The following is a 65,000-nucleotide window of genomic DNA, read 5'->3' on the forward strand; positions in this document are numbered from 1 at the left end:
CAGCCCGGTGCCAGGGCTCTCAGTGCCACCTGCGCCTGGCATTGGGGACTTGAGGAGCGGCTTTCCTGGGTGAGCCGGTCTCGGGACAAAAGCATGCATTGAAACCATCCCATTAAGTCACACACTCCATTCCCCTAACGCACGAGAACAAGAAGACTTAAGGGCAGACTCGGGGACAGGGTGGCTCACCCCGAGCAACTCAGCAACGAGACAGAAATGAAGGAGCTGCCAGGACCGCGGGCTCCGCTGCAGATAAAAGAAGAAGCCTCCCTCCGTACACAGAGAACTATTTGCATTCTTTAAGAATTCTGCACACAAGGCACTGGCTCCAATAAATGTTTTAGAGATTTCATTAGGAATTTAAAATATATATATAAACAAACAGGAAAATCATTCAGTGGCCATTAAACCCAGAGTGAGACGCAAAATGGCTGAAGCCCCGCTTGCACGCACAGGTCGTCAGTCGCCGCCTGTGGACCTGGGCTGCCCGAGCCAGAGGCGCTCTCTGTAGCCACCGAGTCCCCACCAGGGCGGGGCAGCCCCGGAGCCAGGGCTCACCCACCAGGCGTGCGAGACCCCTCAGGCAGAGCTGCTGCTCGGAGAACTCTGAAGAGGGGACGGCCACCATGACAACAAGATAACAACAAACAACTTCCCACCCTCACAGGCAGGCCAGCACAGACACAGGCCGACATGCGCTTAGTCAGCAGCGGGGGGATGGGACGTCGGGGCTCTCACGAGGCAGCCCCAGGGATGGTGGCGACTGGGCCCTTTGGTTCATAACTCGTTCCAAAATGAACGGTGGGTAGAAGTGATCATTTCTCACTGGATCTCCCTAAACTGAAACATAACTGTGGCCGTGTGGCTCAAAAATCATAGCTCAGAGCTGGAAAGGGTCAGTGAGGCCACACCCAGACACATCTTCCCCGGAAGATTCAATACACACGAAAGTTCATGTGACACACACGTTCCATATAACAACAAGACAAACCACAGCCTCGCCCGGGTCCCGCCCCTCAGGCAGGTCCCCTGGGTACAAGAGCAGGGACCCACAGGTTCGCGGGCGCTCCTGAGCTTCGCAGGAACGGCCGCAGCTGCGGACGCCGCCCTGGACTCGCTTCATGGCTCCTGTGTCTCTAAGACCCATCCCTGCCGCTGCATGTGGTCTGGGCTCCTTCCTCTTGGCTACTCTGTGACACTCCCTCACGTGCATGTTACTGTGTGCATGTTACTAACCGTGTGCATGTTACTAACCATGTGCATGTTACTAACCATGTGCATGTTACTAACCGTGTGCATGTTACTAACCGTGTGCATGTTACTAACCGTGTGCATGTTACTAACCATGTGCATGTTACTAACGGTGTGCATGTTACTAACCATGTGCATGTTACTAACGGTGTGCATGTTACTAACCGTAAGGGAAATGAGACGGCCAGGAAAACGCTGTCTTTCTGCGAGCTGGCAGTGGGTGTGACAGACCTGCTCTGTGTTCCCGGCCCCGCCAAGGGCAGTCTCGCAGTTGTGTTTGGGTTGGGGCTACCGAGTCTACCTGTCCTTCTGGGGAGGGCACCTGCCCAGGACGGCCCAAGCGACTGGCTGCCTGGCCTGGCCCTGCAGCGCTGCAGGGAAGCATGGGCAGGGTAGTCCCAGAGCCCGCACCTGAGCGCCTGCTGCAGGGCGGGGCTGGTGCCCCCTGGCTCCTGGTGTTCGGGACCAAGCAGGAATGGGCTCAGCTACAGGCCTGCGAGTTCTTCGGGCAGCGCTTTGATCTCTGGTTGCGGGATTCGACCGCGTCCCAAGCAGAGCTGGACTTGGCCAAGTGAAGGGGAAGGAGGCAGTTGGCTCCCGCAGGGCGGCATGGAGATGAGAGGGTGCGAGCAGCCACGTGCTCCCCCTCCAGGAGGTGAGCGTCCGCCTCAGGATGTCAAAATCATCGCTTAGCGATGTCAATGTACTGTCTTACACTGTTCAAGACACACAGGATGCAACATGGTGCTGGTGTTGAAGGATGGCAGCAAAAACATACAAGCAAAATTGGGTATTTTCTCCTATAGTTGTTCCGCCCCTCCCTGTTCCCCATATTCCAAGGCAATCCCCTGACTTCATTAATCATTCCAACACCTGTGGTGACCTGCAGACGGGCAGAGCTGGACACTGCTCATGGCTCCCGGCCTAGCGCCACCTCCTCCCCTCACAGCACCCCTCACACATGCCCAATGGCACCCCCAAATGGCTCTCCACTGAAACGCCCCTAAGACGCCTCTCTAAGTGAGTGCACGTGTGATTACCTGCACTAAGCTTGATTTGGAGCTCCGGGCTCTGTTAGAGGTGAGTGGAACCTCCCCCCCTCCTGCCCCCGTGCCTGCAGGCTGTGTAAAACACACTCCAACCCCGTAAACTCTGAGTCCTGAACACAGCAGCCAGGTCAGAGCACCCAGTGTGCACGCTGCTCCCTCCCATCACCCCACCATGTGCAACAGCCACCCAGCATGGAAAGTGTTGCTTTCCACAAGGGTGTGTGTGTGAGGGGAGGTGGGGGGGGCGGGCGGGCGAGAGAGAGAGAGAGAGAGAGAGAGAGTTGAGCCAGGAAAAAAGACATGAGAAGTACTCGTGAATGAATGAATGAGTGAGTGAATGAGTGAAACTACTTAGTTACCTGCTGCCCAGCCAGAAGAGCCTCTGATATGTTAACCATCAACACCAGGTACAGGGTTAGTGATCGTGTCTATTGTTGAAATTTGGAAAATGAAGGAATGCGTGTAGAAGAAAGGATAAAGAAGGAGGAAGGGTAGAGAAGAAGGAAGATGATGTGAGACTTGAGGTACAGAATTCCCTTTTCCTATCACAACAGGCGCGTGTGTGAGTGGGTTTGTGTTGTGTCTGTGACCTGCTTGTTTCACACAACTTGGGGCTGAGAGCACCCTCCCATGGGAACAGTTTAAACACTCCTTTTGCTGGCAAATGTTGAGGGAGCCCCAGAGGGGTGCCTGTCCACCATCCCAGATGCCAAGGCCGCTGCCCTCCTCCTCAGGGAGCGTGCTGCCCACCTCAGCCCATCGCTGCCCAGACCCACCCGTCACTGAAGCCAAGCTCCGAGGAGTGAAGCCTCCGCGGCAGGCATCTGCCATCTTTACTAGTCAACAACTGGAATGTTTTGCAAATTAGAAAAAACTACTATAGTTGGATGATGAGCTCCTGTAAATAACTTTGATTAAAAAAAATTTGAATTTATTTCAGACACCAAGACCTGAGCTTGGCACTGAAGTGAAAGAGAAAGCATTCTGTCGATGCGCAGTCTTCTTTTGTGCACCTTTTTCTGACGGTCATTGTGGTTTTGGTTTTCACCTCTATGAGGACTGAATGTCAGAGAACGCTATGAAGTGGGAGCATCAGATTAATGTCGGGTCTCAGCACATGCAGCCGGCTCCCGAATACCCAGGTGACCTCCCAGCAGACGCACGTTGAGCCCTGAGAAAGGCCCACGTGCAGACCGCCAGAAGGGCCCGGCCTCTGCCCGTCACACATGGGACAGCGCACGTGGTTCCTCCCTAGAATGGTAGGCATCTTCCCGTGCTGTCACTCATCTTGGATAGCTCTTTCTCCCAAACAATGAAGGCAGCCACTGGGGTCTGCCTGAGCCACCCCCCCACCCCCCGCCGCCCCCATACACACACAGGCCGGAGGTGCTGCGGCCTCTGGGTGAGGTCTCCATGAGTGGCTGCCCTCATGGGGGGCCAGAAGCCACAGGGACTTCACAGCAGGAGGGGCGTGCCACTGAGGCCCAGAGCTTGAGGCTGGCTGTCCGGCCCGCCCCCGGGGTGTGCACATACCACATGCCACCGGCCCATGTGACAGCACACAGGATCCAAGCCACCAGGATGGCAGCCAGCGGCACTCTTAAAGCGTTACTGTCACTTTGTAATTTAGTAGACTTGTGAGTTTTCCACAATTAGAGAGCAATTCCTTGAATTTTTTTTATCCTCACCCAAGGATATGTTTTATTGATTTTAGAGAGAGGGAGGAAGGGAGACAGAGAGAGAAGAGAGAGGACATCGATGTGAGAGAGAAACATGGATCCGTTGCCTCCCATACTCGCCCTGACCGGGGTGGAACCCACAGCCTTTCGATGTATGGGACAACGGTCCAACCAACTTAGCCACCTAGCCGGGCACAGCTGTGTGACCTAATGCTCACAGTCTGACTCTTCAGAATGAAATCTCAAAGCAGCAGGGTGTGGACCACAATTAATTCTTTCTGTCGACTTGAACTGCAGCTCCTCCCCCCCTCCCCCCCCCATACGAACAATGGTTTCTTCAGGGTGACGAACGTGATTGACTTCATTGCCCTGGTCTCTCCGATGCCGATATAAAATCATGGGGCCTCGAGTTCCCATACAACTTCTGGGAATGGAAGCAGTTCCAGTGGAGCCAGCAAGCTCCTCCTTCAAGCACCTTCCAAACCACCGCCGTCAGCGGAGGCAGGCGCCCAGCAGAGGCCGCGCAGGTGCCCGTGGAGCGCTCAGCCTCCTGGGCCCGTCGCGGCCGCCGATGGGGCACAGGACCGCCACAAAAGCTGCCCAGACAGCGCTTTGCACAGCTTCCCGACAAAATCGGCCCGCGCCCCGCCCTGCATCGCTTCCCAAACAAGGGCCAGCCCCACCTCCGAAGGCGAGGTGGCCTTGCGTTATTTAGGCCACGTCCGGAGGGGAAAACACTTTAAAATTAGAGCATCTCTGGGCACAGAGATTCGTGGAAGCACAATGATTGTTTCTTTTCAATTCCATGAGTGGAAAGGGGAGAAACCATTTTCATATGAGTATATTTTTCTCCAAGGAACACTTAGAAAAATGCTGATGTGGTGTCTCAATACATTTTACTACAATGCCATCAATTACATAAAAACACAATTAAGTCACTGTTTCAAAATCCTTAAATATTATTCAGCCAAAACCCAAAAGGACATTTTCGGTGCTCTGTAGTCATTATCTAAGGAGCTGCATGCGCAGCGGCCACCTCTGCTCAGGCCCGCAGGAGCTAAACATAGATTAGCCGGTGGCGCCTCGGTGCCCGGCCACCGGCTCCGTAAGTACCCAGGTCCCGGGGCCCCCGCAGCCTCAGGGCCAGGCTCTGCTAGGAAAGGACCATGGGACGTGGGCTGCTCTTGTCCCAACTCTGGCCTTGGCTTCCTGCCCACCCAAGGAGGCTGTCAGTCCAGTGGACTCTAAAGGTCTCTGTCCTAGGATTGTCACACCTATCTTGTCATCCAGAGACTTAAATAAAAAAGGCAAAGGAGGCTGAGATTAGCGTGAGCATCCCGACACGTTCCCACCATCCCCATGCTCAGCAGGGGGAGGGCTGCTGACTAAGGCCTGTCCCCTGTGCTCTGACCCCATCAACATCACGGCCACAGGCCACGCCGCTGCGGGAGGCACAGGCCCACAGCCTTTATGGAGAGGAGGCTGGTCTTTATCACTGTGTTAACTGAACATACCTCAGCTGGCAATTCCACCTTCAGGACTGTCCCCACAAAGACCTACGCGGAGGGATTGCCATAAGAAGATGCACGTGGAAGAGGCGGCTGCTTAAAAAACAGACACTGGGGGCAACACTAATGTCCACACGAGGGAAACGTGTTCACTTGAGGAACAGGCCACCCGGGAAAAGCACGCGGCGCTTCTCCACACATAACACACATGGCACCTGAGACGATACCAGTAAGTAACTCCACGCAGCGTGACATGTGAGGGTCAGAAAGACATACGTTCTGCCATCACTCTCCTAGGAAACTGGACACAAAGGCAAAGTTTAAAGGATTTTACCTACATCCCACCCCCCGAGATGCTCACTCTAACGTGGTTTGTACTTGCATTATCATGTATGTGTCTATCCATCCAACCAGGTATCTTAATTTTTGGACGCACATCAAAGTAAATGGAAGAAATCCAAGATATATTTTTAATTGAGAACAGGAAGGCAGTGCGTATGTGCATTTAGGACATTGAGTGTGTGGAAAGGTATGTCACAAAACGGTAATGTGCTCACCCGAGGGAGGGGAGCTCTCTTTTCATGGTTAGCCCTTTGGTTCACTTGGGGGTTCTATTATGTACATTGTTGTTTTTTTAACTTAAAAAAATTAAAATGCATTTAGTTTCATGAGGGGAAGCTAGCATCAAACTTTTTAGGGCTCTGTATCTCTAGCTTCTGTTGAGTAGCCCTGTGTGTGCGCGCGTGCTTGTGTGTGTGTGTGTGTGTGCGCATTTCTGTATGCATGTGTGCATGTCTGCATGCATGTGTGTGCATGTCTGTATACATGTGTGTGCATGTGTGTGCGCATGCCCGAATGCTTGGGGCATTCAGAGTGAGGGTTGCGCTTACCTCTCGTGCTATATCCCTCTAAGTGTCACTTTCTCATGGACATGCAATCTCAGGGTGTAGGCAAGTATCTTACGGAGACTCGTTATTTAATTTCCAAGAAAGCAGCTACAGAAGGCAGTGTGTTTGCTGCTGTTGGGGACTAGAGAGCACCTAGGACCCACTAAGGACAGGTGGCCCTCTGCATAAGGTCAGCTGTGCGCTCCGAGTGCCCGTGTCTCAGTCTCCCTGCTGTAAACACCTGTGTAACTTCCAATAAATACCCTCCCAGCATGTCACGCAGCCTTGAGTCTGAAGGAAGCCCCATCAACAGGGACCAGTGTGCACAGGCCAGGGAGGGGGTGACCCCAGGAAGGAAGCGTAGCCCACTTCAGGACTCGGCCTGGGGGAGCGAGCGTCCAGGGGCAGGGACTGGCCCAGCGTGCCCACCCCTCCTCCCAGCACGCAGACTGCCAAAAGGCATTGGTGCTCCGTTTCTGAGAGAAATGGCATGTGTTTTTAAAAACATGATTGTGCCCTATCTGGGTTGGCTCAGTGGATAGAACATTGGCCTGAGGCCTGAAGGGTCCCGGGTTCGATTCCAGTCAAGGGCATGTGCCCGGGTTGCAGGCTTGTTCCCCAGTGGGGGGTGTACAGGAGGCAGCCGATCCATGATTCTCTCTCATCATTGATGTTTCTATCTCTCTCTCCCTCTCCCTCCTCTCTGAAATAAATAAAAATACACAAAAAAAAATAAAAACATGACTGTGAGAAGGCATCATAAAGCTTTACCTGACTGCACAGTGGTCCATGCAAAAGAGATTGGGGACCTTCGCTTTGTTTTTTTGTGTTTTTTTTAAAATATATTTTATTGATTTTTTACAGAGAGGAAGGGAGAGAGAGAGAGTCAGAAACATCGATGTGAGAGAAACATCGATCAGCTGCCTCCTGCACAGATGTGCCCGCAACCAAGGTACATGCCCTTGACCGGAATCGAACCTGGGACCCTTCAGTCCGCAGGCCAACGCTCTATCCAATGAGCCAAACCGGTTTCGGCTAGGGACCTTCACTTTGAATAAGGACCTTGGAGCCTCTCTCTCTATGGAAACGTTGCTGTTTGCAGTACAAATTATTTTTGTTTTTCCGACACAGCGGATCCCACCAGTCCTTTTTTATGCAGGAGAACTTGGCCCTCAGATTACACTGTGAGAAAAAAAAGGAAATGAGCAAAAGGCCATATGAAAAAAAATCTATCATAACCCTGGTGAATAGCACTGTAGGCCAAATATTTTTTTAAAAAAAACAAAAAACAGTTCACCCTTGAAACGGGTTTGAACTGCACGGGTCCACTTATACACGGATTTTTTTCAGTAAATACAGGTAGTACTGTAAATGTATTTTATTTTATGATTTTTTAATAAAGATTTCTTTTCTCTAGCTTACTTTATTATAAGAACACAGTATATAACATGTAACATTCAAAACACATGTTATTCACCTGTTTATGTTATTGTAAGGCTTCTAGTCAACTATTAGGATTAAGTTTTGGGAAGTCAAAGTTATATGCAAATTTCCAACTATACCCCTAGCAAGAGATTTCCATTTATGTTTTAAACCCTGGGAATCATACTCCATGTTTTAGAGACAGTAAAATAAAAAAATTGGGATAATTGAAAATGTGATGAGTCATATCTGCATGTCAAGATAAATAAATACCTGAAGTCCTTACTTTCCTACCCATGGAGAAGGTCTGTTAGCTACTGAGAGGGAGAGAAACGGAATTTGTTAGTTTTCTGCTTATTCTGTTTGAAAACATGCATGAGGCTCATTTTAAAAAATCCCTTTGGTAAGAATAAGGCTGTGGAACCATTGATTCCAACCCAGTTGTACACATATGTACACATGTACTGCACACATATTAGAGAAATGCACACATATTTGTGCACCTAAATACACATATGAACACACACACAATATGTATGTAATTGAGCCAGGGCTTTACTTAAAGACAGCAGTATGCCAGCAATGGATGTATTACCACATAGCTAAAATATATCCTGCATGTTACCTCATCTCCAAATTTAATACACGGGTAAAGCTAATTACGCGGGGGAGAGGGGAAGACGTGGGAAAAGGGGCTACCACAGGCTGCCTGTCTAACGTCTCCCTCCCGGGTCCCGGACGGACGGTGTCTCCAGCTGCCAGACCAGAGGCGCTGACAAGATCGCGGCGGACCTTCGTTGCTGAGCTATCAATAATTAAACGCCCTCCGTTCACACTCTGTTCCTGTGGATACCAGCTATTTATCTCTGTCCTCTGAAGAAGCTAATGGTATAATGGGCAAAACCTCAAGAATAATTAAGAAAACATTGCTATAAACTCTTCCAGAAGAAATATAACTTTTACCCAGGACCCCAGGTAGAATACATTGGTCCAGGCCCCACCTGGTACCAACACGTCTTGTGAAACGTGAAACGATAAACTCAACAAGCAGGTAACGTGCTCAGTCGACACCTCCAGGAAAGGCCCCTGCACCCTGAGCTGATCCTCTTCGGGTGCGTGCAGATGCCATCAGCTGGACACAGGGCAGGCCTGCTGGCCACGCCAGCCTCCTTCAGGTGGGGATCGACCAGCAAAAGCTGGCCCGGCTGACAAACTGTGCAGGACGACTGGCTTCAGGGCCCTCCCCACTCCGGCAGACGCCTCCTGGTCTGGCCGCACTGCTTCCGGCCATGTGAGAAGTTAGCTGACGCTAACACAGGAGTCTGAGCACCTCTTCCTCCAGGAAGGCAGTTAAATCAGGAAGTGCCAGGTCTGGACGCACACGCAAAAAGTGGCTTTCTCCTTTTGTATTCAATCACAAATAAAAAGGGAGAAATAATCGTTTCTTCTTTGAGTCACACCTACGTGCTATCTAAATCTCCAAATAGGAGCTTATCTTTTAGATCAGTAACAATTACGGGCCCTGCGCGTGTGCAGACCTCACGATGGAAGAACGAGGCCTTGTGTGGGCCGCCGTGGAGACAGCCTCTGCCGTAGCACAGCGCGCGTCTGCACAGCCTTCAGAATCCCCACCGTGGTCGCCTCTCAGTGGGAGCGGCTCCCAGTCGCTGCCTCCAGCTTCGCCTGTGTGGGACTCACAGGTCGGGTTCTTCTGGGGCCACAGCAGCTCCCGAGTGTGCACGTGTGTTCAGAGCCTCGTTTCCAGACGGAACACTCCTGTCTCAGCACTTGGGGATGCGACTCCCGGTTTCGTGAGCAGACGCACTGTGCCGAAATGGCTGTCTTGCTTGTGGAAAAGGTGACATGGGAAAGACTACTCAAACTTAGGGGACAGGAATGGTACAGAAACTACTTTGTCAACCCTAATTGTGTAATTACTTCTTGGCTTGGTCACCTAAGCTTGGAGCAAGAAATAAGAGACAATGGTGATTTCTTAGTGCTGAAATGAAGGTGTCAAGCTGTCGGCTGTGCTCGGCGCAGCGCTGGGGTTTACATTTATATCATGTTACCGCAATTACCATCTCCCACAGCACACAAGGAGTGAGGGTGCAGGGCAGCTCTCACACCGCACACTCAAGGTCACTTGCACAAACATTTACTTAATTTAGCGAGAGTTTAGGCGTACCTGCTTTTGGTCAGTCTCAGCCTCATTTCGCACCAGTGAATCTGGGGACTTGGTACCAACAACTCGCATACTATAAGAGCAATAAAATGGTCTTGAAAACCGGTGTAAACCAAGGGCTACCAGTGCCGAGTAACCACTAGATGGCTTTGGATGCCACCTCTGGAGATCTGAAGGTAATGATTCATGGTCCTGGGGTTTGCTTACCTGGGTTAACGGCTAGTGGCAAGGATGCAAGTCCAGGGGAGACCGTGGGGACTGCCCCTGGGGGTGTATTTGGGGAAGAGAGAGGGGCAGGGCCACCCGCCTGTGGAGCCCCCACGCCCCTCTCGTTGGGTCCCACAGCCCCCTTCTAGTTGGGGAATTAATTAAGAGCCGACCACTGCAGCCTTCAGCCCCAGCCTCCAGCCAGTGAGCAAGGCCGGGATGCGGTGTTGTTTTCGCCCCACGGAGAAACCTCTCCCGTTCTAACAGAAAAAGGGGCAGAGGCTCAGCTCGGAAGAGGGAGAAACGAGATTCCATTATAACTGGCTTCCTCCGCTCCAGGAGGACGTGAGTCATCACAAAAACGTACCATCAGCTTTTTTGTTTTCCTCACGCTGGTTCCCCCTCTATTTCCTCTCAAAGAGGCTGAGATTGTTCTAATTCATAACGCTGCTTTGTGATCACAGAAAGGTTACCTTCTCTCTGTAACCGCTCTGCCCCCAAGCCAGTCTTAAACTTGGGGACAAAAATAAAACTCTCACGAAAACCTCTCAGCAGCCGTGGTGAGTGGACTGCAGACCCCCGCCCCACCTCTCCTCTGCAGCGCCCGGAGCCCTCGGAGGAGCGCCACCGGCCCAGGAGCTCCAGGCCGAGGCCTGAGGCTGCGACGCCCAGGCTGCACCAGGAGGAGACCGTGGGTCCCAGCAGCCTGGCCTGCCCCCTTCCCCGTCCAGGCAGCACCCACACTTCTCCAGTTCTGTTTGCTCACCCACCCCTCCCCCACCTCCCCCTGAGCAGCAAGGGCAGCGGAGAGAAAAAACACACGTACCCCTAGCCGGCTTGGCTCGGTGGTGAGAGTGCCAGACCCGCTCACCTGTACGGGAACTTTCGGAAACACGTCTGTAAAAGAACTTCCCCAGTAAGCAATTTATTATCTATTTTTGTTGCACTGACGAAGTAAAAAGGGGCATTAATTTTCTTTCACAGCTTGCAATAGCCGATTTATCATTTTTTGTCTTTGTCGCTGATACTTCACGTCTGTTGTGAATTGTCTATTTAAATTAATCGGCATCCATACAGGCACCGAAACCTCAAGGGGATCACAATTCCCAGGGGATGTGGCTAAAACTGTGCCTCAGAGCATGGCCCCTGCTCTGCTCCGCTGGCTGGGCTGCCGAGTGCGGGGAAGAGGCGTGTTCTGGAAATGTCCGCCCTGCGGGAAGAGGCCACTGCAGTGCTGGGAGGCTGCTGTGCGGGCTGTGTCGCCGCCGCCATGCGCTCTGGGTGCTGTGTCCACCAATTGCCACCTACCGGGGTGTCGAAGCTGTCCGGGCCAGCGTGACAGTCTATTGATTTTAACAGAACGTCCATTTCATATTTCCAGCCAAGCACGCTGCGCCCGCAGGAGGGGCTTTTCTCAGGAGAGAGGCTGAGCCCCCGGCTGTCCCAGGCGCCTCCCCGCACAGTGTGCCCAGGGCGGGGCCCACAAGGTAGGGGCACCAAGCACCTGTGCTCTGTGGAACCAAGGACGTCCCCGCCTCGTACTTCTCCCACTGCAGCCGGGTCTCAAGGCAAAAGCTTCCCTTCGCAAAAACCCCAGCGCCTGCTGGCGGCAAAGTCCTTCTTCCACGGCCAGACCTCCGCCCTGTCCTAACTCCGCGGTCCGAACACCGGCTCGGCCCCTCATTCCTCCCCCTGCCAGTGAGGGGCTGTGCGCCACACCTCCGCAGTATAATCATCACAAACTTCATTGTCACACCCGGGCAGCACCCGGGAGCTGCAGGCAACTCGCACCTACTGATCTCCATCCTCCTGGGACACTAACTGAGGCCACATTTTGGGGGCGCTGATGACAGATTACCCATAATTGGGAGCGAATGGGGGCTGCCACACAGAAGTTAGGGGCTGCAGTGGGGAGCAGAGATCCGTAATGAAGTTTGCACGAAGCCACCACCATCAGTACTCATTCTCAGTTTGGTGGGGACTCCGGTGTAGAGCCTGATTTCTCTGATTGTGAAAAGGTGCAAAGCTCTCCGTTTCTAATCTTATGGAATCGTAAGGTGAATGTAAGGCCAAGCACAGGAAAGGCCCGAGCGGCTAGGATGGCGATCAGAGTGGCTGACACGCCTGTCCGACAGGAGAGAAGATGGGCAGCATAGAGGGGAGTGAGGTCTCACTCAGGAGCCCCCAGGGTGACCCGCAGGTGAGGCTCATGTAGAGCCTGTGCGTTCCCCCCCTCGCCCCCCCGAGAGCCAGGAGCAGGGCAGCTGCCCGAGCACCACGGGAAAGAGGGGCGGCCCCCCATCCTGCACGAGGCTCTCCCCTTATCATCCGCCGCCCAAACACGTTGTTTAACCAGCAAACCCTCAGCCAAATTCCTGGCACAAAGAATGCGCTCTCTCTCCAGAAAAACCCCCATCCAACCACCAAGTGAGAACCACGCCATGCGTGTCGGCAACGACACAAGCAAACAAACAAAACACCTGTGCTGCTCCCCTCCCACCCAGCCCACCGGCCCCGAAGGGGCTCAGCAGACCAGCAGACTGTCCTGGTGAGGGCGACAGGGGGGTGACCTTGGGGGTCTCCGTAACCTTGGTCAGCGCGGTCCTGTTACACATGGCCCCGCTGCCACCTCAGCCGGGTCGCCGCATGCACACTAATAAGCACGTGTTTGTTGAACTGAAAAAAGTCACCACAGAACCCCAGGGAATGAAAGGAGTTTTCCTTAGAGAAATGTTCAATACTTCACTCCTTTCATAGGGAACGCATACATGTGTCATACATGTGTTTCCAAACCTTCTCCCCTTCCCACCCCCCCACCTCCGTCAGGAAGTCTGTGCCCCATGAGCGAGCCGGTGCATGGCTCCCGGAACCAAGAACTTGCTGGTAGTTTATTTTTCCCCTTTGCGCAGCTGACCACACGTTTGTTCTACCGCCCCCCGCCCCCCCCATAGGAACTGCAGTCACGAAGCACAGTGTCCACGTATGACTTTACACAGGAAGAGAAAACAATGCCCGCAGCCTGGGTATCACAGCCGCGGAGGACAGCCATCTGATGTGCATGAGGAGCCATTCTCCCACAGGCCCGGAGCAGAAGCAAAGGTGGCACGTGGACGTCAAAAAGGGGACCGTTCCTCCAGGTGAAAACCACGGGGAACCCCAGCCTGGTCTCTCCCAAATGTGCATCCTTGCCCCCTTCCAAGCTCCCCTCACCAGAGTCGCAACAATTGTATCTCAGGTCTTGCAAGTGTTTCAGCATGTCCTTACCTAGAGTCCAGCTGGCTAATTTGTGTTCTTTATATCTATTGTGGTTAATTTCTGTCCCTTGTATCTATTGTGGTTAATTTGTGCTTTCCTTGTATCTATCTTATCCCAGGCTCTAGGCAAAGGCAAAGCCCACTGGGCAGGTCATACCTGCTTTGAGTCTGTGGTGGCTGAACTAGGAAAAGGCAAAATGACTTCCAGGTAAACGCATCTCATGGAACTACAAGGGGGGGCGGGGGGGTGTCATGTAGAGAAAACACTCCAGCGTCGGCTGACATGGCGCTCCTGTGCTAACATGTGACCTCGAGCGTGCATACCCCTGGAGACGCTGGAGACCCATGTCTGCTCTGCCTCCATTCTCACGGAAACCATTATCCAGGGACAGAGTTGCTAGAATTCTGGCCAAAACATGCACTTGCTGGGCCAAACCCTCCTGTGAAGAATAACCGGCCTGCCCGCCCTCTGCCTGTTCCCCATTCGTTGTGGGAGTCACTGGAACAGATGCCTGGGGGAGCTTTAGGCAAGACCCCAAACACGGCTCCAGAACAATGAACTGGATGAACTTCTCAACACTTAAGACCGCGCCATTCTTCCTTTGCTTTTGTCGTCCTTTTTTAAGAAAAGGGGGACAAAAATAAATCTGATTGCACTAGCACTAATGATGGGTGTTTTTATGGGGATTTATAAATCTACCTTCTCTCAGGGGCTGCCACATGTTGGAATTGCTATGGCTAACCCTGGGCGGAGGGGAGAGGAACTGCCCATATCCACAACCCATTCTCACCGGGGACAGGAAGGCCTCCTGTCCCTCTCCCTGAGCCCTCACGGCCCTGGCAGCACCCATGGCCTCGCTGGGCCTCCAGCAGCAAGCCCTTTGCAGGTCAGAAGCAGGCGCTGCCCAAGAACATGGGGAACCTCAGTAAGAACCATAAGCACCACGATGGAGTCAGGACCCCAGTTGGACCCAAGAGCCCAAAAGGGCATCTCAAGGACCCAAGGCGTAACTTGAAGTCAAACAGGCCAAGTTCTGAACACGGACACCTCCTCCAGCCACCTGACCAGGTGAGACCTCTGCGAGGGCTCCAGCACACCAGGCAGGTGCTTTTCTTATCGGGGTCTCTCTCTCTCTCTCTCCCCCTCTCTCCTCCCCACCCTCTGCAGTGGGCTCCTAGCACAATGTGAAGAAGGTGGGCATCACACCTGAGGTGCCCCCCGCCCCAGGATTCCCCTAGGATGCTCAGCGATGAGGCCCCAGTAATTCTGTGAACGAGGAGCTGAGGGGTGGAGGTCCCGGAGTTCCTACCTGGTGCACCCTGAGAACATTGTCCCAACCCAAAAAAACTGTTGCTGTCTGCCTTCTCCTGGATGCTAATATTCAGGCCTTTTCTCCTCCTGCTAATTTTAGAAGTCCTGCTATTCTTTGGGAAGAGAATGGTGTGAAAATCAAGTATCATATCCAAAAATAAAAGAGTGGATCTGTTCAAGGCTTGTAGCATATTTAACGGAAAAGCAACTCCAGATATGCCACTTTCTATCTAGTCTTTAATACGTTTTCCAGTTTCTCCCGAATATTTTAGCTTCAGAAAAGTCAAGGATGAAGTTTCTAATCTATGAATATTTTTGAGACTGATATGGGCACCCAAAATTACTTCCAGGTTGTACTGGGGGTCTGTTCAGAAAGTGATGTGAGGGTATCCATCGGACTGCGAGTCACTGACGGGCTTCGTGGCCACACTTAGACGCATTACAGGTTGTTCCTTGGGAGCGTGGCCCCAGATGGGTGAAGGGACAGATAGCGAGCTCTCTCCATGGATGCTGAAGGTGGACTTCACGGCCTGCGTTCCAGGCCTCCCACCTTTATTTTTAAAACAAGTTCTTGTAAGCCAAGGCATCCAGTTGTTCCAGACCCACCACCGCTGTGGACAGGCATGGGGTCAGGTAGCAGGGTCCCTCTAGTTCCTGGGGTCTGAGGCTCTCCGGAAAAGCCCGCGTGGCTGCCCGGGAGCCGCGGCACAGTGCAGGGTGGCATGGCCACCTGAAGACTCCAGCCTGTGCCTCCTCCAGCCCGGCAGGCCCCAGATTTGTGACGGAAAGTTAGAACTCTGCGTCAAGCCCTTCATGCAAACAATAAATATTACTTCTGCTCATAATCAGACTTTTCTCCAGCATGGTCTTTGAATGTTGAACCTTTTTCAATTAATTAAAAACTATGTACTGCAGAGTGCATATTTTATCAGCCCTCAGCTGCTTAAGTGTCTAGAAAAGACCAGGCAGTTTTTCTTTCTTCCTTCCTTTCTTTCTTTCTTTTTTTTTTTTTTTCCAGGCAACCCAGAGCAAGTACTTGCAAGGGTCATATCTTTTTAATTATCTTTTCTCCCTCTGATTAATTATTCCGTCTGACAATAGCGTGTTTCTAATGCTATTCACCTGCCTTTGATGATTGACAACTTTTCTGTCTGATTCAGAGCAAACAGCTGCTGCCACAATCTCCTAGCAACCGGGGTGTGATGGATGAGCCCCCGAGATGGATGGCTGCAATAAATCATGTCTCTAGCCACAAAACTGAGGAAAGGGGATAAGAAGAAAAGCGGACAAAAACAAAACAAGGTTTCTTCCCATGAGTGCACTCAGTTCCTTACCAATTATACCTGAGACGGACTTTGCACCTATTAATAGCAAAGTTTTCCTAATCAGTTAAAATGGGATGGCGCCATTTGTATCAAAGGTGTTTACAACTGTTCCCGCAAACGGGCCCTTGTCCTCCAATTACCTCCAACACAGCCACGTGCAAGGGCAGAGGACCAAAGTTCTGCTTCTTCCATGAAGTCTCAGTGAGACGCAGTGTCATCTCTTCACAGTCATATGTGATTCCAGGCACCAGCAAAGAACAGAACCCTGATTCCACCTGATGTTCGGCAGCAGCTGAGCCCCCCTGAGAGTGAACCTAAGTCACCCTGTATGCAGGGTCAGGCTGCTCCCACTCAAAACAGACAGACACCCCCCCCCCCCCCCCGCACCCACACACACACACAAAGGGGCCGGACAGGTGAGTGAAAGCCCCATTTCCATCCTGACAGTCGGGAAAAAGTTTGTTCAGGAAGCAGTGCGATAAGAACACCCAGCCACTCCACAAACTCCAGATTCTCACTTCTTTAGATAAAAAACAACCAGGTCTCACTTTCTGTCCCATCATTTTTAAAATTAATGCCCACACTCTAAGTCACACAAGAAGCCCTCCATGTGACTAGCAGGCCCAGATGAAGCCACCTACTTACCAGGAGGCCTGACAGTCCCATGTGCACTGTGGGGGCGCCTAGTGGACAGGACAAGGCAGGGAGCCCAGCAGGTGGAGAGCCTGCGGCGAGGCCTCTGCAGCAGCCGGGAAAGGCCTGGCCTTGCTGGGTCTCCCTTGGAGAGCCCGCCAGCCTGCCGCCCTGCGTGCTTCCAGTAGGTGGGGTGTCCTGGAGCAGAGCTCAGGGGCCTGGAAACAGCTGTCCACATCAGTCCTGGCGGGGGTCCACTGGGGCCTCGGAGGGGGACAGAGTGCAGACACAGAAGGGGAGGAGGCTGCAGGGAGCGGGGGCCGAAAGCCACAAAAGATCATTTTTATCTGAAATATTCCTGAGACGTGGAGGTCTGTTTCCTCATTCTCACACGCTAACCCAGCCGGCCAGTGTTTTCTGAATCGTTATATTGTGCTGGCTTCTCAGAGACAGAGTTTTAAAGTATGTCACCGAGTTTTAAAATCAGACAAGGGTCCTGGCTTTGGGAGCTGCAGCTCTGTTTACATTTCATTGTTTCCTACGTGACTCCCTGTCATGGAGAGAGGGAGAGGGACAGAGAGAGGGGGAGAGGAGTTAGTTGCCTGTTAGCTTTCATATAAATCACAAATACTTCATTTTTCCCTATGTCCTTGGAAATTAGTCAAACTTAACCCCCCGCCCCCGCTTTTAGGGTGTCTTCTATATGGTCAATGGGAGGGCCCGTGTCTGCTCAGCAGCAATGAGAACCAAGACCGATCGATGGAAACACACACACAGGCCTCTGACCTGGCCGGGCTCATCCAGCTCTCAAGTTCCAGGTTTACACGGCAAGTCTAAATAATATTCAAAATGATGAATGGCACCCTCAGCCCCGCACCCTTCATCCATCTTTTTTTAAGAAACATCCATCTTCAATAACGCATGTTTGAGTCATGTGGAGCCAGGAGCCCTGAGATTCATTTACACCCCTCACCAGCCCGGGGGCTTGAATGATACCTGTCACCCCTGGGTTTCTTTTTGTTGTGTGTGTTTTTTGTGGGCGGGGGAGGGGGGCTGTTTTTTTTTTCATTGACTACTAAAGGGGAAAAATAGGGGGGAGAGGAAAGGAATGGGAGGGGGGGCTCCACAAAAGCATCGAAGGCTGCACAGTGCGGTTGAACAGATAATGTGGAAGAACATAACCTCTTCCTTGCCTCTGCCAATCAAGGCCCCCGGCCACACACCTGACAGCATGGCAGGCTGGCCTGTCCTCGCCCTGCCCGTCCTCGCCCTCTCCCCCTCGCCCTCTCCCAGTCAGCAGTGCTCTTCCTGCAGAACTGTGTGGGGAGGAGACAGCGTGCAGCGGGCTCCCTCCCTCCCCGTTGTCTGGCTGGGGCCCATATGATAAATGACATATGTCATTCTGTCAGGAGGGAAGGGTGGGTCAGTGATGTATGACTCCGCTGAAAAGGAAATCGACTGTTTGGCACGGTGCAGCTCTTCCCCACCAGGATCTGCTCACAACTCTGAAATGAATTCTCCGCCGTTTCCAGTGCATACTTAGGGCAGGCTGATGGGAGGCCTGGGGAAACCACACTTTATCCTCCCTGCCCTTCCCTCGGCAACGGGGAAAAAAGGTTCTGCCACTGGGTACCTGCAAAAGGCCACGCGGTGTCAGAGTCTCCAGCAATCACACACCACGGGTTATTAAAAACGGGACTTGGGAAAAAAATTAAGTGGAGTAAGGTTAGTCCTTTTATTTATTTATTTTTTAATGGCAAAGGGCTGACACAAAAGCAAGATAAAAATTAGCATGTTTGAAGTAATCATCCCGCAGCTTGACATCTGCATAGTAAATTTTAAAGGAAAAAATGTGTCAGACAGCCACGAGCGGCTCCCCTCCCCCTTTCATTAGCTCACTGCCAGGGTGGCACCGCTGAACCTCATTATGGCGGGAGGATTTATGGAGCTGAACCCAATGGCAAAGAAAAGGCATCTGTCAATAATTGTAGGGAGCTGCACTCACAGCTTTGAAATCTCATTAAGTATGCAGTTATCAGGCATAAAGATCAAAAACATTACTCAACTCCGACAGAATCTTATGCAGGAACATTAATTAGCAACAGGCCTACAGTACAAAAAAAAAAAAAAGACTACAGACTTCCTCTCACACCTGCCCAACCCACAAACCTAAAGCAACACTCCCCCTCCCGCCCGAAAAAAAATAATTCCCAGCATCTGAGGCTGATCAAGAACATGAAACAAGAGAGACACACAGAAAGGAGAGGGAGGGAAGGGGTGGGCGGCCGCAGGGAGGGAGGGGAGAGGAGGGCGGGGACCTTCAGCTGAGAAAGGCTTGGCGGTGAGGAGAGAAAAGGAAGAAGCTGTCAAACTTGAGAAGGATGTCAGCGCTGGCCCTGATTACAGGGGCCTATGGAGTTCTCAGACCTTTTATCATCCTCGCCATCAAAACCCGCCAGGGAGACATCCAGGACAGCTGGTGGCTGCCTGCTGCAGCCCAGGCCCAGGGCCCGACAGGAACCCTGGGGTTGGCCTTGCTCACCTGGCAGGCAAGGAGCCCAGACCCAGCATCCAGGAGGCAGGCCTGCCGGGCCCTTGCAGCATGCCCTGTCCTCCGGGCCTGCTCTGCCCCTGGGGGTCTGGTCCACGGAAGCCATGGCCAGAGCCCATTCCAAGGGCCTGGGAGTCGCCACGGTCACTGTCCACTTCATCACCATCTTCAAACACCTTCTCTTCCTCCTAAGAGCCCGTGGCAACCCCTTCTCATGCATCTATTTTCTCCTAATTTATTTCTGTGTGTGACTGATTTATATACTTTGTCATTTAAAATACACTGAAAAATAAAATAAAATTAAAATAAAATAAAATAAAATAAAAATGTGCAGAATTCACATCCAAGCTATCAGGCCAGTTCTGGGTCATGGGACCTCATGACCTTTGTCGCACGAGGGTCAGGGCACAGCTGACACGGGCGTCTCACAGATGCCCATGCTCCCCTGACTCCACGCTATCTGGGGAGAAGCTAAAGGACACATTTCCTCTCCCCCACACCCTCCACGTTCTGTAGGCTGCACTGGCAAAGGACCGTTCACACATGTTTGGAAACATTCCACAAGGACTGTGTGACTGGGGTCTCAGGCCAACTCCTCTCATGGCCCAGGGTGGCCTGGATCGGGCCTGCGGGAGGATCCTGGGAGGGCGGGGGGGGGGGGGGGGGTCTCAAATATCACTCAGGTTTCTAACAAGCAACACCAGCCAACTCCCTGACACCTCGTGCAACAGGCTCCCGCACGGAAGGTGTAGAGTAATGACGGCCACAAAGCTTATACTCCGTGCTCATTTCCCATACTGCACTGCTACAGAAGGGTGGCTTTCTCTGTTTCCCCAGAAGCACATGCTGGTGTGCTCTGTCTCACACACACACACACACACTCACACACCCACACACACACTCTCACACACACACACACACACACACACACACACACACACCTCTTCCATAATCCACACCAGGGTCTGCAACCTCCCCTCCTGTACCACACTCTACCTCATGCCCATTTCTGAAGTGTTTACCTCTCCCCTCTACAGAAGATAATGGGCTACCCTTTTCCTAATGAGCCACGTCCTTAAGGAAAAGGTCATTAAGATTCCTAGGCAGCCAGCTTGGAGATCCCTCTAAGTCAAGGCCCATCCTTCCGAATGAATGACTCTCCTTTGGAATATCAATGAACAGGGCTCCAGTGAATTGTCACCTGTGACCAGAACTAGTGAAGAACACTTGTCTCTGAACCAGGCTTGACGAGAGGATGTAGCAGTAGTGCTACAATAAGGTGTTTATATTTCTTACATGCTTACCATATTACCTTTATTATGTGTAACATCAAAGTGATTATAGCAATTACATCTAACAGAATTAATTACAGAACTTCCCATCATCCCAGGATACATAATGCATCAGAGGTAAGCCAAAGAGAGAAAGCATCCTGATTGCAAGCCATTGTTGGTCTGTGTGTTCCCAGCAGCAATGCCAAGCCAGCAGCAGCTTGCAGGAAGAACAGGGAATGGAACCTGAGGGGTTAGCAGGGAATGAGGTGTATTTTCTTTAAATGAAGTAACACTTTTGCCTAATAATATGTTGGCACTGTTGGACATATAAAATCAATTTAATTTTTAAGTGTACATCTTTAAAAGGGGCTGGATAATCCACACAGCCACTGTTACTACATAAAGGAGAAAGCACATGGGTGAAAGACTTACAAGTCTTTACGTATGCAAAATAAATTCACTCAAGACTTCATTAATATTAATTTAAATTCAAAACCCATTTACATTAAATTGTTCATTAAAAATTGCCTATTTTATGCAACATGCATTTCTCAAAGAACTCAGAGGCAACTGAACACATAGGACTAGATTTAATGATGGGGATGGAAAATCAAAAGTAAATGAATTTGAGTCACTTCACATATATTACCAAACAGCCCTTTGCTCTCCATTAAGGATGTTCCGATTTGGGGAACAAACAAGCATTCAGAGTAGTTTGCTTTCCACTACCAGCAACTGGAGAGCATGGCCTCTGGCCTGCCCCGACGGGGAGAAAACGCGCCGTCTGTGGGACGGAGAGAAGCCCATCCAAGGCCGGGCGTGGAGGAAGCAGGCTCCACCTCAGAGTCCCAGCTGGGCCACAGGGCACGGGAGGGAGGCCTGCCTTTTAATAAGGAACCTTAGGTAGCATTTGCCAGTGCCCATCTCGGTCTAGAATTAACAGTTCCTCTCGCCCCTTCACTCTGCCCCCTGCAGCCCTTTATTCCCAAAGCCCGGGGCCAGGGCTACGATGACAAGAAGCTGGTAAGCGCCTTGCTTTGGTGCCTCCCCCTCGAAGACAGTCTGAACTTACCCTGTTTCCCCAACAGCTGTTCTGGATGAAGAAAACACAGTCATAATTAATAACATGTGTCCTGACAGTATGAATTAATAATTTACCATTAAGCCCAAACAAATTTAAAATATTCTTTAAGAGCATCCCCTTTGCACATCTGAGAAAATCAGGTAAGGACATGGTCGAAGAGCCCAGGTAACGCGGCCTTTAGAGAGATGCTTTTTCTCCCCCTCAATACATCTTGTGGCTGCTCTTGTTGAAATACTAAAATAATCTACAGAATTGAAAGTACTTAAACCAAAGAATCTAAGCGCTGATCAAATCAAGTGTATGTGCTCGAAATGTCTTCTTTTTAAAATGGGGTTTATAAAATATTCAGTATTTGGTCAAGGACACTATGCAATCTTCCTCGTCAAGACTCCTAACCTGGAGCATGACAGGCCACTGGTCACAAGTAGAGATGGTCTATCACGTCTAAGAATGCACAGCAATATTCTAGTCACAAACAGTAACCTGAATGTGTACGTGTTTAACATAAATGTTTACAAATGTTTAAAACAATTAGAGAAAGCTACCAAGTCTATATATCCATTCCTCACAATTCAGGTAAAAATTCAATGAGGGGGAAAGAAAACATTCATAGCCATTGTTTAGTAGGATTTAAAAATTAATTTAATGACTAACTGCAAATACTGGAAACTAGAATTAATCTGTCTGGATTTTTTTAAAGGCTTACAGACATTTAAATGCATGTATCGGGACACTTTATCAACCTAACATAAAATTGTCATCTTATCTTATTATATGACTATTTTATGCATGTGTCAAAGAATTTAAAAATGACTGCCTGTCTATTGAGTCTAATTACAACTGCACATTATCTGTCTGGATGTACTAGTCCACATCATTGTTACCAAATACAATATATTGTATTCACCTTGCGTTTCTAACTTCAGACACAGAAACTACCATTTGGAAGATAAGTAACACACACACACACACACACACACACAGGTGCACACACACACACACACGTGCGCACACACATGCGCACGCACACCTAAGCGAGTGTGGGGAAGTGACACCATGTCCTGTGCCGTGCTGTTTGCCTCCATGGCTGAGGGGTGATGCTACCGAGTGTTACAAAATGGCTTAAGGAAAGCCCGGCTGTTAACTACACTAACACAGATGGGGAGACACACACCCTACTTTCTTTTTAACTGCAAGACCAAAGCTATTTTTACAGTTTGTCCAGTGACAGGCAGGAATAAAAATGGGCTGGCAGGAGAGCCGCCCAGACTGCGCGCAAGGACTTGACCTGCTCCCGGTGCTGGATTAAACATGGCTGTTTGCACCAGGGCAGGGACTCCCGTCCTCCCCCTGCTCCCGCCTGCGTCTGAAGCCCTGGCTTCCCCACGACACAGACACGCGTGGCAGGGAAAGCACGCCACAAGGGGCCGGCACTCTGCCGCAGGGACCGGTCCTTCTCCTCCCGGACCCCGAAGGGAAGGATGGGAGGAAGGGTTTTGTTCTGGGGTCTCACCTGGGTTTCCTGGCCCTGAGCAGTCACCTCTCATTCTCATCACTTTGCAAAACCATCTTTAGTAAAAAGAGGAAAAATGCAGACTTGTGAGGCAATTTCGGGAGTAACTGCTGATACATCAGTTATTGACTGTCTCGCTGCCGTTTATGAGCGCGCTCAAGGCAAAACTGAGAACAAAATGACAACATCAACCGCTCGCAATCAAGTGTGGCCCTGGAGAGCACTGAAGCCCTAACTGACAGTTGTCAGGATAATGGGGGCCCAGCAGCCGATTCTGGAAGATTCTCTCCCTTGTGTGATGTCCAGGGAATATCCTTGCCTCCTGCCCTCTTTGTTTTCTCCTTCATCTTCTTGATTTTCCTTTCTAAAATCTGTGCTGCCCCTCCCACTGCGTAGGAAGGGGATCACAGAGCACCCAGAGCAGTCATTCTGTCGCCTTGCCACAGGGTACAACACCTGTCCACAGAGAAACATGTGGCTGGTTTGCAGGCAGTGCGTTCCCAAGGCCGAACCACAGTGCCCCGATGTTCCGGAGCCGCCAGGAGAGAAGAGAAATGCTGTTCTCAGAGCTGCCCGGCAGGTACGTGGACAAGACTTAGGAAGGCGAGGGTGGTGGCACTGGCACCGCCTGCCCTGTCTGCCGGCGGCGTGAGCCCTGGGCCTGCCCCACAGCCGTCCTGCTGTCCCAGCAGGCTCTGAGGGACCGAACACTGTTCTAAACGTCAAGATGCTTAAGGCTCACCCTGGGAATATGACCACCTGGGAGCCCTGAGGAAGACTCTGCTCTCCCAACAAATAAGACGCCCAAGGTCAGTGGCAAGTTGTTGTTCACTGAGGATTTTTTTGAAAGTTTAAATAATGGCTTTTTATGATTTTACATTTTCTCCAGAAAATGAATATGAACGGATCAAATGTTATCTGCTAATAAAGTGTTGCTCTAAATGTTTTCCTGATATTTAAAAAACAACAACAACATGTTTAAAAGCAAACATCAGGAGAGAGTGAGACTTGAGCAAGGAATAATGTCTGCCCGAAGGACGGGCCTCCCTCGCCCATTCCTCCGAGTCCTCTGTCCAGCACAAGAGCGCGGCTCTTTGCAACTGCACACCCGGAGAAAGGCTGCTCCTGCCGGGTTTCTCTCCAGCAGGTGAAGAAATCTCTCTCTCCCTTTGAGAAGAGACACTGAGCCATGCATAATTTCTATCAAGAAAAAAATTCTAAAGTGCAGAAATCTGTCTTTTCAGGGATTCCTGGAGCCTGCTTCCGCTTTGCAGCGAGGAGGGCTCCATTTGGCCCAGAGAGAAAGCCCCGCACCTGTGCGCCGTGCCTTCACGCTCTGCCCGGCTCTCAGGCCTTTGTGGTTGTTATTCTACCCCAGACCATTAAAAGGGCCCTAATTCCTGTGACATGATTATCCAGGTACCAAAGCCCATTTGTCACCTGCAGCAGAAAATTGAGTTAATGCACAACTAAAGGCAGCCAGGACTGTGTAATATCAACCTGATTACATCAAACTAGCTGCAAACCTAATTCTGCTGGATGACACTGCGTCGGGCCTGTCATCTCCAATCATTAAAGCTGTCAGAAATCCATCAGGTTTACAGCTAATTAGGTGAACACTAATGAAGCTGGCAAAACAACTTTTCTTTTTTTATGGCTGAGCGGACCTTTCACTTTGGAGGGGAAATTCTCGAGGATCCTCAAGGTTGCTGGGGACTGGATTTTCAGTTACCAATCAGCAGACCTCTTCCTTTTTCCTACTCTCTCTCTCTCTCTATCCGTACAAAGCAATCAATGTGTCGTCACTCCCGGGACGCCACAAAAGCAGGCATGAACCTTATAACTTGCAGCTGTGAGAACTAAAACAGGAGGAAAAAATGGGAAGTTTCTTGTCCATTTAAACAAACAAACAAACAAAAACCCCAAAACTCTCACAGCTCACTTATTGGCCTGTGCATACTTATCGCCGGTTTAAATGTGGAGGTTTTTCCCCCTCCTCTCTTCTTAAATAAGTCACCCTTCAGACATCCCCACCCCTCCTCCACACGTCCATTAGGCAGAGGCATTCTGATAACGTAAATCCAAAACCAGGGTATGGGAAAGAAAGAAAGCACTCACGCTGCCAACTTCTGATTGACCATTAAGCTATTGATGAATGTGCCTGTCAGGAGAGAGACAATTAAATCAAATATGAAACAAAGTCGTTTTGACGGGTCATTTTGATAGAGCAAAACCATTCTTCCATCTCCTATTAGTCGTGCAGTCAAGTTTTTACATAATGAGTGTTTCTTAAGTAACCTGAGAGTCCTGCCTGGCTTTTTAAAAGGCGCAAAAAAATTAGTGAACAGGTTGCTTTAAAAATGTACATTTCTTTCTTGTGTAATATTTTTAGCAGAAAGTTATCAGATAAGAGTGTCAGATTGGCAAGGTGGGAGAGAAAGATAAACCAACCAAGAGAGAGTTCTAAACCAAATGTAAGTTGGGATCACATATGGCTCATTTGACTGAGGCACACAGATACCTTAAAATGTGCATCCAAAGAGAAAAGAAAAAATTCCAGAGACTGGAAGAAGCCCAAGACACTCCTCCTGCCGAACTCTGTGAAGGAATCCTCCAAACTTTGAGAGGCTATTTCGGGCAGACAAGCTCTGTCTTGAGCGTGGGATTCCACAGAGAAGGTGGTGTGGTCAAGGAGCATCGCGAGGAGATGACCGGAGAGGCAGCACCCTCCCGACACCGCGACTGGGTGTTCAAACTTTCTAAATTTGGGCAACACTGGGCACAGAGAACAAAACCTGAGTTACCCCCCCGCCCCCGAACCAAACCTATTTTATCCTACGGTTTTCTTAAGACACTAACAGGAAAACACATTTCTGGGAGAAGAAAGACTACCATCCCCACCACCCACCCACCCTGCCGCCCCTCTGTAAGGAGTTCAGAGAGCAGCCAGCTTGTGAGCTCCACGGGCAGCCGGCCGGCAGGAAGGACCGGGCCACGAGCATCACCCACCATTCCTACAGGCACAACACCTTCATCTATGAAGGCACCAGGAAATGTCTCGGCCCTTCTCTCTGCCCTCCCTTCTCTCACCAAAGGAAAAGAAGAGAAAACGAAAGAAAGAAACCTCCACTTAGCCTCCCGTCCGGCAGCCTCTGAACCTCAGCACATCTGAGTGTTACTCATCAAAATGCATCCCATCCATATGTGGTCCTCTCAGCAGTGGGTCCCAAATCCCAAAGTTGCACTGACAGGGCCCCAGTGACGTCACACAGCTTGGCCTCACCATTGCCAGTGATTTATTGATGTTTATTGGGAATGAATAGATCAAAGGCAGCAGCATGACAGGCGATCAATCAGTCATCAAATCAAGGGTGGCAAGGGGCCAGTACCCCTTCTTCCAAGCAACATGCCCCCAACTGACATTATTGCAAAATAATGTTATGTGTGTGGGTTTGGTTTGATTTTCAATGATGCTTTTTCTAGAAAAGATAAAAAGCTTAGTCTTAACAGGAGTTGACACTCCTGGCAAAAAAAAAAAAAGAAAAAAAGAAAAGAAAGGAAGGAAGGAAAGGAAAGGAAAAAAAGTACTCAGACACATCCCAGAACTAAGTGCTAGGAGGCGGTGAGGGTGGGAGAGGAGTGTTAGGAAGCATGGGCTTGAGGGGAAACCGAAGGGGTAAATGCACGCCAGCACCTAACACTGACTTGACAGTCATCTGACAATACCCAGACTCTGTGCGCTCTGGTTTCCACCGCTGTGCCCGTTTGGGCCCAATAATGAAGACTCAATCGGGTTGGCAGTAAGGTGACCTGGCAGTCCCCAGCCCTCCAGCGGCAGGAGGACAGGAGAGGTGTCCCAGGGAACTCAGTGACCCCGCCTGCCCCCCACAGACAGACACAGTAGAGGCTCCTTCCCATCCCCTCTGCAGCCAGAGAGCTGAGGAGTCAGGAGCCACCGGCTCCAGGCGCGGATGACCTAAGTGGGTGCCTGCAGGGCGAGAGCAGAGCGCGGCGGGTGTCCGGAGGGCGCCGGGTCCGGGAGGTGGGCACAGCACACAGAGAGGGAGCAGCGAGGAGCCTGTGCCCCGAGTCACTCTGCGCGGGCAGAGGCAGCGGGCGGGAGCGGGGCCAGCCGAGCAGGGTCGCCACTGGCTGGAGACCCGGGGAGCAGAGGAAGAGGAGGAGGAGAGGAGGAGAGGAAGCGGCTCGTACCTGCTGCGCGCCGGGGCGCCTGCTGCTTCCTCCTCGGCATGATGCTCCTCCGGCGACTGCCACCGCCGCCGCACCGCCGCTGCCGGGCTGAGGAGCAGGAGGGAGGGGCGGCGGGCCCGCGGGGGGGCCAGGCGGGCTGGCTCTCAGCCTCCCCCCCAGAGAGCGGCCGCCCGCAGGATGCTGCTGCGCCCAGGCTCTCAGTGTCCCCCCCTCTCTGCGCTCCACCGCGATCCCGAACGTGCGGAGGGAAGGAGGAGGGCGGGCGCGGGAGGCTCGGGAGGGAGGAGCACAGGGGGGTGGGGAGGGAGGACCGCGCTGCCGGCGGAATGGGAAGTTTGACAAATCGCTCCAGAGGCCAAAGGAGGAGGGGGCGGGGAGGAGCGGCGGCCCTGCCCCCCTTCTTGCCCGGTCCCCAGATGAGGTGCGCGGGTTCGGGACCGGGGGCCGGGAGAGGGGGAAAGCAGGCTCCCGGTAGGCGGAGGAGCGCGGGAGCCCCCCGAGCCAGCCGTGCCCTGGCCCCCGCCCCCGGGCAGGAGGTCAAGGCAAGGGGGGCGCGCCTTCGCCGCCGCCGCGGCCGCGGCCCGGGCTCCGCGGTCCAGTCTTCGGCCCGCGGCGCGGCTGGAGCGGCGGCGTCGGCAACAGGCAAGCTTAAAGGAAAAGGATATGATCGTGTCACTCGCCGCCCGCGGGGGCGCCGCGCCCCCGCACCCAGCCCGGGGCTCTCCAGGACCCCCGCCCAGTCTGAGGAGGGTTTGCCTCCCCTCCGCCTCCGCCCGGAGCGCGCCAGCAGGGGCGCGGTGCCGGCCCACCGAGTCGTCCCAGGGCGCACGCTCCCGCCCGACCCCTCGCCACCCGGCCTTGTCCCATGGCCGCCCCCTCCTCCCCGCCCGGGCCGCACTGCTCTCCACCCGCCGAGCCCAGAACCCCCAGCTCGGTCCGGGTTTGGGCCCGCGCCCCTCTGGGATGCCAAGGCCACGGGCAGGCGGGCCCGGCCCTCGAGGGAGGAGGCAGCCTCGGGCTGGAGCGGGTGGGGGTGGCTCTAAGGGCCCGCGCCACCCGGCTCCTCCCCCGGGACTCACCGCGGCCACTTTCCCCAATTTTTTCCTGGGCAAACTTTCTCGGGCCTGTCCCGGGGGTCGCAGTGAGAGGGGTGCCTATAAGTTTCCTCTCCAGACTGGGAAGATCGAGGTCTCCTCGCCCCCTGAGTAGCTGGAGGCGCTCCCCACCCTGGGGCGCCGGCGATCTCAGGGCAGGACGGGGGCGGGGTAAGGCACTCGGGCTCCCAGCCCCTCCTCCCCTCCCCCAGGGCGCCCAGGAGTGGGGGGCCACCGCACCCAGCCCGGCCTGCCTGCGGTTCTGAACGAAAGAAATTGATTATTGATTGGACGATCGGGGTCGCCTGGGCCCCACGCGAACTGGCCGGGCCCACAGGCCCCCGTAGAAGAGCTGGCAGCGCTGCGGTGGCGGCGGGGAGGCACGGGCTCACTTACGGGCGGCCGCGAAGGTGCAGGTGGGCCACGGCTCCCCGGGACGATGCCCGATGCCCGGGCGGCGGAGGCTGCAGAGTGGGAGCCTGAGCCCGAGCGGTGCATCGATGCGCTGCGGGCTCGATTGCGTCTCCCTGGGCAGCTCGCGGGCCGGGAATGGGGCGGCCGCGGCGGGGCCAGCTCCGGGCTCTGCTGGGCGGCGTTGGCCAGGCTCGGGATCGGCCGCACCCTAGGTCCCGTGGATGCTGCTGCTCCCGGGAGCGCGGACTGGTGCTGCGGGACTTCCCTGGGCCCGTGCCTGGCAGTGCGGGAGGGCCCGCGCCCGCGCCCTGGAACTGGCCGCGGAGTGCCCGGAGCTGGGAGCCTGGCCTCTTCCTTCCTCTCTTCCTTTCCCACTCCCCCCTGACGTTTCTATTTTCGTCTCTTCTCCCCTCTTCTTCTGCCCCCTGTCCTCCTCGTGTTCCCTTTGTGGTTGTTTTCTCAAGTTACTTTTCAAAGTTCACCGGCTGCTTTCTTTCCTTTAGACCCGGAGATGTGCGACCCCACCCGGACGGTCAGAGCACCCGGTCCCTGCTGGCTCAGCCCAGACCCCGCGCGGAGGCGCCCGGTCCTCCGGCCACAACGCTGCCTCTGCCCTGGCGCAGGAGCGCTCGGCGAGCGGGGCGCGCGGCCGGCGGTGGTGGGGAGCAGCGGCAGGCGGCAGCCCAGAGCTAGCCTTGCGGGACGGGCTGGGAGCTGGGGGCTGGCACGGGAGCAGTGGGCACCTCAGAGGCCGGAGCCCCTGACCCTCCAGGCCGGAGACGCGGCCGTGGGGCATGAAACGCTTCTTTCGAACGTGGAAACGGTGAGTTGGCAGACGCTGCCCGCGGCCTCCCGGGTCTGGTCGCGCCGCTGGGCGCCTCTCTCCCGGCGGAGGGTAAGCCCCGTCCTGGTCAGCTGCTCCCGCCCGGCTCACCCCATTCCGGGAGCGTCCACTTCGGCGCGCCGGGCGACTCGCACGGAAGGTAGAGTTTCGCCCAGCTTCGTGCTGCCACCTCCTCCTTTCCTTCCCGAGCTGCTCTCCAAACCCGGTTCTTTCCGCCCCCTCCCCCTGGAGCAGTGGCCTGAGCTCAGGTCTGGGTGCCGCCCGCAGCCAGGGCGGGATCCAGTCTCGCCTTCCCGCTGAGGCACTGCGCGATCCGCCCTAACATCTGTCTGTCCGACCATGTGTGCATCCGTCAGTGTCAGTGAGCCGCACACCGCAGCCACAGCCCGTCACGCACAACGCGGGCTCTGCGGCGTGCACAGCGCGCCGCGCTGCCTTGCCTTGCCCGCTTGGAACAGCCTGAAACCCACGTCTCTTAAGGTGCCCTTTTAGCCACAGCACCCCCTTCCATATCGGGACCCCCAAACGTGATTAGTTTTGCAAACCATTCTGGGGATGGGGCAGATGAGGGGACTATGCCATTGTAGCCCTGCTCGCACCTCTCCACGTTCTTGGTCCTTTCTGTGGACTGGGTGTGGCGCAGGAGAGAAGGAAGGCGGGAAGCTCCCCAAACCCGCACCAAGCACAGGATGAACCTGAGGATCTCTGAATGCAGGGGCTCGAACTCCCGGAAGCTGGGACGCTGGACCAAGCCCGGGACTGGGGGAGCCACCAGGCAGGTCTCAGCCAGAAAGTCTCCAGCTAAAACTTTGCCAGGCCATGCCAGGCTGCTGATGAGGAGTAGGGGGAGGAGAGGGGGGAAGCGATGCCAGTGAGAATCCTAGGCTCCGTTTAGAGATGGCAGGACCTTTGTAATTCGAAGGCTGTTCCAGGGAGAGAGGGCAGGGCCAGGTATTGGGAGTTCCCAGCGCGGTTCCAGGAGTGCTGCCCGGCTGTGGCTGCAGTACCTGCCTCTCCCTGTTGCTGCACCTCCCCAGCCCCTCCCCCTCCTCCTCCCCTGCACTGTCCCCAGGACAAACATCTTCACATTTGTCCGGACCAGTCTGGCCAGGCCAAGGGGCCTTTCCAGTCCTCCTCCTAAGGCCGTCGGGGGAAGGTGCACGCAGGACCTCGGACATCTGTGGGCGCTGTACCGGGCACCTCACCTAACTTATTGCTACTGTAAACATTTTGGTCCTGGGGGCCGGTGAGTTCTGCCCCTCAGAGGTGACGCAACTACGCCAGTGGGTTAACACCTGTCCTCTCTGAGTCCCGAGATTGGAGCGTTAGAAGGGGTGCGGGAAGGGCTTTCAGGAACGTGCCGCGGAGGTCTTTGCGGTCCCAAGGAGATTGGAGACCCCACTGCAGCGCCAGCTGGGCTCCTTCCCGCTTCCCAAGGGCGGGCTGTGCGCACCACACCCCTTGCTCTGGGAGGGCCAGTTCCCCAGGAGATGCCTTAGAGCCCCGCGCTTGCCCGCTGGGAAGGGCCACGCCTGAGGAAGGCCAGCAGCTTCGGCCGCAAGTGCACCTGCTCACTGCTGAGCCCGCGAGTCAGGCACCAAGTACCCCAGGCCAGTGAGATGCTCCCACTTCAGGGAGGTGCCATGTTCCTGGGAATGGTTTCTAAACCCCCAGAATAAAGGGAATGAAGGGAGGAAAGGGGGGCTGAGGGGTAGAGGAGGAACACAAGGAACTGCCCGTGGCAAATGCCTCTAGAGGCTTGCACTGCGACCAGGTCGCTCCCCTCCCCCATCTGGGTGGTAATGTTTAGAGCCCAGAAAATTCCCAGGGCCGTGAAGATAACTCCTGAGCCCCAAGATTGCACCTCCAGCCCAGTGGAACCCCACCTCCTCCATGGCAGGGCACTGAGCGCCATTCAGCACAAATGTTTCCAAATGCCACTTCTTCCTGCCAGGGGCTCAAGCCCCACGCCAGCATTCTGAGCTCTAGGAGCCAGGAGCTGCCCAATGCCCTGGCTGACTGGGGGGAGTGCCTGCCCCACCCAGAAGAGATCAGAAGGGGTGGGGGAGCCAAAGGCAGGCAGGCTCTGCTGGTGTGAAGTGCAGGGTGGGGTCTGATGGCAGCTTGCCTGTTGGAGTCCAGAATCTGCCCAGAGGAGCAGCCAGGCCACCAGCTGGAGGGAGGCCAGGTTGGGTTCAAGGTTGGACTGAGGGCAGTGACAGCCCGCCTGACCCAGAGAATGGCATGCTGACTTGGAATGGCGCGAGGGAAAGACCAGGAAAGAAGCGTGCTGGCAGCTGAGGCTCTAAGACCTAGAGCAAGTAGCCAGGCTAGACAGAGTACAGGAATCTAGGGGTCTAAGTCCACACCTTGGAGAAGGGTTCTCTGTGCCCTGAGGGAAGCACAGGCCACCTTGAAGGGCAGGGCATGCTGAGTAGTCCTCTTGGGGAGCCTGCATCCATTTCAAGGTGGGCCTTTGGGGAGCACAGAGTCTGTAGGCCAAGTGCTCTCCTGCCTGCACCCACCTGGAATGCTGGCCTTGGGGTCTGCCCCTTCCGCACTCCCCTCACACCAAGGTCTGGGCTGGGAGGAGGAAGTGCCTGGCTCTGGGGAGTTGACTGCTGTTTGGGGTACACCTCAACCGGGAACTGGGCCCTGGACCTCTGCCCGCCCCTACCCAGGCACTTAGGGTTTGAACCCCAGGACCAAGCCTTGCCAGACAATAAACTGGTTGTTAAAAATGCATTTACACAGCAGGGAAGTTTGTTTCTCTTTTAATAGTACTTTTGTTTCAAAGAACCAGATATTTTGTCTGTAAATTCTCCCAAGAACTTTTACAGCTTGAGGTGAAATAAACCTTAGAAAACGGAGCTACACAGAATGCCCCTTCTGTAGGGCCCGGGGGAGCTGCATGTGGAGTGCTGGGACGTGAGCTGGGGGCAGGGCAATCTTCCTAGGGTGGCAGGGACTACTCTGGGCCCTAGGTCAAGAATTGCTGTTGGGAGATAAAGAAATAACAAATAAAAGAATTGCTATTGGGGGTGAAAGTGCCTCTCCACTCCCCCAACACGGGGCACATAGGCTTCCAACCCTCTCCTCCCCTCCAGCAGTGTCCTACTTTGTCAATTTCCTGTCGTTCAGGGCACAGAGGTTGATCCAACTTTGCCAACAAGCTCACTGCACACCGGCCTTCTCCATCAGAACCACTTGAGAAAAGAAAAAAAAAAAGCAATCCTCTGGGCCTGCCTAGCTGAGCTGGGTATGACTGAACAGAGAACTCTGGGTGGAAGCTGACCAGGTCAAGGTCCCTTAGAAGCCAGGGCCATAGGTCCCCTCCTCCATGCCTCATTTTTTCTGACTCAGAATTTCGAAGCAGTTATTAACCTCTTAAAAGAAAAACAATACACCTATCAGGGAGGGAGGGAGGGAGGGAGGGAGGAGGAGAAAGAAGGAAGGGAGGAAGGGAGGGAGGAAGGGAGGAAAGGAGGGTGGAAGGGAGGGAGAGAGGGAGGAAGGGAGGAAAGGAGGAAGGGAGGAAAGGAGGGAAGGAGGGAGGAGGGAGGGACCTGGGGATTCCAGGGGAACTCCTCAGCCTCTACACCCACCTCCCAGGCCAGTTGCCAGTTTCCCTCCCCACCCCCACGATTTCCTGTGCTCTCCCTCCCACACCTTCAGCTTTGGGGAGCCCAGTTTAGTCTCCACTCTTCTTTCTTCAATAATCATCTTTCAAACTCAATCATTTACCAAACTTTCAAAAAAACTCTGAAGGAAACGCAAGGTTACATAAAGAGAATGAAAGTCTTTGTGTTCTCTCTAAGGAGCACCATGTGCCTTGGGTCCATCTTGGAGAGCGCAGTTACGGGCACTGGGCTTTGTCAAGTCTCCTGCATCCACTTGAGCTTCAGGTTATTTCCTGAGTCGCTTGCAGCAGCAAGGTGCGTGTTTCTTGACTCTGAGTGAGATGGATTTTTAAAACTACTCCAAACCCAAAACTACCCGAGACAGCGGCAGCTGCAGCACTGGAAGCAGGGATGCCAGTCCTTCCTGGGCAGAACAAGAGCTGCCAGGACCAGCCGGTACTGAGCTGGTGTGTGGGGCAGCCTGATGCCAGGCTGAGCGCGCTTCTCTACCACTGGGACCTGGAGGAGGGGTCCGCCCAGAGCGACAGCAGCCCTGCGCACAGGCGGGCTCAGTAATAGCCAGGGGTTCACAGGACCAGGGAGAGTGGCTTCTGTGTCCTCTCCAGTCACTACACGGCGCAGTCTTGTGTTGGTCCCTCCGTCTCCAGCAGCAAGGCGCGCGCTGCTCTCAGTGGGTGGGTGAGAGAGGGATTCGGCTGAGAACTCGTTCTTCCTCATCTGGTTCTGTCACCAGTGCTTCCAGGCTGGGAGAGCTGAGTTCCTGGGGACGTGGTGGTCAGGGGGTCACATTCCTGTATGCAGACAGCATCGGATCTCGGGGCTGAGATAATTTCCAGGTTTTCCTCTTCAGCACAGCTCCGAATCGTCCTTCTCCCCTAGTCTTTCTACCACTTTTTTTCTCCCTTCCTTCCTCCTCCTCTCTTTCTGGTTTCTGGTGTTTTCTATCAGTCCCTCTTGGACCCCCACACGAATTTACAAAGGGTTTTCATTTCCGGTCCACCAAGCACTCACCTGGACCCTGAGAGAAAGAGTAGTTTTAGTTGCTGCCTCTTTTTAGGTGGGGGGAGGGGGTCAGAAACCAAGGTGGACATTTGGTTTAAAATAGAAGAACGTGTTAAGAAGTCTCAAAGCTGTCAATAAACCCTTTAAGTGGCTGGTGATGCAGTGCCTGGAGTTGCAGTGGTGGCATTGCTAAATGACTCTAATGCCCAAAGAAAATATTACAAATGCCGGTGTCTTGGCCACCAATCGGGCGCCGCTCTCCGCGAGGGCGCCGGCTCCTCTCTGGCGCGAGGGCACCCGCATTTGCATGATAAATTGACCAGACTAGTAGTGGCCAATGAAATATTAAAATTAGTCTGCCTGGTAGGGGTGGAGTCCCTGGGGCTCCCCTGGGCCCGCGCCGGAGCTGGCGGTCCCACCTCCTTCAGCGCCCTCTAGAGGCGGGACCTCGGGGCCGCCGCTCCTCCCCCTCCCCACCAGGGAGGTGGGGCAGGGATGCCTGGGCCTGGTGCTGCAGTCTGCCTGGGTGCTCTGCACTTGGAAGTATGAGTGGATGGCAGAGGCAGGTGGTGACACCAAGGGAGCGTTTACGGAGAGCTCCATCTCTAACTCCCCTCCCTGGGTTCCTCTGTGACTTAACCCTCGACCATGACTGCCCTCCACAAAGCCCAGCACTACTGAAAATCTGGAGCAGGCCAACTCAACCTGCCCTGATCATGGACTCTGCACCCAGGCAGGCCACCAACCAGGGTGCTGGGAGCTAGGACTAGGTTGGGGCGCCCCGGGGTCTGCGCCCGGCCTGGAGCTGCAAAGCTGGGTGAGGCTGAGGCACCCTGGCCCCTGGAAGAGCCTAGGCAGGAGTGACACTGGGCCTCAGCAAGCAGGACTCCTCCCCTGGAAAACACATCTGGAGAAAGTGCCCAGACCTCCGGGCAGGAGTGTGCAAAGGTGTGCAAGGAGGGACATGTGTATGGCCCGCATTAGACCATAGAACCCAGCCAGGAAAGGTGTGGAAATGAGTGCAGGTCACAAAGAAACCATAGACTCTGGGAAGGTGCTGTCCTCCCTGGAAAGTGGGACTCCAGGTGAGCTGGTCTCCTGGTCTTGCTCCTCCCTGCAGCTCAGGACTCAGTGGGGACTTTTGCACAGGATACTGGGTTGGACCAATGGCCTCTTGTCTACTGACCCACAGAGATTTACAAAGGTTTGTAAAATCCCCCTCACCACCACCTGGTGTCAGGTACCTGGGGCCCCCTGGCCCTGCAGGCTTATTTGCAAGAACAGTTTTTAGAAGTTCAGCTGCCTTTCTCTACTCCAGGTGGTGAGCACTTTGTTCTTTCTCCATTTCAAAAGGAGTCAGGTCCCAGTTAACAGCTACCCCAGGGGGTGCTTGAGCCCCACCCCTCCTCTCATCCAGGAGGGTCTGCAGGGGGTGGTCAGGCTGCAGGCAGGTCTGAGTTCCAGCCCAGAGGGCCCTCTAGGCACCTCTCAGTCAGCCCCCTGCAGGGGAGAACCTGGTGGGGAGAGGGGGACTCTCAGAGCTTGGCCCCAGGCTGGAAATACTCATAGAAAAAAAAAATGGTGGGAAATGAATACAAACTTGATAGAGTAAATTTTGATATTTGATCACCTTACAGATATTATCAGTACTTTCAAATATGTTGTCCATAGGGGAATTAATTCATAAGAAGGCTTTTGTATCATTTAAGGTTTTCCAGAATGTTCTGGCTGAAGTGAGGGAGCTCTGGTCTGGTCTTGCTGGGGATGCAGCTGGAAATTAGATGGTGACGGGTCAGGCCAGGTACATAGAACCCTGCTATTCTAAAGACTCTTCAGTCGGCCTGTGTAAGTGCCTGGGGACAGGGCTCCTCCAGGGAGAAGGCCCGCAGCTGGCAGCAGGGAGAGCCCTTGAAGGGAGCCCTGTATGGCAGGGAGGCAGCCCACACACCCTCCTCCTCCTCCTCAGGCCTCACCTGTTGGCTAGGAAAAATGAGACTTGAAAATGGGCCAGAGCATCCTCCAACAATTAACTTTCTCAAGGAGTCACTGCCACCTCCGAGGTCCGGAAATGAAAGCGCTCTCTCCTGAGGACGGTCCCATCCGGGCCATGCCCACAGTCAAGACAGGAAGACAGTAAAGGTGACAAAGTAGAGAGCAGGCGGCCCAGCCTCCACCCGTCCAAGACGGTGCGTGCAACCAGTCCATTTCTGTCAGAGAGAAGTGCCCACCGGCAGGTCGCACAGCAGGGTCAAGCACACAGTGGGTCTGGTGGCTCTGCTGTGGACTTGCGCGTGGGCACACTGCAGGTGAGTGCGAGCTCTGCCCATGTGATGCAGGCCCAGCTGGTGGCCCATAACTCACTAAGGTTTCCGCTCTTTGAGCCTCACCTCCATCTCTGAAGTGGGGCAGTGTTCTCCGTCTTAAACATTGAGTAGGGACTCCAGGGGAAAAAATTCTACCCACACTAGAGATGCCCTTTGAAACCTTCACTTCTTTGTGCTTCGTGCTGGCGCTTTCAGGGTCAGCCCAGGGCCTGAGAGAGGGGTGTGTGAGTAGCTGTGTGTTCTCAGGCAGGTCACTGTAGAGCCCACTTCCCAGGTAGCAGTGGGGCTCACCTGAAATGGTGGATGTTGGTGTTTGGGGGAGAAGCTTGATATGCAGTAGTTGTCTAATATGTTGTGTCCTCTCCTCCAGTCACAGGGTCAGACTCCTGAAGACAAAGGCTTATCAATGGGATGTGGGCGGATGTACCTGAGGGTGCAGGCAGGTGCTTGGAGCCCGGCAAAAAGATAGAGGTGAGTTGCTAAAGGCAGGGCAGGGCACAGGCCTCCTGACTTCCTGGGAAGAGTGGTCATTTGCAGGGCCAAAAGGCATATTCCTCTAGGCCTTCCTGGGAGCTAATTAAAGGAAGGGGTACAGTGAAGAAGCTCCCTGATATTTCTATTTCTCCTGTTAGTAGAGACTGGAATTTGCACCATCCAGGTCAGATGGAAAATAGAAGCCTGGAAATCTGACACTCTCATTGATTTGCCCTCTTTGCCATCGTTACTTGCAAGAGGAAGAAATGTGACTTCAAAATTGCAATTAGGAGCCAGCCTGCTAAGGGCTCCTGTGCTAGTGCAGAGCCTGGCGGATCACGGGCCTGCCTGTCTGGCTCCTACGGAGGTGGGGCCGCCCAGGCTGCGCTGCAGGTGCTGCCTCCCCACAGGTGCCACCTGCACACCCTCCTTCCACACTTCCCTCACATTTTGGTTGGGTCTTTGAAAAGATGGCAATTTTCCCAATGTTTTAAAAGTATTAACTTCCTTTCAAATTTTCTTTAACCTTTAATGTTTGTAACTTGATGAAAAGGTCATTTTGCTCTGAGGATGCTACTCTTCCATAATTGTTCAGCTATCGGGGTGAATTCCATCCAAATCCTGAATTCTCTAATAGGACCCAAACCAACACACACACACCCACCCCCACACACACACGTGTGCACATGCATATACACACATGTGCACACACAGGCACATATGCAATCTAGATTAATATTTTCTAATGTGCATCTATGTAAATACAGGGTGGGGCAAAAGTGGGTTTACAGTTGTTCGCATGGAAAGCAATACAATAGGCCTAGCCTGTTGCTCAGTGGTTAGAGCATCAGCCCACGGACTGAGGTTTGGGGGTTTGATTCCAGTTAAGGGCACATACCTCGGTTGCAGGCTTGATCCCTGCCCCAGTCGGGGTGGGTACACACGGGGAGGCAACCAGTGTGTCTCTCTCACATCCATGTTTCTCTCTCTTTGTCTCTCCCCCTCCCTTTCACTCTCTCTAAAAAAAAAAAAAAAAAAATCAATGAAAAAAATATCCTCTGGTGAGAATTAACAAAAAAGAAGAAAATAATAATACAATAACTAATAAATAATAGTACAAGAATAAATTGTGTATTCACAGCAGTAACCCTACTTTTGCCCGACCCTGTGTACAGTGATGTGTATGCATTGAGATATTTGTATCTCAGAGTATAAATACATAGTATACATATACTCACAGGAACCTGAATTGGCATCAATGTCTCTAGCATTCCTGACAGGAAAATATCTCTAAAACGTACTTTTCTGAATGATAAGGTTGCTAACCACTTGATGATAATCATTTATGATGTGATGCACATGCCCCTGATTTCTTTAAAAGGGGTTCAGTCAATTCCTAATTGACCTCTTCACTGCTGTCCTTACAATAAATGGACCCAGAAGCCTCGGCGAGTCAGGACTTCCTCTCAGTCTTCTTAGAGCCTCAGCCTCTGAGCTTTGCTGAAGTTACATTCATATGTAAAATAGAGTTAATGGGCTCAAATAAAAGCTTTCTGGAATTTTCTACAAGGAGACAGCCTGAGGTGCTTGCAAGGACCAAGGTGTGTGTCTCCCTTCTGAGGCGTGGGTGGTGGTGTGCTGCCTCTCCCCCGGGCTGGCTGAGGTCCTCAGAGGAAGGTCTGGGGCCTGTGAGGAGCAGCTCAGGCACAGTGGGCCTCACTCACCTCTCATGTGATCTAAAGGGAATGAGTCCGCATAAGAGCTCTTGGTGACACTGACCCTCACAGGATACAGCTTGTACTTAAACTAAGGTGACCAGACGTCCCGCTTTTGGCGGGACAGTCCCGATTTTTAACAATTTGTCCTGCATCCCGCGGCGTTTTAAAAAAGTCCCGATTTTTGGAAAGAATGCTCGACAAGCTAGGGAACAGCAGGAGAATGGGAAGGGAATATACAGTTTTCGGCGGCCATGTGGCTATTTAGCCAGGATATGAGTTTTATATTATTTTTGTTGATTTTATAATGTTAAACTTTAATAATAGCAAATAATTGTTGAGAACTGATTATCGAGAACTGCTTATCAAAGTTCGCATTGTTGATCAATTGTTAGAATTCAACCACCATTGTTTGGACTTAATGAACAATGGCATTTTTTGGGATTGGCAATGACGAAAACATTTTGTAACTGTCAGACGATACACATCGTACTGCATGCTAGTAAGCTAGTTAAACAAGTGATGTCATTACAAATCAGCTATTCAGATAATTTAGGTAATTTATGTATTTATTTCATAAATACATAAATTTTCTTGAATTTAGCAGATAGTACTCGTATTATTTATATTTTATAGTGGCGGCAAAAAGTCTAGCGCCGGCCTTGAAAGTGACACGACTTACGTTACGGCAAATTCATGACCTTTTAAACAACGACAGCAATCTACTAAAAAAAATTCACTCAAATGAGAAATATGCCAAAGAATAAAATAATACTATACATAATTTTTTATTTATTATATTTGTAAATTGTACTTATGTTGAAATTTTAAAAAATATATTACAATACTATTTTTGCAGTCTATGAAAATTTTTGTTGCTCCATATAGACCAAATTTTTAATCAAGAAACGCCCCCCCCCCCCCCCCCCCCCGTCAATGGTGTCCCACTTTACCAATGTTAAAATCTGGTCACCTTAACTTAAACACGTGCCCTTTAACAGGCTATGGTTGGGATAATAAAGTGCACCAACGCTTGTGACTCTCTGATTGGTCTCCTTGGAGCCCTACGCAGAGCAGGGCCCCCGACCTGTGAGCTGGGGCAGGCCTGTCAGTCATGGTGGCTGTGCCTTTCGGAAATGAGGCGAGAGGTTCTTCGCTTGGTTTATGTCCCCCAAACCTTCTGTGCTTCCACCTCAGGGCCCATTTCTGAGGCACCTTCACATTTCAACCGTCCTGAGAATATGTTTAATTAGAACTTGGCCATACAGCCCTTGAAAATAAAACAGAAGGGACCAGCTAATTATATTCCTCAGCATTCTGTGGCAAACATATATTTTTTAATAAAACACTTTTCTAACCAGAGTAATCCCTTAGGGTGCAAATCCTCATTTATAAGATCTCCCAAAGGGAGTTAAGGAAAAGGTGCCTTATAAAGAAAAAAGACAAAGAGAGCAGGGACGTGTTTCCAAAGAGCTCATGAAAGATACACTTATTCTGAGGTTGATACAGATATCTTAAAGATGAAAAGCTTTGTTTCAAATGTCTTATAATTCTCTCCTGTATTTTTTTAATCCCCACCCAAGGATATTTTTTCTATTGATTTTTTTAGTGAGTGTGGAGGGAAGGGAGAAGGGCGGGGGAGGACAGAGAGAGAGAGAGAGAGAGAGAGAGAGAGAGAGAGAGAGAGAAACATTGATGTGAGAGAGACACAGTGATTGGTTGCCTGCCTCATGTACCCGCACTGGGCTCCGGGATCAAGCCTGCAGCCAAGTTACATGCTCTTGACTAGAAATCAAAACCGAGACCCTTTGGTCCGTGGGCCGGCCAACACTCCAACCACTGAGCCAAACTGGCCAGGGCTCTTTCCTGTATTTTCGATAATTTACATCTTCCCCCTTTTGATGACCACAAATGCCCTGTAACTTGCCCTGCTATTTCCCTTAAGCATAATATTTAAATGAACCAGTGATTCTCTGCAATGCCCCTCACCTCCTGCTGGTCCTCCCCTCCCCTGACTTGTGACTCCCCCCATCAGGAGCCTGCCTGCCTGTGGGCTGCAGTGCAGAATGCAGTCCTGGGGGTGGGGGAGGGGGGCTTTCCTGATGTCTCTGCAGCCAGGAGAAGGTCCCTCTCCGGGAAGTGGTGGGGCATTTGCATTCATGAGGCTGATAGCCCCAGTGGATAAAAGCCATAAAAGTGATAGCTAATGTTTGCTGGGGGAAGGGGGGGTTCCACCCTAGGCAACACCCTATGAAGTTTAAGTATCTCATTTAATCTAAAGGGGCACAGTTGAACCGCAGCTGCTGACAACACTCAGGCCCAAAGCTTGGGAAACAAGATTAATTAGAGAAATAAAAGAAAGAGAGCACACTCCTCATCTCGGGGTTTGGGGGCGTGCCTGGCACCTACTTCTCTCGGAACTGCTCCTCTCACGTTACACTGACTGAGCCTGGCACAGCATCTGCCATGTTATCATAATAAACTCTTTGGTAAACAGAGCATTTGATGGCTGCATAATATTCCACTGTATACGTGGAACAGTTAATATTGTCATTCTTCTATTATTTAGATGTTTAGGTTATTTTCTGTTTTTCATTCATATTAAAGAATGCTACAAGTAATAACTTTTGTATAAAGAAATTTTTCATATTTCAGAATGACATCCAAAACACAAAATTACCAGGTCAAAGAGACAGCCCTTAGTTTAACTCGGGGTAAAGTACCTCGCACAGAACTGGCCACAGAACAGCCACAGCCTCAGGGGCTGCATGGAGAGCATTAGTGCCTGCAAGGGCTCGCCTCAGGACAGCGCTGGGAGACGGCACAGCCACAGGCAAGCTAACTTTCACTGTAGCCACACGTTAAAGACAAAAGAAGAAATTACATTAAATCTAATAATATATTTTACTCAGCCAATTATACCCCCAAAAATCTCATTTCAACATGTAACCAATAGAAAGGTGGTCAATGGCATACTTTACATTCCGTATTCATGTGAACCTTTGACATCTGGTGTGTAGTTGACACAACACCTCAGTTCAGACCAGCCACATCCCTAGTGCTCAGTAGTCACAAGGGGGGTAACTGCTTCTGTACCAGCAGCGCACAGCGGACAGAGCACAGCGGACAGAGCACAGAGCCGGGCTAGAGCAGGATCTACCCGAGATACCTGCCCCTTGGCATCGCCCCCAACCTCTAATCCAGCTGGCCTTTCCTGCCTCTCTCACCCTAAGACTGGCCTTGGAGTGGATCAGGTGTCAGGTGTGAAGTCACTTCCCTACCTGAGCATTTTAACCCCTTATCTTCCTTCCTAGCCTGCTGGTAACAAATCGCAGCATCTCCTCCACCCCATTTGTTTTGGACTCATTCATTCAGAAAGATTTATTGAGCACTTCCTAGATGTTAAGCCCTGTGCCCGAGCCGAGGGATACAGGTGAACAAACAGACTTTCCTTGTGAATTAATTACAGAACTTGTCAGTGTTCTTAGGGTCTAGTGGGGAGACAGACTTTAATCAAATAATTGCACAAGTATGTAATTTCAAACTGTGATAAGTGCTATGAAGGAAATGTACATTTAAAAAATGTTAACCTGTGGGTCACGGCTTGAGTGGCCTGGCCCTGGAGGTGTTTAATGGAGGGTGTCCAGCTGCTGGCCAGGCTGTCTTGGTGAACATGGATGTAACAGATGAGAGCTGGATGAGAAGACCTCAAGGTCCCTTCTGGTCCCAGCATCCATCAGCTAAGTTCGAAAAGTTTTGGGGACGACATCAGCTCACCCCATCTAGTGTAAACCTTCCTATGCCATCTAGTTGTATTTATCTTCTCCAAAAATAGTTGAGGCCAGCAGGAACACAGACAGTAATGAGGAAGCAAAAAGCAACTCATCCATCCATCCATCCATCCATCCATCCATCCATCCATCCATCCATCCATTTATCCATTCACGCATCAGATCTTATGGAGTCATCTATGGGATGTCAGGCATTGCTCTGAACATTCAGAGAAGCAAGGCCAGCATTCTTTTTGGCTAGACTGTACCGCCAACTGGGTGCACTTTCCCAGAGAAGATAACAATTTCAAGAAGAGAAAAAATCAATGCTAATAGAACTCCTTTTCTGGTTCCGAAAACGGTATCACCCACAATGGCTGATGCTTTGAGCCAGGGGCTGTGCTGGGGAGTGTGCGCCCTGGATGGACGCAATCTCGTGAGCTCCTCAGACCCGGTGAAATCGATAAATGAGAGGCAGCAATAAAGCCTGCTGGGTGGAGGGGCTGGATCCAGGGGCAAAGTGTATGAGTCCGCGTCTGCCCTGGACCAGGACAGGACCCTCCCTTCAGTCTGAAGCCCTGGGGATGGGGTAATTTCAGCTGCCGTTGATGGAACCTATGCATCACTGTCTTCCCACCAGCTCTCAAATTAGACTCTGATGTATAAAGTTAAACAAAAATGAGATAAAAATTGGCAGAGGTTGAAGAGGGTCAAAGTAGTCAAAACACAGGGTAGACTATTGCTCCTTCTGATTTATGTTATTCTGTGCACTTAGAAAAGATAAAATTACAAATCTCCCTGAGAGGTTTTCATTGAGCATGAGGCCTCACTAATTTATTTTCAATAGACCCCCAGGTTTCTCGCCTGGGTGGCGGGTTCTGTAGCTAACAATAGGGAAGATGCTGCGGTTGGACCTCAAAAGTGGACTGAGATTATGGGGGAGCATTTGCAAACTTAGCATCCTTAGGTGGCAGCAGTTGTAGTGAGGCTCCTATGGCACTTCTTACATCACAGACGGGGGGCTGTTATGCCCATTTAATCATACGCCCCTAGGGGATGCAGCACACAGAACTTACCCCCCCCCCCCCACCCCATAGCTCAGAAAACTGAGGCTTACAGAAACGGCGTGTCTCCCTGCCCGGTAAATGCGGGACACAGACCTGAATAACACATAGGCCCCTCCTGCACCTGTCTGTGAGAGAGAAAACCATCAAGTGAAGTACCTAAAAGTAAAGTATGATGAAGGGCAAATGAGTGGCTATGAAGAAACGAAGCAGGCTGGAGGAAAAATGAGATGGGGATGGAGAGCCAATGGAGGGCACCCCAGGGGAGGCATGATCAGAGTTACGTTCTTAAAAGCTCACAGGCAGGTGTGCGGAGAATTAACTTGGGGACGAGGCGAGACCAGGAGGCCAGTGAGTAGGCCAGGGTTGTGGGTCACTGTGGGGTAAAGAGCCAAGCTCTGTGTGAAAATGGGGCATCTGAAAGGGCCTCTGGCTTCTCCTCTGGTGCCCTTCCCACAGCACAGCACCGGCTGCAGCCAGACCAGATAGCCCTGTACCCACATCCAGAGAGGGGAGGAGAGACGGGCTGAGATGGCACCCCCAGGAAGGGGGCATTATGGGAAGGAGGGCACCCTGTCCAAGGGTGTGCGTGTGTGTGTGTGTGTGTGTGTGTGTGTGTGTGTGAGAGAGAGAGAGAGAGAGAGAGAGAGAGAGAGAGAGAGAGGGAGGGAGGGAGGGAGAGGGAGAAAGAGGCAGGGTGATGGGGGAGTGGGGAGAGAGCTCTGCTGTGATACACTTTACCATCTCTGGCCTTATTTTTTCCCATTAATTGGAAAGTTCACTCCCAGCCTGCCTACCTCCCTTCTTTCCTTAAGCCCCTACTCTGGCTTTGTCTCTGCTGCTCTATTGAAGCCAGACCCTCCAAGGCCCTCCCCACCTTCTTTGTGCCCAGTCCAGGCCGGAGTCAGAGCTGCTCCAGGTGAGATGAACTGGACAAACGAGTTTTCTGACAGAGTGGCATCTCAGTGGGTACCGGACACCCACCTGCCTGGCGCTCTGGGATGGATTTCTACACAGATGCCACCTCTGTGGGCAAAGGCCAGGATGAGGTTTGTGTGGATATGAAGAGCAGCCTTCGATCTGTGTCCTGATGTAGCCACAGCACTGCACAGCCCCCCTCCTGCTGCTGCGGCACAGCCCCGCCGCTTTCTGATAAGGTGCTGTGAGGTCTGGGCTAAGCTGGCAGAACAAGGAAGTCTTGGCCACCTTCTCTAAAGAATCATCCCCTCAAACAAACAAATGACAATGACGGCAAATAAATGAAGGAAGAATGCCCAGCCGAAACACACTCCATTTCTATGAAACGAGCAGACAGCCATAACCTGACACTGCGAAGGATGGAAATGGATGGGAGAAAACTCAGAGACCTTTGCTGCTACATGTCAGCCTGCCAGGTGGAACCACAGAATAGCTCAGCAGACACCACACAAGGCGGGGTGGAGTCTCTTCGGGAACACGTGCCCCCGCCCCCACTGCAAGTCAGTGACTCCTGCCTCCACGCTTTTGGAGGATGGGAGGATGACCCAGCAGAGGGCTACATTAGAAAGTAGGGGTACATTTCTTAGCATTAGAAAGTTCCCTCCTATTGTAACCCACGTGTATTTTCTTGTACCTTTTATTCGCTGATGAAGGTTAGAAAATGCAAACACGTCTACTGAGGGCGGCCAGGATAAGCAGTCCCCCACACTGGTGGCGATGGCGAAGTCACCCCAGGACTGCAGCTGCCCCTGCCTCGCTGACACTCCGGTGCCACCAGAGTTGGTGCACAGCGTGCATGTCTGAAGCAGCACTGGTTTCCATTCCTCTCGTCGTCAGGGTCCCTTCCTCTAGAGTGGGCTGTGCAAGGCTCATTCAGCATGAAGCTCTCTTATCCACCATTTAGCAAATGCCTGTGGAGTCTTTCAAGCACTTTCTATCATAATAAAAATGTTTTAACTTATAACCTCAGAAAGAGATAGGCATGGGAGTCTTTATAAAGCACAGAAATCCAGATGAGCACAATTTGAAAGTAATTTGAATTGTAATGAGTATTTTTAATGTAAACAGGCAGGAAGAAAAACTTGCTGGGTTCTGGTGTAGTACACCCCCTTCCCCCCAGATGTGTCTTCTAGTGGAAATATTAGTGTCAAGGGAATTCAAGGTGGCGCAGTGGCATGAATGGGGAGATGGGTGTTTTCTGTGGCTACAGTTGGGGGTTTCAGTGGGAAAAGCAAGGCAACCAGTGTGCTCTGTGGTCAGGATCACTGCAGGGCTCGCCCCTAAGGGGAATCCAGGGACAAGGTGTGGCCAGTTGAGAACAGTGGGAGGTTCGTACAAGGCCTCACAGAGAGAGGAGGCGGGAGGGTTCTTAGGGATAAGGAGACATAGATACCCCAAACATCAGGCGTCTGACACCACCATCCACCCAGCAACTGCACTCACGTCTCCCCAGTGAGCGACCTTTGTCCCGTCCTCTGTCCTCTGCACACACACACACTCACTTGAAAGGCACTTTCTATCGTAACCATAGATGTAAGACCACAGTCACTTGCCTTGAATAACGTGAAAACAACACATTAAATGCTAGCTAGATACCTTGCTTGCCTAGAACTTGGAGCTTTAGATCTGTTCCCTTTTTATTGAAAAAGATGAGCAAAATGTGAGAAACCTGTTAAAGATGTCTAGGCATCAGACGGAGTCTTTGACCTTGATATAATCAGAAGGAGAGAGAGAGAGAATGAGTCAAAGCATGGCAAGCTTTTCAATGTGGTGTCCACTGTTACTGACGGGGTTGTCCAGGTGCTACCTCAAACCTTTCAAACCTTTTCAACTACCTGGGTCTATTGCTACGTACTCATGCCGATGGAGTCCCCTCTCCTCTTAAACAGATGGGGATGCTGAGAAGGCTGAGGACCCGGGAGGGTAAGAGCCCTCCTGCGGCCTCGCAGCCTCTGATTCCTGGTCACACTTCTCTTGCTGACCATCATTATGTGTGCCACGCGCCCACCAGCTCTGAAACACCTGCTGCGGGACAGAGTGTGCCAGGGTAGATCAGGGCAGGTATTTACCTCTCCTGGGAGAAGGCACCATGAGGTGGCCTCTGCACAGGCCACAGGCCAGGCGCCTGTAGTGCTGGGCCGGCTGCCGCGGGCCCCACAGCCCGTCCCTAACGCAAGTACACACAGGTCAAAGCACAGTCCTTCCTGGCTCAGAGGTTGGTTTCTAGAGTGGCAGCTGGTTCCTCCAAACAAAAGGCTGAAAATCCATAATTTCCTGAAATAATCGCCAACCCACAAAAAAGACATGCTTACACCAAACTTCTACGCATTTGCCATGTTCTCACGGAGCGTCCTGGTGCAGGTCCCTGCGCTGCATGGCCTGCTCCTTCCTGAGCAGCTGTCTGCAGGGAGCACTACGTATGGAGCCCATAGCTTGGTGTTGTTGATCACCTATGCATTTTACTTTATTTTTTAAATGCTTTTATTGATTTTAGAGAGAGAGAGGAAGAGATAGATGCATTAATGATGAGAGAGAATCATTGATTGGCTGCCTCCTGCATGCCCCCTGATGGGGATCATGCCCTGACTGGGAATTGAACCTGCAACCTCTTAGTGCATGGGATGACACCCAACTGAGCTGCTCTGGCCAGGGTCACCCCTGCATTTTAAAGCATGCCTATGCTTACGCAGAGACCAAATTTCCCACTTTAATGGCAGGCCCATGGGAAGCTGAAAAGCTTTCTTAGTTCTCCTTTGGAGCGCACAGTCCTGTCTACCCTAAGCCAAGGAGTAGATGTCCTCGCTGGCAAGTACTAGTTCTCCAGATTGAGACAGCATCAGTGCGTGGCTGGCATTCCCTCCCACCCCTGAGACTGTGCACTTCATTCTCTATCACAGGTTTTGCTGTCAGATTGAATAACACCTAGTTCAAAAGGACTTCAACTCCAGGTACACCTGAATCCAGGTGTTCACCAATCTCCAGTCAATCAATCAGTGAGTCACTATTGAGCACCTGCTGAGTGCTAAGCCCTGTGCAGGTCTCTCCTGCTAGAGTGGAGGTCCCTGCCTTCAGGAGTCTTTAAGGCTTGTAGGAAGTCAAGGCAAGTGTTTTAAGAGGCCTTTCCAATGCAAGACAAATACTAACATAAGATGATGCTGTAAGACATCTGTTCCTTTACTAGCAAACTCACTTTTCATTAGCTGCTCACTTGTGCTGTTAATTCAAAAATTCTTCTTTATATACATTCTTCTGTACCGAGCACCGTCGTGATTTGGGGCCATATAGGGGTACACAGCACATGGCCTTGGCCCTCCAGGAGCTCACAGTCTGTGGGGAGAATGACTCTTGGGAGAGAACAGGCAGCAGATGGGTCTGAGAGTGACCCACTCGCTGGAGCCTGGGAACGCAGAGCCTTCAGCTAGCGACTCTGGGCTGGTGCTCTGAGCAATGGCTCTGTCACAGTCTCTCATTCGTGGTGCATTTCTCTCCTGTGGCTGCTGCACAAACTGCCACAAGCCCGATGACTTCAAACCACAGACCTTCGTCCCCTCATAATTTTGGAGGCCAGGGATCCAAAGGCAGTGTCACGAGGCCCAAATCAAGGCAGGCAGGGCCACGCTTCCTGAAGAAGCTCGGGGAATCCGGCCCTGGACGCTGTAGCTCCTGGAGCCGCTGGCATTCTCTGGCTGTGGCTGCATCTCTCCAGGACTCAGTGCGGGATCTTCAGCTCTCCCTCTGCCTCCCTCCTGTAAGGTCACTTTGACTGCACTTGGGGCTCTCCATGATAAGATAGTCTCAGTTCATCTCAAGATCCTCAATATCCTTAATTGAATCACACCTGCAATGTCCCCTTTTCCATATGGGGTGACACTCACAGTTCCAGGGATCAGACCCTGCTGTGGTCCAAATGTGTGTGTCCCCTGCAAATTCCTATGTTGAAATCCTAAAGCCATCCAAGATGATGGTATTAGGAGGCGGGGCCTTCGGGAGGTGCTTACATCATGAGGAGGGACTCCTTAGGTATGGGAGTAGTACCTCACAAAATAGGCACCTTCCATCATGGGAGGACACGGCGAGAAGATGAGGACCAGGAACCAGACGAGGGCGTCACCAGAACTCCACCACGGGGGCACTCTGATCATGGACTTCCAGTCTCCAGAACCAGGAGAAATGAATGTCTTTTGTTTATAAGCCACCCCGTCTGCGGTGTTCTGTTACAGCAGCCCAAGTGGACGAAGACAGGACCCGATGTCGCTGGGGCTGTTGTTCTGCTTCTCACACGTGGTGTCCTCGGCCATCAGGCAGGGGCCGGGGTGTTGGATGTGCACAAATGTGTGTCTCTTGTCCCCCCCTACCACTTTTTGGCCAACTTCCCAGCACATGTATTCTCCTTGCTAAGGAAGAGCCAAGGGTCACAGACCAGGCTGCGGCTCTGTGGCCTCCCTGGGAGACAGCCTGCCCACCCCTCCCACTGCAGAGGTTTCTGAGAGCTAATCACCACCTTAGCTCCCTCGGCATGAATGCCTGCATTCTGCCAACAGCAAGAAGGTCATAGTCAGTGCATGACGAGGGTCAGTGAGGAGACGGGGAGATCACGGGGACAAAGAGAGGGCAGGGCAGGGCGTGTTTCTGCTGGGAGTTAACCTACAGAGCCGCAGAGAGCAGGCAGGGGCCGCCTGAAGCCCTCACAGTGCCTGACTCTGTGCGAGACGCTGCACCCAGCTCATTGGCAGCATTTCCCCATCCTCGGGCATCTCCCTCACCCCCACACTAAGGTGCTTGTGGGATGAGTCCCAGAGCGCCCTCCAGGGGCTTCCACAGTCCCTGCTTTGCTCCTGTTCCTTGTTCCTTCACCTCCACACCTGGCCTCGCCTTTAAGCTCCACCCCCCTAGGTGAGAAAGCCAGGCAGAGGCACTCTTCCACCCCAACTCCAGTGAATCATTACGTGGCAGAGAAAGTGAAGTTCAACACTTGAGAAAATTGAATTTATCTTGGAAGTGTTTTATTCTTCCAAAAGTTCACTTTGGCAAAGTCTAATGTATGGAAAACCATGAAATACTACGGCTGCAGCTGGGCAGTTCTGCTGCGCATTAGCCGCAGGGTCCAAGCCGGCCTCGGGCCCGTCAGCCACTCTCTTTAACTCAAATGCCCATCAATGTCCCTGCTAAATGGGAGTCTTCAGCACATCTCATCTTATCATAATGTCACAAAACCCATAGAATTACAAATCAGGTTTAGGGCAGAAACCATGACAGCCGAATATGAGTACACAAAAAGTCCATTAAGTATCCGTCTTCATTTAGCCGCCCCATTCCAACCTACCTCTTGGCGCAGCCCCGCTCCGAGCCGTGCTCAGCTCGCGGGAGCCTGAGATCCATTTTAGAGTGGACTGAAATATAAATGACAGTGGGCACGCACACGCGCATAGACAACTGTATAAAATATTTAAATAAAGACAGGAAAGAACCGAGGGCTGTTGCAAAGCCTTTGGCAGACCCAGCCTTGGGGGATGTAGCAGCTTGAGATTCATTACAAATTTCACCTTTAATGTTATTTTTAGTTCAATATTTTGTAGCACTCAGAAGTAAATCTTGGTACACTGTCTCCTCTGCTCTGGCTTCCTCTCCTCCAGTGTCTGATCCTTCAGTTTTACTGAAACCTAATACGTTTTCAATAAAATTGATTTGTGACGTCGTAATGCTGTTTGCTACTGTCTCCCATTCCTGAGGTAATGCGGAGAGAACCACTGCATGATTTGGCAAAGTGGGGCGATGGCTCTTGATTGTGAGATAAATTGGTAGAACTCAGAAACCTCCCTGCTCACCATCTACGCCCCCCTCTGCGCTCTGACATGTTGACATCGGGCCTGGGCGCCAAGGGCCACCGTCCTCACCAGAGATGGTCGTCATCCCAGCACGGGGCGAGGGAGACACGTGATGTCTGGCTGCTCTCTTGCTGTGACGCTCCACCTGGAACCCTCCTGCAGGTGCCGCTTCCACGTGATGTTCTGAAAGGGCCTCACGCGCACCCCCGCCCCCCTACACGGGGCAGGAGTGGTCTGAAGCCCTGTCCTGGGTGCCCTCCGCAGGTTTCCTCAGGACAGTGGTCGGCAAACTCATTAGCCAACAGAGCCAAATATCAACAGTACGATTGAAATTTCTTTTGAGAGCCGAAAACCGACTTCTGCGCATGGACCACGAAGTTTCAATCTCACTGTACGTGCGCGCCCGCACGTGGTATTTTGTGGAAGAGCCACACTCAAGGGGCCAAAGAGCCGCATGTGGCTCACGAGCCACAGTTTGCCGACCACTGCCTCAGGAGATGCAGAGTGAAGCTAAACCTCATCCAGCTAAGTGACCTGCTGCTCAACCAGCCCCTTGGACTTATGAGCTTGAAGCCCCTGAGAAAGGGATAGAACTCAGAAAACAGCGGGTGCTTCTGACCCAGCAGGGCTCAGGGCGCTCATGTGTCATATCAGGGCTTTGGGACCTCCTGGTCCAGGGAGGCAGGGAGCGAGTCAGACTCAGACGGAGGGTCAGGGCAGCGTGAGAGAAATGGATCTTCATCTCATGGCCCAGCACACATGCCAGGCAGACTCGGGTCCGCTCTCTGTGACTTGATTGTCTACATTGAACTGGGCCTGCTGTCCTTCCCTCCCATCCTAGAGGCCCTCTGGGGGGAGCTCAGCTGGGGAGGGAGATGCCTGACTCTCCGGGAACCTTCTGGGCCCTCTGTCCCTTGACCCACACTGCCCCCTGGGTGCTGGTGGAGCCCCTGTACAGGCTGTCTCACCAGCAGCAGTGCCCCTTCTGCCCACTCTGCACTGCAGCAGGAGCTCTGCTTTGGGAAGGTGCCCGTGGTCATGTTAATGAGGAAGTAGCTCCTGAGAGCAGAGGGTGCAGAGTGGGTCAGGACAAGCGCTGGTCTGCACGGGCACATTGGCCTTGGGAAGAGAGGCCAGAGATGGAAGTGGCGCTCGGAGTCAGGAGCCCCCGGCTGGAGTCACAAGGGGGCGCGCTCTGTGGTCCAGGTAGGACCTGTGGCTCCGCTTCCTGGGATCTTGAGGTGACCGAGGGGATGTCCCAGGTGGCTGAGCCGAGACTGAGCCAGGCTCCCTGTTTCCTCCCGTGTGTAATGACGTTGCCATCCTGTCAGCCTGTCCCCCTCAGGGCCATCTGAGGCAGAGGTGCGGCTGCTCCTGGGCAGAGGGGCTCTTCTGTAGCCCTTACCCAGACTCATTCATCAAATCCCCTTCAGCAGAGATGACTGAGACCCACATGTGCTGGGGTCTCTAGACTGGGGATGGGGGCAGAGAGGACACAATCTAGCCTCCTCCTCTTTCCCAGCGGAGCGCCAGGGGATGGAACGCGCCATCTGAGAGCATAGAGTGGCAGGGGCTATTTGGGGCTGAGGGGTAGGTACTCTGGGCACAACACAGGCCATTTAGCTCAGACAGCTGCTTCGCTGACCCCAGCACAGACACAGGCCAGAAGTATGAGGCAGCAGGTGCCTTCTTCCTCAAAAAGGTGCATTTCACACAGGCTGATGTCTAAGGGAGGGAGTGTAGCATAGATGAGGTAGGTCCTCTGCCCCTTCCCCATAGCACATCCACAGTCTCACAACTGTGAGCCCTCCAGTCACAGAAGCCTGCCTGGCCTGCTGTGAGGCAGCCCAGAATGCCAGAGCATCACCCCTCACCCGAGAACAGCTTCCTCCCCCACTGGGGGGCCATCTGTGCTCATTGTGCTTAGCATCCCTGTTGGTCTCAGCAGCAACCTGCTCACTGCCTCCCTCCCCTTGCCTCAGCTCCCCACTCCCCACTGATGTTTTCTGGGGTCATCTCCCAGGTATACTCACACTAGCACCTCAGCCTCAGCAGCTCCTTCCAGAAGAACCCGCCTGCGACAGCTGCCCCCGCATGTGTGTCCTGGGGCATTCCCCTCGCTCTGCTTCTGCTCCACCTGCTGATGGGTCACTGGAGCGAAGGCTGGCCTCCTCTCAGCCTGGAGGCCCTGCCTCTCCCTCCCCCTCCCAGTCTCCCCATCACACCCACACCCCTTGTTTACCAAATGTTCAATTTTGGTTATGTTACTATAAAAATCAAGCAGCTGGCAATTCCAGCTTGATTAGCAGGTCTCCAGTTTTGATTAAATTACCGTGGTAATCAAGGTTAATTCTCATTGCACTGCTCAGCAATAGGTTTTATATTTTGCAGGAAAATGGCTGGAGAACATTCATAAGAGGAACCCAAAGGTAGGAAGGAGGGTGTGAGTAGGCAGTACTGGGATGGCGCCTGCAAGACCCCTCTGTCCATTCTACCCGCAACGGGCCCTTTCCTCAAATAAAGGGGCCTGGACATGGCTCCTGAGAAATACACATCCTGACATCAGGGCTTTAGGGGTTTAAAGTTATCCCTCAGCCCAACTGCACCTCAAGAGTGAGGTGCAGTTGGGCTGAGGGATAACTTTAAACCCCTGACCGGGGTGGGGGGGGGGGCGGTGAGGAAGATGGCTTCTGTCCAAGAGACACTCAAGCTTGAGAGAAAGCTCTCCGGATGGCGGCTCCTAGCAGCTGACTCTCTCCTCTGACTTTGCCCTGGGTCCAGTGCCTGGGCTGAGGATTCTGGACGAGTTGGAACTGAGGTTTCCTAGTCCACAGATGGAAAAGAGGACTAGAAAGGGGCTGCTGCAGGCCCCCCCCCCCCCCCCCCCCCCCCCCCCCGCCCCACAGGACCTCTCAGTGAGGCCCCTGTGCTGTGATCACTAAATGTCAGCCGTGGGTCTCTGCCTCCAGTAGGTGACACTAGTCTTCAAGTATCTCTTGAGGGGATTGATGCTGTCGGTCTGTAAAGGTCACGTAAACTTTGTTGGCAGGAAGGCTGTGTGGTAGTCAAGCTTGTGCAGATCGGCCCGGCCCCATCCTACCCTGGAGTGTGGAGGAGGGGACGCTCCAGGCGTCACCCCACACACCCACGGCGCCTGCACACAGCTGGATGTGAGGTGAAGCAAGCCGTCCTCCTTCCATCGGAGTACACTCATGCTAGGGCTATTTCCCCAGGACCACCAGGGATGGAGGGTAGCAAGATACAACGCAGACTTTGCCTTGGACCTGGCTGCTCTGGCGGTCTTGGGAAGGACCTTCTTTCTTGGTGTCTCCCTTCCCATATTGCCCTTCCCAGAGTCCCCAAAGCTTCTGAGCACCTTTACAAGTGGGGACAGGGTGGGCTGGGCTTGGACCAAGAGGAGCTGGAGCAAACACTCCTGTTTCAGGGTATGATCGGCGGGTCTACATTCTCAGTGTCCCCTATGTGACCACACTCCTGTGAGCAGATGACTGCTCTGGGAAGGCCAACATGTGCCCAAACCTCATTTCAACAATGCTCCATTAGGCAGAAGGTGAAAAGGTCTCCCCGCCCCAACTACAAAATCTGGGTGCCCTAAGACCCCTCACAAAGCTCATGTCTTTGCCTCTGTCTTTTGCAGCCACATAACCCTGCCCATCCAGAAAGCTTCCTTTTGTCACCAAGGTTCTGGCTGCTCTTGGAGCAGCATGAACAAGGCCCCTTGAACACAGAGAGTTCTAGGGCAAGGACCAGAGTCCAGAAATAGATGGAAACTCTCCCCGTGTCCTTGCCTAAGAGCAAGGTCTCACACCTGCCTGGTGGCAGGGACAGGAGACTGCCTGGGGAAACCAGAGCTTGGGGAGGGGACTCAGAGTGCACCCTCACCCTGAGCCTGAGTGTTGGCCCGTCTCAGCCCCATCCAGCCTGGTCTGCATGGCCCATCGCTTGCCAGTTGCATACCTACGGCAAGGCACTTACACTTTCTTTTTTGTATCTTTGTACCTTAGTTGTCTCATCTGTAAAATGGGCATTATAACTGATTAATTCAGAGGGCTGTGTAAGCATGAGATATTACATACAAAAGGCTTTAACCTTTTAAAAGAAGAAGCGCTTACATATTACCTATTGTCATTGCTTCACAAGCAACTGTGCTCCAACAGGGCACCCAATAGCCCATCCTGTGTTTGCTTCATGTTCGCTAATGAGCTGTTTGTCAAAGCAAGTGACGTGGCCAAGCCCAGAGTCCACATGGCAGAGCCAGGAAACTGGAAGGTCACGCTCCTTGGGCCCATTAATGGAACAACCGCCCACTCATGCCTTCATATTCCACTGTTAATTCCACTGTTGATTACCTGCCTGGAGGAGAAATTCCTCCTTGTGCTAGTGAGCACTATCCTGTTTCACTCAGGAATGAAAACATGTTCCTTGATTGCCATCTCACCTGCAACTCAGTTAAAACCTTTTGGCAACCTCAGTACCCAAACGACTCTTAATCCAGGGGTGCTTGTGAATTTTCCTTGTCCAAGCTTGCCAGCGGTCTGTGTCTAAATATGTTCTTATCTCCTCACCCCTCGCCTCCCGTGTCCACTGGATCCCCCTACTTTCCCATACCTTTTGTTTTGGCCTAAAACACTGGCAGGATGGGTGGGAAGAGGAAAGAGAAGTGCCTTGGGGAAGAAGGTATCACAGGGGTAAGTAGAAAACCCAAGGACAGCACCCTTTTCTGTGTCCGTTAGATTTTAGGAGAAAGTAGTCACAGTACAGTGTTTTCCAAGATTAAATTTTAGAAATTTGCTCAGCAGCATGCATTTTCCTTTGTTGATTTTGGTCAACAGAGAAAAGCCCCTCGGGTGAGTGTTATGTTGAAGTTGTTATCCTATGTCCTGCAGTGAAGCTATTGAACCAGGACCAGGAACAATGACTTCTGGCATGTCCTCCCATTAGTGATCACAGCCCATGTCACTTGCCAAACAAAATTATAAGCAAAATGGATGTTTGGGTCAAAGTGCGGCAAAAAAATAATAAATAGCTGCGTTTCCTTCAATAAATCTGCCCTCTCCTGCCCGGACAAAGACATACAACCTGCAGTGATTGACGTCTTCACCACTAAATTACACCACGTCTGTTTCTAGAAGAAATGTCTCCATTCCAAAATTAGCTAACCATCAAGATAACATAAAGTAACTCGAACACGGTGTCATTTCACAAACATATTGATTCATGCAGACTTACTGGATTAATAACTGGTTTCCCATAAAAGGAGTAGTCACTATGTCTTTGGTAGACAGAAAAAAACATACTCTTTAGAACAATATATATTGGTACATTTAAGCCTGATTGCTGAGCTTGAATAAGCAGAACAGTTTTCAGAGGCAACACTGCAAATGAAGGGAGAGGTGACACCATGCAGCTTACGAATGGGTCCAGGGTGATGGAGAGCTAATAAAAAAAGACAACCGTTTATTTATTTGGGGCCTTTTATTTTACTCTGTTGAATTACACAAAGCTCTAATTTTTCATGGAAGTCAATCTGTATAAAAGTTCAACTGATTGAAGCATATATTTAATTCCGAAATGCCTTTTCTCTCAACCTCAGCTTCCTCAGAGTTGGACAACCTTGGGTGTCCTGAGCAGCAAAGAGGTTTGGCTTCCGTTGGAGCGACCAGACCAGAGGGGCTTTTACAGGCAGCGGTGATTTACTCAGCTCCCAGTGACAGCCAATCCACTCCTTTCTTCTGGAGGACTGGTTTTGCCAATAGGTTGAGAAAATATGTTTCTTTGCCTTCTTTTAAAATGTGCTTTCTTCAATGAAGTTCCATGGTAATAAAGTAATTGAAATTAACCTTCTGAGCTACTCATTGAACGAATTATCCCACAGAGTTGAGGATACAATCCCAGCGTCTAGTCCAGCATAATTCCCCTCAGCCGGCTTTTCTAAACTCATCTCTTTGCCCTCATCCTTGCGACATGAGGGCTGGGCCTGTATGACTCTGGGACAAGTCATCTCACTCCACCACCACCCTCTATCTAAGATAGACTCCTCCTATCCCCTCACATTGCTGCATCCTTTCCACTGAATCTCAGCTTCTTGAACCATCCGTTTATCTAGAAAAATAGCTGCAACTTCACTGTCCAGTTTTATTTCATTACAGCATTTTCCCAGTGTCACCTCCCCCCACTGAAATATGAACTTTTGGAGGACATTCAAGGGCTGTGTCCCCAAGGCCCCCCACAGGGCTGGAACAGAGAAGGCACTCAAGACTGAAGGGACACATTTCTGGGAGAAAGATTCAGAAACAAAAGTTTTCATCTGGATTCATTTCCAATTTTCTGTCATGTCATTGTGGGATAATTATCATCTTTGTCTCTTAGCATCTCTTCCTTCAAATAACAAGAATAGTGCTCATTTGCTGCCTAGAAAAGGTGCCAAATTAACTCCTAAAACAAAATAAAAATATTTATTCCTTTATTGGCTTTTAAGGCACTTTTCTGGGTTATTCACAAGAGGATTAAGAGGCAGGAGTTTATGAATACAGAAAACAAGTAACTGTGGCCAGCAGACCGCACCTTCTCCAGGGGTGAAGAAGGTCCAGCTCGTACGGCTTCTCTTTGGCAGTGGCCACAGGAGCTTTTAGGACTCCAACCACCATTTTCCAATTGACCTTCTGGTGCTGAAACAGTCCCCGCTGCTAAATACCCTGTTAAGCAGTTGTGTTAAAAATGAAAATACCTAGAATCTCACACCATGAGGTGGCCACCAAGGAGGCATGTGGGAATGTCACTGGTGCAAAGTCCATGTGCCAGGTGCTTTGAAAGGCTAAAACTCAACATGCCAGTTTGGAGTGAGGAAAGGTTCATTGATCAAAAAGGCACCCACAAGAAGGTGGGACCTTAGGGGTGCCTCACATCCATTTTGCTCGCTGGGACAGGCCAAGGGTCATAAGAGTTTGGGGGGAACAGGGACGCAGAGCGCTGGTGGCAGATTTTAACTGGAGGACCTAGGAGCTCGACAGTTTAAGGTAAAGGGAGTCGGCACTGTCTTCCTGGACAGTGTACCCTGAGCTTCTGGAAGGTTCTGGTGTTCAAGTTCTGGGCATGTCCGGTCCTTTGGTTCCAAGTTTCATGGGGGGGTGGGCAGTGGGTGGTGCAGGACTTTGGCTCCGGTGCAGCCGGAGGTCAGAGCTCTCTCCTCTGCTCGCGCCTCCGCTGGATGGCATGTGGTTTTGGTCTGTTGCCTCTAAAACAACTGAGCACCTCGTCCAATAGGACAGAACCATTCCGAGCTGGTTCTTGGGTTACAAGAAGGGACTGCAGATTCCTGGTTCCATTTAAGTGTATTTCTGGCCCAGAACTGGTGAATGAAATGGCAGGTAGAGTGGGCCCAAGACTCCAACCACTGTCCCCTCTTTGGCCCCACATCCCTCAGAAGTACAGATGCACGTGCACTAATGCCAGAGTGGTAATTCCCCGACAGCTTTGGGTGGTTTCAGAGTATGTGCAGCCGGATTGCCACTTCTCTGGGGACAATGCACACAGTGGAGGACGGCCAGATCCTGAGGAGCGTTTGCTAGCTGTGCTCCCTCCGAGGCAGTGCAGGAACCTGCTCTCTGCATCTCCTCCAGGTGAGACAGGTCGTCGTTTGGCAACATCTCAAACCCCCTCCTTCTGCTGATCCTGGGCAAGCCTTGCCCATCTGCTCTATGGGTTAGCAAACCTGACATATCTAAGGCAGCAGGTTCAGCAGGATTTATGTTTTTTTCTAATTAGCAGAACCTGGAAATCCTCTTATGGAATTGGTACCAAAGAACACTGTTTCCACTCTTAGAAACGTGCAGTGTTTACTGAAGAGGCCCCACATTTCTGCCATTCACTTGCAGGTCTAAAATCGCTCTCAATGTCTCCAGACAAAAGGCTGGAGTTGGCACCCACAGCAGCCATTCACCTTGCATGGTTTCCTGCTATTGTCTATCCTGAGACAAAGAATGAAAGGTGATTGGCATATGAAGGTATGTTTTTAAAAGACTGGATGCCTGCCCTAGCCAGTGTGGCTCAGTTGGTTGGTCATCGACCTGTGCACCAAAGGGTTGCTGGTTTGATGACCAGTCAGGACACATGCTGGGTTGTGGGCTAGACGCCTGTAGGGGGCGTGCAGGAGGCCGCCAATCAATGTTCCACTCTCACATCGATGTTTTTCTCTCTATAGCCCTCTCCCTTCTCTATCTATAATCAATAAAAATATTTTAAAAAGAAAGAGAGAAAGGAAGAAGGGAGGGAGGGAGGAGAGAGAGAGAGAGAGACAGAAAGAAAGAAGAGAAAGAGAGAGAGAGAGAAGAAAGAAAGAAAGAAAGAAAGAAAGAAAGAAAGAAAGAAAGGAAGAAAGAAAGGAAGAAAGAGGAAAGAAAAGAGCATGGCCCAGCAGTGTGGACCATCGGGGGCTCAGTCCTGGCTCTATACTTTAGGGGGGAAAAGGATAGATATCTGCTAAACCCATTTGCAATTGGAAGAGGGATAACTGTGTTAGCTCAGCATGTGTTTCCAGTAGAGAAGGGAGGAGGCGGAGAAGGCCCCAGAGCGCAACCTCAGCAGTCACAGCCTCTGCCCACGGCAGCTGTCTCAGGAGCCACCTCTCCAATTTCCCACCCTTTGCTTCCTCGTGTGTCCCTGACCCCCACCTCCACAGTGATCCTGTGATTTTCATCCCATCCTTCCTGAAGACAAAAGACACTATGGGTGGGATCCATGAGTAAAAGTCGTTATTTATCGATGCCGGTTTGGGGGAACATTTTTCCTTCTGATTCATGAACCACTTTTCCACATTCGAAAAGCAGTTCATAAATCCTTCAGTGCCAGCAGAAATTAATAATAATGAACCCATTTACATAGCAGTCTCGTCCTGCCAGGTGCTGATAATATTGGAAGCTAGAACCTCGTTGGGAAGTTGGATGGAGTGTGTGTGTGTTTTTCCACACACCAGACCTCATGCCTTCTATCTATGTGTTTAACCAAAAGTTTATTATTTAGTGTCCAGTCTTGATCACTGTGAGATGCTATTTGAACAAATGGGAAAAGATAAAAATAAGAGAAATAATTCCCTGTTTTACAAAGATAGTTTAAGGCAAGTAAGATTTCATGTCTAGCCAATTAACCCTTGGAGCAGTGCTAAAAAATGCACCCATTTACAGAATCCTTAATTCCCAGGAGACCATCACCATTTGCTTACCACACTCACACACACAGACATGCATAAACACACAGAGCTCCTGGAGCAATAAAATGAATGCAGAGTTGGCGGGTTGGTTTGCCATAAACTACTTTTTGCCAGAACACATGCCGGGAGCCCAAATTCTAAGGGTAATTAGATTTTATGTGCCTACGGCAGAGTTTCACATTCACCAAAGTGGACTGGAGAGTTGTGCTGGAGTTTTTCTTCCTCAGAGACAAAGGATTAAGTTCTCATACTTCTCTACTCTTAGCACTTTCTTATCAGTGGGCCATACATGGCCCTTTTATTGAGTTGTATGTTTATTTCCCTTCACCCCTCACACTGCTCCTGTTCCTTACCCAGCATATGATGCACACTTCCTAAGCCATTGGTTACTCAGCAGCATATAACTCACACAGTTCTACAGTTGTTATTCTGATAAGTCTTTAATCCGTCTCAATTCCACCTTTGTTAGTGCGATTAAGAAGAGACCCACCTTTGTTTTATTAACAGAACTGGTTTTGAATTCCAGACCTGCCACTTCCATTCTGTTTCACAAAGTGAGGGGCTGTATGAGAAATGACTCCCGCACAGAAGGGGACTGGGCAAGAGGCAGCCCCATGCGGCTTTGGCCACTGTGGCATCTCAGAGAGGCCGTGGAGACGGCGTTTCCACACTTGTCTGGTGGGCCTGTCAGCCAGCTGAGCTCTCAGGAGCTCACTTTGGAACATACGCTATTGAGAAGGTTGAGACTGTATCTCCTGAGAGATAGTTCTCTCTGTAAGTGGACAAAATGACTTCAAAGAAAAAAATCTGGGTCCTATTGCTGGTATTCCTGTTGGCTGGCTGTGTTCTACAAGGGGTCCACTCCGTGTCCCATCTGTTGAGTGATGTGGATGGGTAGGGTGACTCTGCTCCACCTCCCTGGCTGAGGGGAAGGGACTCAGATCTATTCCCTGAAAAGCGATAGGAAGCTTTGGGAGAGGAAGGACCCTCACAGACTGGAGGCGCAGAAAGACCCAGGTGGGATTCGCCTTGAGCAGACACAGAGCAGGGCCTGCTGTAAAGCCGGGCTCGGGTCTGGCTGCAGGAGTTGCCTCTGCGAGCCTGGCCTGGTGCTCAGTATCCCCTCTTCTACACGGGCCTCCGCTCTCCGAGTTGAGGTCAGATCTGTTAACACAGCTCCAAGACCTCACAATGACCTCTCATCTCTTTCTACAGCCACGAAGCATTTTGACAAGATGTCTGCCCTTTCAAGTCTATGTCGAGGGAAGGAGGGTGGGAAGGAAATGTGTGTGCTTCTGAGTCACTTGAGTGCTGTTCAGGGAAGTCTCACCCAGACCACCTTTTGAAGTCATTCCTCCCAGAGAGGGAATCCCACAGCCCGTCTGATGCACAGAGACAGACAAGGAAGCACCCCACACGAAATTCTTTTCGGATGGGTTTGAAACGTCACAAAACACCTGGGAGGGTATAAGTTTGGATCCAACCAGTTTACACTAAGTATGAAAGGCCCTCAGGGAAGATGCACACACAGGACTAGTCCTCAGGAAACCTGAGGGTTGTGTGAAGTGCATGGCTTAAGTGAAGTCACCACCGTCTGGGGCTGCTGAGTTGAACAGGGCCACCGGGGTTCTGGTTTGAGAGAGAGCATGACTGACCAGTGGTGCTGAGTTTGGTCCAGCCAGGCCGAGGAGCCATGAGCTCTGACATGGTGGCCAGCACCCTCTATGGCTAAGGAGGGAGCCCCCAGTGAGGGCCCAGATCAGACACAGAAATGCCTCTGTTGGCACTCATTCTGCAGGGGTAGGGACACATCAGTCCTTCCCTGACGGGCTCACCAAGGGCTGGGCGCAACAATCAAGGCAGTGAGTGGGAGATAGCCAGGTGCTCCTTCAGAAGTGGTGGGGGTTGTGCATTTATCAGAAAATTGCTTACTTACTCTAATCAGCTATTTTTACGGTCTCACTTTAGCTAGATAATGAATAAGACTAAATTGATGTCAGGCATGAAGTAATTTTAACCAATACCTTCAAGAGTCTATGATAGCAAATATTGGAAAATTATATGCAGGGTAATCTAAGTATGAGATGTTAAAATGCCTTGGATCCCAGGAACTCCTCCATTCACTCTGTTCCTCTCTCTCTTTCAACTTCACTGTGGGAGGCTCCATCCCTTACATCTTTATAGACGATGTTCTCATTTCAAAATGCCACTAAACCTTCAAATGAACACTTGCGTATGGTCCTTGAATACAAAAATACTTAAATCAAGACTTTTATGTTCTGGTGCAGTCAGCCAGACTGCAGAGAGAAGTGGGCAGGCTGAGCTCGGGACCCAATCCAGGGAGGCAGAGAAGGTCCTCCAGAGGAGGGTGGGGCGTGATAAGGGAGGCACCTGATGAGGTGGAGATGTGACTGGAGACACCAGAAGATGAACCAAGGAGTCGATGCTGCCTTCTGAGCCTGGAGTGAGTGCAGATTCGCGGCCAGGTGAGCAGATGCCTCCTCTACACTCAGGACTCCCAAGGCTTCCAGAGGCAGTGCAGTGAGTGGGTGCTCTGCCATCACAGGGGAGAAAGGGAAGGGACGCCCGCAGGTGCAGGAATCATGGAGTTTGCTGCTACCACCCCTTTCCATGGGTGAGGAAACAGAAGCTCAGGGAGGGGTAAGCTTAGAGATGTGGCCACCATCACATGTAGGGAGCAGGGAACCCAGATCCACCCAGTGCTGAGCCTGGCCTTGGAGAGAGCAGCCAGGGACCGGGAAGACCTCTGGTGGAAGTGACTTAGCCTCGGGTCCAATCTAGCGGGTGGCCTCTGAGTGTTTAGTACTTGGTTACATTCTACTTAAAAGGTCAAATGTTTTGAAAGTGTAAAATGGTGGGAGAACTTGCATGTAGAGAAAGACCCTGGATGATGCTGGCACTAGGCCCACCGGGGTTGCATTTGGGAAGCGGGGGTCCTCTCCACTGTGGCCCGTCGGCAATGCCCAGAACCATAAAGGCCTCACCCAGTGAGGGAGCAGGAGACAAGGCTCCTGGGGATTTGCCAGACCGGAGCACAGCAGGGAGAAAGGGCCCACGGGCGGAAAAGCCCTTTCCTGTCCTTCCAGGGGCGTTTGGTGTTTGTTTGGATGCGGGACAACAGTACTGTTACCCAACCTTCAAACGCAGCTGGGTGTTGCATCTCCCCAGACCTCCCCAGATGCCAGGTGGGATTGGGAGCCTGCCAGGCACTGGGCCCACTTACACTTGATGTCACTGTGTTAGGGTTCTGTCACCCCTCTGGGGCAGCAAGCTCTGTGACAGCAGGGATCAATCTGACACCATGACCTTGGAGAGAACTGGGGACAGAGGGGTGGGTGCATGTGAACCGGGGATGGAGGAAGGAGAAGCAGGACGGGCGCCCAGGGAAAGATGGCACTCGGCCTGCGCGGCTGGCACTCACTCCAGAGCACAGTGAGTGGCGGCAAAGTGTCCTCCTCGGGACCTTATCTGGGTGGGTGCATGGGGCTGGGGGGCTGTGCAGGTCCCCGAAGGGCAGGCTGCTCAGTGAGTATGACTGGGCCTGAGGCGTCTGCTTGGCCAGCTCAGTGGGAAGATCCCTCCGGCCACAGCAGCATTTGAAGAGCCAGCAGAGGCTGAAGGACGCAGAATGACCTTGCTCCCCACCCCCATCCCGCTGACGACTGCCTGGGGGTCCGGTGCTACATTGCAGGGCTGGGGAAAATCTTATCTTCTGGAACCCCCCAGCCCTCCTCAGAGGGGAGATAAAGTGAGACAGGACAGAGGAAGGAAAGGAAGACACAGAGAGACAGCGGCAGAGAGAGCTGACTGTGAGGCAAGGGGGTATCAGGTGCAGGAACAGAGAGAGGTCTCATATCCGAAATCCATGTAGGACCTCAAACTTCAGCCACCAGTGCTGCAGAGAGGGTCCGCCTGCCCAGCTCCCTTCTCCCACCCACAGGAAAACTTTCCATCATATCTTACTCTTTTCTCTGATACTCATCTCCCCTGAGGAATACTTTTCTTTTGCTTTGTTTTGTTGTGTTTTTAAAGGAAAAATGTTCACGGAAGATTATAAAACACATATAATTTACTCACGGTAATTGCCCACATGTTATTTATATGCCGTGGTGGCAGTGAAGCTGAGAAGAGCGACTTGATCAATGCATTCATCTAATCACGGGGTTCCTGCTCTTAATTTCTTTTGTTGGTAATTTCCATACTCGGGTAGCAATGCATAGAATTATCTCGATTTACAGATCTTGGTGCCCTGGGGAAAAGCTCTTTGGAGCCATTTGTGTCTCTTGGGGAATTTGATATTTATACAATACTGAGTTGGAGAGCCCTATAATATGGATCCAACAACTCCAAATAACTCCTTAGAAATGTAGCGGGCTCCATGACATCAGCCCTTTTTAATTGGTAATTAAGGACAACTTTCAGGAAGTCATGATTTATTGGGACCCAAAATTCTGTTTCAATCTAGGAGGACCTCTGAATGAGTAACCTTGCAACGATGGTCCTCCCTCAGGCATGTCGCCAGGGGACTGCTCAGAGGCAGGCCCTGGCTCCCTGCTGAGGGTCCTCTGGTCCAGGTGGGTGGCCTTCCCCAAGCACGAGGGGCTTCCAAAGGGCCCAGGAGGCCTTTGCTTTTAACCAGCAATGAGAAGAGTATGCTCCGAAGCTGGAGTGAGCTGGACTAGGAAGGGGTGGAGTGGCTGTGGCAGAGAGCTCACTTCCTGTCCTGCTTTTACTTTCTTGCAATGTCCCCACATGCTCGGATTTCTCTCTTCCCTTTCTCCACAGTGCCCTCTACATATTTCCACAGAAGACTCTCAGAACTTTGTAATGAGGAAGTTGTATTGCCAGCTGACAATACAATTTATGAAGCAAAGGATGCCTGTGTTAATACCTTCTGCACGTCTTTGTTCTTGAAAGACCAAGGTGCTGAGACTATTCCAACCCAGTGAACCTGCCTCCAACAGGCCGCAGCGCAGTAAGAGGGGCTGACGAGGCGACATGGCCTTGACACAATCATCTTTGCTGCACTTCCTATTTAAACACTTACTTTATGTTTAATTGATTTCTCCAAAGTGGAAAACGTCCAGGCTATCTTTGAAGTGGGCTGTTTGTTTAAAATCTTTTGTTTTAAGAATAGAAGAAAGAGAGGAAGAATGGAAATCAGGGAAGAAGGTGTGTGTTTTCCTGGCTGTTGTTTTCAGATGTGATGCGACTTGGGAGGAAGCCTCCTGCAAGGGCAGTGCTGTGTGATGGAGGAGGCTGCTC

The 65,000-nt window shown here is 51.8% G+C and overlaps 1 long non-coding RNA gene across 1 annotated transcript; it reads left to right on the top strand.

Moving 5' to 3' along the window:
* The first annotated feature begins 27,706 nt into the window (after positions 1-27,706).
* On the top strand, positions 27,707-44,717 carry LOC129147794 (uncharacterized). The gene is made up of 3 exons (XR_008555004.1): positions 27,707-27,764; positions 29,355-29,674; positions 44,583-44,717. It is a non-coding gene; the product is annotated as an uncharacterized LOC129147794 (long non-coding RNA).
* Positions 44,718-65,000: the final 20,283 nt, after the last annotated feature.

This window comes from Eptesicus fuscus, chromosome 21 (assembly GCF_027574615.1).
Source record: "Eptesicus fuscus isolate TK198812 chromosome 21, DD_ASM_mEF_20220401, whole genome shotgun sequence".
Taxonomy (NCBI): domain Eukaryota; kingdom Metazoa; phylum Chordata; class Mammalia; order Chiroptera; family Vespertilionidae; genus Eptesicus; species Eptesicus fuscus.